At 39.1% G+C, this 72089-nt stretch overlaps 1 protein-coding gene and 1 pseudogene across 1 annotated transcript; both read left to right on the forward strand.

Annotated features, from left to right (window-relative positions):
• The first annotated feature begins 27455 nt into the window (after window positions 1-27455).
• LOC127129174 (polygalacturonase) lies at window positions 27456-29189 on the forward strand. The gene is made up of 4 exons (XM_051058454.1): window positions 27456-27611; window positions 27690-28013; window positions 28103-28621; window positions 28760-29189. Exons 1-4 carry the CDS (start codon window positions 27489-27491, stop codon window positions 28976-28978), a joined length of 1185 nt encoding a protein of 394 aa, XP_050914411.1. The 5' UTR covers window positions 27456-27488; the 3' UTR covers window positions 28979-29189.
• A 5625-nt stretch (window positions 29190-34814) lies between these two features.
• Window positions 34815-35906, forward strand: LOC127130904 (polygalacturonase-like; annotated as a pseudogene).
• The last annotated feature ends 36183 nt before the right edge of the window (window positions 35907-72089 follow it).

Below are 72089 nucleotides of genomic sequence, written 5' to 3' on the forward strand. Positions count from 1 at the left end.
CTGAGCAGAACCATGTCAAAGTTCCTCTTGTACAATACATCGTCCTGATTCAAATAAAAGCTTCCAGCTAGCCTTCTCAGGGTTTTCTTGTCATTTTTTGATGCACCTTCAGGATACTCCTGACTCTTGAGGAAGTTCTTGATATCATAGTACCACGGCTTCTCATCAACAACAGACTCGGCTGCAAACACATACGCAGGCTTCTCGAGTCGATTCACCGCGACATGTGGCACATGATTCCACCAATGAACTTTGATCATAGAAGACAAAGTAGCCAAAGCATCAGCCATCTGATTCTCATCCCGGGGGACGTGATACAATTTCACCTTTTTCAAGAACGTCAGTATTCTTCTGGTGTAATCTCTGTAAGGAATCAAATGCGGCTGATTAGTATTCCAATCTCCATTGACCTGGTTAATCACCAGAGCGGAATCTCCATAAATGTCAAGAGTCTTGATCCTCAGATCGATGGCTTCTTCTATCCCCATGATGCAAGCCTCATACTCAGCTTCGTTGTTGGTGACATCGAAAGTCAATTTGGCAGAAAAAGGTATATGAGCACCTTTAGGATTAATAAGCACTGCACCAACACCGTTACCATTTACATTCACAGCCCCATCAAACATCAATGTCCACTTGTCATCAGGATCCGGTCCTTCCTCGGCAAGAGGCTCTTCACAATCTTTCATCTTAAGATACACGATGTCTTCATCAGGGAATTCAAACATCATAGGCTGATAATCCTCAATCGGTTGCTCGGCGAGGTAGTCTGACAAAATACTACCTTTGATGGCCTTCTGCGACGTGTATTGGATGTCATATTCTGTTAACATCATCTGCCAACGGGCAACACGTCCGGTGAGAGCCGGCTTCTCAAAGATGTACTTCACTGGATCCATCTTAGAAATCAATAAGGTAGTATGGTTCAACATATACTGCCTCAGTCGGCGAGCAGCCCAGGCCAAAGCACAACAAGTTTTCTCAAGCTGTGAATATTTGATTTCACAGTCGGTAAACTTTTTGCTAAGGTAGTATATGGCATGCTCTTTTCGACCAGACTCGTCATGCTGTCCCAATACACACCCCATCGAGTTTTCAGTCACTGACAGGTACATTATCAGCGGTCTCCCAGGAACTGGAGGTATAAGGATTGGAGGTTTCTGTAAATACTCTTTTATCTTGTCAAAAGCTTTCTGACAGTCATCATTCCACCTGATTGCTTGATTCTTTCTTAGCAATTTGAATATCGGTTCACACGTGGCAGTTAGGTGAGATACAAACCTTGCAATGTAGTTCAATCTCCCTAAAAACCCACGAACCTGCTTTTCAGTTTTCGGTTCAGGCATTTCTTGAATAGCCTTGACTTTTGCTGGATCAACCTCAATCCCTTTCTCACTGACAATGAAGCCTAACAGCTTCCCAGATCTCACACCAAACGTACACTTGTTTGGGTTCAGCCTCAGTTTGAACTTTCTCAGTCTGTCAAACAACTTCTGCAAGTTAACCAAGTGCTCCTCTTCTGTCTGCGACTTCGCAATCATATCATTCACGTACACTTCAATCTCTTTGTGCATCATGTCATGAAAGAGAGTCGTCATAGCCCTCTGATAGGTAGCATCGGCATTCTTCAGCCCAAATGGCATCACCTTATAGCAGAACGTGCCCCAAGGTGTAATGAATGTCGTCTTTTCCATGTCCTCTGGCGCCATCTTAATCTGATTATATCCAGAGAAACCATCCATGAAAGAGAAAACCGAGGATTGATCCGTATTATCAACCAATACATCAATGTGAGGTAATGGGAAATCATCTTTCGGACTTGCTCTGTTCAGATCCCGGTAATCGACACACATTCTGACTTTGCCGTCCTTCTTCGGCACGGGAACGATGTTGGCCACCCACGGGGGATAAGTGGTTACTGACAAGAAACCCGCATCGAACTGCTTCTGAACCTCTTCCTTGATCTTAACAGCCATATCAGGACTAGTTCTGCGAAGCTTCTACTTGACCGAAGGACAATCTTCTCTGAGAGGTAGTCTATGCACCACAATATCAGTATCCAACCCAGGCATATCTTGATAAGACCAGGCGAATATCTCCACATACTCTCTCAGCATCTCAATCAACTTGCTCTTGACATCTTCTTTCAAAGCAGCCCTGATCTTGATATCTCTTCTGGCGTCCTCAGTACCAAGATTAACAATCTCCAACTCCTCCTGATGAGGTTGGATGACCCTTTCCTCTTGCTTCAACAATCTGACCAATTCTTTAGGGAGTTCACAGTCTTCCTCACTCTCCTCTTCAGCTTGGTAGATGGGATTATTGAAATCATACTGAGCCATAACAGAACTGTTCATAGTGGATTCCGTGAGATCACTTCTGCATGTTTAATGCTTTGTTTTAGAAAAAAGAGTTCAAGAAAGTCACAAAAAAAACAAAAACATTGCCATTTTTATTTTTTTGAAAAATGAAAACAAAAAATAGAAAGACAGGGATCACAAAATTGTTTGCAAAACGTCCTTTATTAATGATAATCATTGAAAACATGCTAAGGCTCTACAATGAACCACTACGCTTTGGGCAGAACGTAGGGTTTTGTGCAAAATGAAAAACATAAGAAAATTACTCTGTTTGAAGAGTAACTTGGACCACATCTTCTGCTGTCCAGTTGTTGATCGACTCCCCTGGTGCACACGGGCGAACCCAGTTGTCGAGATCACAATCACTGTCACCATCTTCACTACTAGCTGCAAAGACATCGTCGTGATTCATCAGCCCAGCGCTGGTAAAGGTACTTGGACCTGCCTGCACACTCTACTCCTCCTGCAAAGGTTGATAGCCAATACCGAACTTGTCCTCTTTGATAGGCAAATCCACCATCTTGCCCCAGCCTTCAGCTTTACCAGAGTCGACAACCTCTTTGGCCTACTTATACGATGCAATTGAGGCGCCTGGCTTCTTCTGATCAGCAAAAGCCACCCTCTCAAGAGCAACAGTCTCAAATGCCTGGCATAAGGTTTCATGGATCTCGCCATCCACCTCTACATACTTGAAAGAGGATAGGTGACTCACCAGAATATCTTCTTCACCATATACGGTCACGATCTGACCGTTCCATACATACTTCAACTTCTGGTGGAGAGTTGACGAAACTGCCCCAGCTGCATGAATCTACGGACGTCCCAACAAACAATTGTATGCGGGCTGGATGTCCATTACATAGAAGACAATGTCGAAAACCTCCGGACCAATCTTCACTGGCAAGGTGACTTCACCAAATACAGAATGTTTGGATCCGTCAAATGCACGCACAATCAGGTCACTCGGAGTGAGCACAACCCCTTCAACATCAATCTTTTTCAAGATCTTCTTAGGCAACACGTTCAACGACGAACCCGTGTCTACCAACACGTGAGACAACACAGCCCCCTTGCACTCCATGGTGATATGCAAGGCCTTGTTATGGTTACGTCCTTCAGGTGTCAAGTCCAAATCAGTGAACCCCAAACCATGCCTGGTGCTCACGTTGGCAATCACTCCTTCCAGCTGGTTGACCGAGATCTCTTGCGGCACGTAAGCCATATTCAGCATCTTCAACAAGGCGTTACGGTGTGCCTCAGAGCACAGGAGCAAAGAGAGTATAGAGATTTTGGACGGAGTCTGGTTAAGCTGATCTACAATCTTGTAGTCACTCTTCTTGATTATTTTCATGAACTCCTCCACATATTTCTCGAATGAACCCTCAGGCGCCTCCTTCTGAGCAGGTTCTTCATCAACCACTTCCTGTTTGCCTTTAGCCTTGGCAAGAGCCTCGGCATTGTTGTCTCTCAAAGGTTGCGGAGTAAACAAGCGACCACTTCTGGTAAAACCTCCTGGTCCTCCAACATTATCCACAACTGGACTAACAACCACAGGAGTTCTACTAGGCACACCAATAGTCACAGGAGACTGATTCACCGGCCTAACCTGATTCTCAGCCCTCCGATTGCTGCGGTAAGCGTTGTCATATCTCCACAGCACGACCCTACTATCAACAGCCCTTCTGCCCGGAGCAACAATTGTAGTTGGATTACTAACGGTTACAAGAGCAGAGATGGTAACAGGAGTACCACTAGCTGCAGGCGCACTAACAACCCTCTGGCCACGTCCCTCGGACGGTTTGAAGTAGATAGTGACGGTTGACACCACCCCACGATCCTTAACAGCCCGACTGAATTGCAAACAACCCTCATCAATCAAACTCTGTATACCAACCCTTAACTGATCACAACCGTTCTCTGATTCAGCACAGTCAACACAATTCTGATCACAGCCCGGGAAGACTCCCCCATTCAACAAACGGCCCTTTACAACCAACAAAGAGGTCTGAACGTCATCAACATTGAACACCAGATCTTCAGCTTCATCCCCTTCAATATTGTTCACTCTGTGTGCACCATGCGGAGGCATAGGGTTATTTACAACATTCGGCACAGGAGCAAAATTGATAGTTTTGGCGTCAATTAGGTCCTGGACTTTATGATGAAAAGCCCTGCAGTTCTCAATGTGGTGCCCCGGTGCACCAGAGTGGAAATCACAACGCACGTTGGCATCATACCCAGGTGGTATCTTTGTCAACGGTGCCATAGTTCGCAACTCCACGAATCCCAATCTGAGCAACTCAAGTAACAGCTCAACGTAGGTCATCGGCAAAGGATCAAAACATCGATCAGGCATCCTCTGCCTAGGCTGATACGGACGTTGCTGTTGTTGTTGTTGTTGTTGCGGTGGTGGCTGAACTCTCTGTTGCTGTTGTTGATGAGGTTGAGGCACTGGAATAGTTACCGCAGTAACCTGACGATACTGATTTTTGTTCCCAATTCTTCTACCATGCTGCACAGCACTGGTTTCACCCTCTCTCCTGCGAGGTGCCCCAGCAAAAGGTTTCTTAGACGATGAAGAGCCCACATCTTGAATTTTACCAGCCTTAATCAAACTTTCTGTCCTTTCACCATAGATCACTACATCTGAAAAACTACCGAATGGGCAACTCCCCATCCGGTCCATGAAAACACCCTGCAATGTACCGATGAACATATCGGTCAACTCCCTCTCCAGCATAGGGGGTTGTACTCTAGCAGCAAATTCACGCCACCTCTGGGCGTACTCCTTGAAGCTCTCACCAGATTTCTGACAAAGACTCTGCAGCTGAGTCCGGCTCGGCGCCATGTCCATGTTGTGTTTGTACTGCCTCAAAAAGGCCTCACTCAGATCCCTCCAGCATTGGATAGAATCTCTCTTCAATTCCATATACCAATCCAAGGAAGCCCCAGATAAGCTATCCTGGAAGAAGTACATCCACATTTTCTCGTCATCAGTGTAAGCAGAGATTTTCCGATAGTACGCCTGCACGTGGGTGCAAGGGCAAGAATTACCATTGTATTTATCGAACGAGGGTGCTTTGAATTTATAGGGAATCCTCAACCCTTCCACCAGACCCATGTTGGTCACATCAAACCCAAGGGAGTTCTGACATTCCATAGCTCTGATTTTTTCAGCAAGGGCATCCACCTTACGATCCCTCTCTTCAACTCTCCCAACAACTTCATCATCTTCACTAAGCAAAGTGAACATGTCCTCTTGTCTATCAACAATCGGAGCAGGATGACGAACCGGAGCCCGGGTAGCTCTGGCATTGACAGTCTCTGCAGCAAGAGGTTGTCCGTTGATTCTGATCCCCCTTAACTCATCATCCACAGCGTAGTCGTTGGCGGGAGCAGCAGCATTAACATTCTCATGAACAGGTACACCCACCGGTGAAGCTCGGTTGGACGGAGGAATCACAGTCTCTTGTCTTTGAGCTAAGGCGCGCAGCTCCTCTTGCCCTTGGACAACACCCTGCATCATAGTCATAAACTGGGCCATGTTCGCCCTCATCTCAGCTAATTCTGCCTGAACCTGGTCCATGCTTCTCTGATGATTAAGTCTGGTTGAGTAACGATGCGGTCTTCGATCCGCTATCCTTCTTGACACAGGAACCAGAGTGAGAAGTCTCGAACCAAAACACCTGTTATGCAAGAATGATATTTGTATGATGCGTGTGATGCATATGCGGGTTAACTTTTCTTTTTCTTATGCATTATTTTTTTTGAAAATAAACATGCTATGATGCAAATGATGGAACCATGACTGGTCGGCTGAGTATCACGCGGCACAGGATCAAAGCTTCGGCTTGAACTCGGAATCACAAATTCATCTAAAACCCAAAGTCATCTGAACCCATACTGCTAAACCAAGTCACCATCTGAGCAGGTACCCTCAAATTCAGCCCAGGGATCCGAAATAAACGGAACCCTCTGATCAATACCAGGGTCAAACCTCCGGCGTCCAGAAATAAAGATCCATAAATCCGGCTTAAGGTCACCAACACAACATCACTGGCAGGAACCCGTACTTGCAAGAATCAAACCCTCCCCTCACAGGTGAAGTCTAACAAGGTCATCCTAAGGCGGACAATGGTCTCGACAATCGGGCAAAGATACTCAACGGGTTTGCCCTTTCGGGTGTGCCGTTGCTGCTCTCTTAAGATCGTCTAAACCAAAGATCCGGGAAAGATCGGTCACCGAAGTCAATAGCTCAGATGAGGTGACTCAACCAAAGTGGATACTACACAAAGGAAGAGCACTCTCAAATAAACCTCGTCCGGCTTGTGGTATGTCACGTCGCCAAAAACATGTTGACCTAACATGAGAGGCAACATGAGACCCCACTAATCCTAGGTGTATACTCGGGCCTGGGTTTTAGCCCCACTCAGAACACCCACCCCAAATCAGAGGAACCACCTGTACAGAAGACATCACAATGATAGTATGACGCATGCAAACAGATATGCACATATATACAACATAATAATCACAAATGCAATAAATAGAGCAACACAAGCAACCTAACCCTATCCTAGAGAACGCTAGGACTGACTCGCTTAGGGAAGATGGACCAGCAAGAGGTCAACTTCTCTAGGTCCCCAGCAGAGTCGCCAGCTGTTGCATTACGCGAAAAACCGGCGGGAAAAAAAAACAACAGAGCCGCCACCGTGCGTTATTTATCCCAAAAGAGGGAAAGGAAACACTCGAAGTAAACCTGGAAAAGACATGGTCTCGCGACCAGAGAGAGATGGGATCGAGAGTCGGTTATGCGAAGGGAAGGTATTAGCACCCCTACGCATCCGTCGTACTCGACGGGATCCACGCTCAAAAGAAAGGATAAGGTTGCTAAAAACTGCTCAAAACACTGCACAAGAAGGAAGGAAACACAGAAAGACAAGAGAAACAGGACTCGGCAGGATATCGCATCCTGGGCCTACGTAGTCTGTCAAGCACAGACATCAGAGTCGACGTAGTTCGGGACAGGGGGAAGCGTGCTCGCTAGGATGTCGCATCCTATGCATACGTATCTTCTCGAACTAAAGAAGAATCAGAGCACTCGTAGCTCGGCTCACGCACGCAAAACAAAACCACACAGGAAACCGACTACCAATCGCTGGACTTACGTCAGGCTCCACACAAACAGGCAAACCTGGAGACCGAATGCCAATCGCTGGACTTACATCAGACTCCGAACAAAACAAACCAGACACAGGAAACCAACTGCCAATCGTTGGACTTACGTCGGACTCCTAACACACACAAAGGGGTTGCAAAAGAAAAAGGGCGCCCGGAGAGATCATCTCATCTCCTGCCTACGTACCTCATCTGGTATGAGGATCAGGGCGACGTAGTTCCCCTACGCAGGGAAAGAACTTCTAACCTAACTAGAGACTGGGAAATGACAAACTAGAAGGGAGACTAACTCGAGCCTAATAGTTATCATGTAAATTCACCATGGTCCTAGGTTGAAGTTTCTATCTAACTTGCACAGGGAGCAAGCTATCCTAAACGGCACAAGCAAAGCAATTATACACACAATCAGCACACACTATATACAAACAAAGTGGGCTCACACAAGGTTAGGCTGTGAAACAATCCCCAACTGGAATCGGGTGTAGTTAGCTCTTAACCCTAACATTGAGAGTTAGGGTGAAGCAGATGAAATAGGAAGTGAGAGTAAGATCTCACAGCTCTTATCCCTGGCCTGGGAGAGCTTCAGACAGATGAAAGTGTGGGAGTTCAGAAAGTTGGAACTCTTCTCCACATATGACTGACTCAACAAAGATCTTGGGTTAATATCCACAATGCATCAACACAAGGTGTGTGAGCAAAGTGGATGACACACTGAATAGCAGGAGATGGATTGCACATCTCTTTTATCTGCCAATTGCCTCATAGAGGTCTTTTCCTGCTTGGCACAAAAGCAAACAAACACAAGCATTGCCTCTTAAGGAGGGCTTCAGATAGGTGCCTGCCCAAGTAACAGGACAGGTCTTCCAGACTACATGAAGTCAGAGACTTATACCTCAAATGGTTAAGCAACCAAGCAAAAGCAAAGGCAAGTTCAAAAGAACTTAAGCAACTTATGTACTTGGAAAAAATCTAACTCAATCAGTATACAAGTCAATCAATCAAACAGACAACCAATAGTCAACAGTCAACAGTACACAGTCAAACAAGCAATGCAACAAGGTGCAAGCCACAAGCTCAACTCAAATGAGCTAAAATCCACCTACAAAACAAATCAAAATTAGTCAACATCAACCAATTAACCAACTCAAATGAGTGAATCAATCCCATTATGACCATGTGATTCTTAACCTGAAAACAAAGCTCAAACATGAGTCACAAACCACTAGGGCAAGGCCTACGGTCAAAGAGGGAGAAATAATTCAAAACAGAACATGAAATTCAACATGAATCAACCTCAATCAATTAAGAATACAATACAAAAGGTTCCACATCAATATTATCAACCAAATTCATTTCATAAACCAATCATGGCAAGGTATGCAAATTGAATGCACATTGAGACAACAAAATGAACAAATGCACATTAATTCAAAAATGAATCAATAAATCTCAGGAAAATTCATGGTTAAACAGAACACACAACATGATCATCACACAAAAAATTAGGGCAATTGGACATGATTTGGCATGGTAATCAAATTGTATAAGGCAAGGCAATCAAAATAGGCTCAAATGTGACACCAAATGTGACACCAACTTAGCACAAGCCTAAAACATAAATGGAACATGATAAAAACCTCAAACCAAAGCCAAAACAAACTTCAATATGTCTAGAAACAATGTGCAAAATTTCACATTCATAGGATAAACAACCAGCATTTCACAAACAATTGAAATTCAAGACACTTCAAAAGCTCAAACATGACTATCCAGAAAGAAAAATCTCAATCAAATCAGAAATCAATCCAAAAATTCCAGCAAAAGTCATGATCAATCACAACATCCATATCAAGCATCATACGAAAAATCAAGGCATTTGGAATACATTTGGCATGGCAAACAATTAATCAAGTTGAGCAAGCAAAGGTGTGACACACATTGTCACACCTACATTCACAAGATCATATCTCAGCAATGGCACATGATAAAATTGCAAACTCAACACCAAAATGTCCAGCATGAAGTCTAGTTTAAGCATGTAAAATTTCATAGGCATTGGATAAACAACCATCATTTCACAAATGAAATAGTAAGGCAAGGTTCAAAAAGCATACATGTTAACATTCCCTAGGCCAAACAATTTTACAACCAAGCACAACTTCTGGAAAAATAATCAAAAAAAAACTAGACACAAAATGTGACCTAATGCAAAAATCCACACATTTTTTGGATCATTATTTAATCAGATATGAATTTATGAAGTGAGACAAAAAACAAAAAAACATGAAGCAAAGGCATGAACATGGATGGAATAAAATGTGAAGCATATAGAATAAATGTCTTGGCCAGGAATCGAATGGAGATTCAATTTGAATAAGCTGGCGCCAAAGGATGAAACGCGTCGTTTCATTAAACGACGTGTCATGGTCCAAGCTGAGTGGACACGGCCAAACGCAGGAGGACGAACCAAAAGGCCATGCGGGCGATGAAATGGACCAGTATTTGTTCTGAAGTTATGGAGGCATGAAATTCTGGTGTAGTCAGAATTCAGATGTTCTACTCCAAGTCATGACATCTGATCTAACATTGTAACTAATACAGCAAGATAGTTATTAATCACTGTACTGATATGCACACGTTCACAGATGTCACGACATCTCATTCTATGTCACCCTAGAATGTATGAACACCTGGTGCTGTGCATCAGGAATACGGATTCAACAGAAATCAATCCTAACACTCACTTCTGTTGTTTTCTTCCACAGTTATCAACCTGATGTCGTACTGTTGATCAGCAGTTACATTGTTCCAGTGTGTTTGTATTTTACTTGTATTTCCTGAATTAAAGGTTGAACACGTTGATCTAATTTTCACTTATTAGATTGCTAACAACTAGGCTACTTGTTAGGTTCATTACTTGTAGGTTAGTAGTTGGTTTCCTGGTTTTTCTCTAAGCCGTTGAATCCCTGAAGAATAGCCTGAGAAAAATACTGACCCAGAAAAACCAATCATCCTACACTTTAGCTCCTGCTTTTGGGAATGAATGTCACAACATTCAGTCCGACATCCAGAACATATGTTGATTCTGTTATGTTCCTGGAATTGTACTGTGCTAAGTTTGCAGTACTATAAAAGACTAACTTGTCTCTACTTCAGTATCAACCTTCAGTATCAACTGTCAAAACATCCAGTTTGACAGTTTCACATTGATCCTTCATCCAGGTTTGTTATCCTTGAAAAGAACAGACTTAAATAAATACTGAACTGAAATTAACCTGCTTATCATTCAGTATCTACTGTCCATGATGAATGTTACAACATTCTGATTGACATTCAAACAGAAGGCTATATGCCAGGTCTGTTATCATCTTGATAAGCTGACTGGAATACCTACTGAGTTATGACAGTAATAAAAACACATGCAGAAGGAAGACAAACACAGGAAATTGTTAACCCAGTTCAGTCCAACATGACCTACATCTGGGGGCTACCAAGCCAGGAAGAAGATCCACTATTAGTAGTATCAATTCAGAGTTAAACTCACCCGTTTACAACTCCTCACTTAATCCCTACCCAATGCAATCTATACCTAGGAACTCCTAGATAGAAACCTCCAAGTTCCATTCCTATCACTACAAATACAATGTAATGTTAACACACCTTGAACTTGCTTCACAACTTCATTCAAGAACAAAATCACTCTTGCCTACAGGCTTTGAGTTACAACACTCTCAGCTTTTACCACTGAGAACCATATGGTAACCTTCCCACAGATTGGGAGGTTTACCTCACACACACCCCTAAATTTTCATTCTAAGAGGCTTACAAAAACTAGGTTACAATCAGCTATTTATAACCTAATCACCCAACTGGATTTGGGCCTTCAGAAATCGCAGCAGACTTGTTCTTTGCTGTTACAACTTCAGCAGAAAAATTCTGCTACAAACAAGGTCTTCAATCCTAGAATCTCTCCATATATATCTCCATATTTTGAGCCTATATATCTTCTGATTGAGTCTTCAAGACCTCCACATGGGAGTTAGGATATTCACCAGATATCCTTGCTGATCCCAGAATATATACTGAATTAATTAATTCAGTTTTCTACACATGTGCGATGTCACAGACCTGATGTCGTGACATCGTACATGACATGTTGGTCCAGATGTTGAATTTCTTCAACCCAACATATTAAAACAACAGAGATGATTACATTATTTGTTTTCTAAAATTAATGCCAATCCTAAGGAATCAACAATCTCCCCCTTTGGCAAATTTTAGCTAAAACAAATAAACAATACACTGGACAAAACATCCCAATTTGGGAATGCTCTTCATCTCCGTCATTGGCTCCACCACCACAAACACCAAAGTTGGTGTACATGGGGAAGAAGAGGGACACGACTCAGTTGTACCAGAACCCTTCCCCTCAACCGGAGAGCTTCCAGAAGAATATGTAATGCTGAGTACATAGACAATGTAACTCAGATCACAAGGCACAACTGTCTTCTTAACTCAGATCACAAGACACAAGTGGTAACCCCAGTTGGTGGATTTTGTGCCTGATGCCAACTTCTGTTTGCTGCCACATCCACAGTTGGCTTGCTTCTGGTCCATTCTCAACCCCAGGATTATATTTCTCTCCCCCTTTTTAGCTAAACATTTGTAAAGGCACCCTTCACAAAACCAGATCCAGGCGCAGCTTGCCCAAACTTTAACATACCCCATGAATCTGATAATGGAGTGTTTTCTTGTGGGAGGAAGAGGGCTACTGCATCCTTTAAATAGTCCAGCCCGTGCCTTGGAATTTCAGGAAGAAATAAATGCTTGGTCAAGATGCATTTATTTTTGCTGAGAAACAGTCAGAGAATCACCAACAAAATCTCAGATTATCTTTGAATACCTTTTATAGCTCTTGACTGTTTCTTTTCCAAAACAGCCGTTCTAGTGCATGGAGACTATTCCATATATGCAGTCAGACACGTTGCACGCGATGTCTCAACATTTCCTGCATTCTGCTAGTATTCAACATTTTCCAAGGTTCCTGTCATACCTCCAGAAGAGACTTGACATCTGGCACTGATACAGTCAAATTCTCACACTTCAGCAGATGGTTACTCCCCCTGTTCCACACAGCTGTAGCCATCTGGCTTATTCTGATTTACCAGAATTTGACACATCACCTTCACAATTCCTACTGACTTTAAGTTTTAGAAGGAATTAGCAGCATTGTCCAGGGCAATGTCATGACATTCGGTCAGACATTCTTCAGCTTACTCAGCCTTGACACAGCATCCTGATAACTGGCAAGGTGCCATACCTGGTTATCTGAGTACACATAGACCACAAGCTTGATGATTACTTGCAGCTTCAAGGACAGAACTCCCCCAGTCATGGATGCCCTACTCCCTCTTGAAGCTTGGAGATCACTCATGAGCATATCCAACACCCCAAAGTTGGAACTTCACATACTTCCTGATTCAAAGAGAATCCAGACCACTTGATGAATGGAAAACATAAGACGCATCTTCATGTCTTCAAGAGCACACCCTCTGTTCAACCCTCTTAGCTGAACACATTCACACTCTGTGTCAATCTCTCTTCTAATCAGAACAGAAGACCACTTCGCAAGATGTTCCAACATCAGCTGGGACATCCTTCACAACGAGGAGCACCATCTGATAGTCTTCATATATCACTGAGTCATCAGCTTGATTAAGAAGACCCCAGACCTAACTTGGGACATATACATTTTCATCCCATTACCAGAGACAATCTTCCATAGATGGCTCAGAACTCCTACCACAAGCTCCAAGGGATGAATAGAAAGCACCTCCTTTAGTCTTCAACTTACTACTTTTCTACTCAAGAGTAATTTGTCTCAGACTTTCCTCAAGAATAATCAGCTGCCATATGTTGATTATCTTGATTCTTCGAACTCACTTCTGAGGTAACCCAATTTCCACTGGTTGATTACCTCCTTCATGAATCCTCATATGAAAAGGTCAAAAGCTGCTTTTTGACCTCCCCAAGTTTATCAGACTTCTCCCAAAGATATTCTGACCTTCCAAGTGAGACTAGAACTTCAAGCTTTTTGAAGTATCCAATCTACAACCCTGTAGACCTTTCTATCTCAAGTTGATGTGCCACCTCACCAACTAAGAATCTGATGTTGAACCAAATGTCACAACATTGTGTTTTGACATCTAGCTGTTGAATTCAGCTCCTTCTTCTGCCACTTGAAAGAACTTCCTCCCTTCACAGAACTGAGTTCAATGTTCTCATAGACTTGATTGTGGAACCAAGTTGGAGTAAACAACCTCCATCCTGCAGGTTTGCAGTTAAGTCATCCAAGCTCACACCTTGATGAATCCCTGCTTCTTCTCCAAAGACATCAGACACTCTGATGTATGAGTCTTCAGAAGGACTAGTTAGAAACTAACCCTTCAGCTCTACCAAGGAATCCATATCCTAAGGCAAGGCTGTTTCCATGATGTCAAGACTGCTGCCACTTGATCTTGACTCCACAGTGTGCATAAGCTAATGCACTTCCTTACCTAGATCAGAGATAAACTGATCCAAGTAACCACCATCAGGACTATGATGTCTTCTTCTTCTTGTACATACCACGGCTGAACATGTTTCTTGCCAGGAAACCTTTTCAGAGATCATATGCTTTTGCTGCCACCAAAGAGATAGATCATAAGCCAATGTACTATCCTTCCTGTGATTCTGCACAGGGTCTTGAAGAAGTGATGTTCCAACATCTTTAATAACATCAGTTATCTTGAGCTCCAAGGATAATCAATTAAGCACTTGTACTTGGCCCAAGTAGACATTGATCTTAAATCCTTTCCCAATTATCCTTTCAGATACTTCCACCATAAGACTACTTTGAAAGTACTCTTCTTGTGTCAACATCTTCTGCTTGCAAGCACCTAGACAATTTTGATAGTCTTCCCAGATTAAATTCACCCTTAGGAATGAGAGAGATGAATTCTTCCTTGCAAATTGTGTCACACAACTACCAGAACCCATGTGACACAGGTCAACAGCCAACCAGATCCTAGGCTGACCAAATGTTAGGAGGTTAACCAAAACTCCCCCTCAAATTAACAATCATGGAAACTTCACACCACTATCCATGCATTGTACAGACATACTCCGTCCCTACCTACGCATACTCCTACCACACCAATCAGACTTTAGCTGACCATAAGTACTATAGGAACACCAATCAATAGCAGATATGCATTGCCAAAGCATACTTCATCAACCAACCCATGAATCTTCATATTCTCACTCCTTGAAAGAACTGCCACTTCTGATCGTGGTGCTTGAATAACAAGATTCATGGTCTCAATCCTCTGAGTTGAAGTAGCAGTCAGGTTACCCCATTGTTGACTGCTAACATCCAGAGGACTTGTCTTCCAACACTCCATAGTACTCCAGAGAACAGCCATCCATCCCTGATCAATCTACAGGAGTAGGACAAGCAGCAGGAAATTGCTCAATGTCACATCTCACCCAACTCCACTTCTAGAGACCAGACCTCTACATGTGACCTTCTTGAGCATACACACAGTTGACCCTACCCTGGTCAACTTAGCCCACACAGGTGTCTCCTCTTCCCGGTCAGGAGTAGGTTCCAAACAAGAGTATCCCTTTGTTTGACACCTAAAAACATCTGTTCTTCAACCAGCAGCTGCATACTTGTTGAACAATATGTTCTAACATCACATAGAACATTGGTTCCACCTCCTTGGAACACACCCTCCTTGAAAGACTTCAAGGTCTTCATATACACTACCCAAGAGTGTAAAAGAATCAGTGATCAGGTGATTCTTACCATCCTGACGTGAGGACATCATGATGAGTGGACTTGAGGGGACTCAAGTAGCTTTGACATCTTCAGAGGTTCTGATGAACTCTTGAACACAGCAGCCTTTCATCTACATGAGGGGAAACTACATCAGAGTTTGAGTTTTGCCAGGTATTATGCAGCGGAAATCATAATACAACTCAACCTAGGAGCACACTTTTCACCAGATCAGCCTCAAGGACCATACCAAGTTTGAATGTGATTCAATACTGGCACAACTGTCCCACACACAGGCCAATTGCCAACCTCCAGATACAGGTACACATTATTCCTGTCATGAACAGTCCATCCACCTACTTCAAGGGACCATTCAGGGAAATTACAGACCCTTCCACTGGTTCCAACATAACTTCTTGCAAGATCCCAGAAAGTATCACCCATGGATCTCATCCAGAAGCAGAACAGGATGCCTGCTCTGATACCATTTGAAATTCTGGTGTAGTCAGAATTCAGATGTTCTACTCCAAGTCATGACATCTGATCTAACATTGTAACTAATACAGCAAGATAGTTATTAATCACTGTACTGATATGCACACGTTCACAGATGTCACGACATCTCATTCTATGTCACCCTATAATGTATGAACACCTGGTGCTGTGCATCAGGAATACGGATTCAACAGAAATCAATCCTAACACTCACTTCTGTTGTTTTCTTCCACAGTTATCAACCTGATGTCTTACTGTTGATCAGCAGTTACATTGTTCCAGTGTGTTTGTATTTTACTTGTATTTCCTGAATTAAAGGTTGAACACGTTAATCTAATTTTCACTTATTAGATTGCTAACAACTAGGCTACTTGTTAGGTTCATTACTTGTAGGTTAGTAGTTGGTTTCCTGGTTTTTCTCTAAGCTATTGAATCCCTGAAGAATAGCCTGAGAAAAATACTGACCCAGAAAAACCAATCATCCTACACTTTAGCTCCTGCTGTTGGGAATGAATGTCACAACATTCAGTCCGACATCCAGAACATATGTTGATTCTGTTATGTTCCTGGAACTGTACTGTGCTAAGTTTGCAGTACTGTAAAAGACTAACTTGTCTCTACTTCAGTATCAACCTTCAGTATCAACTGTCAAAACATCCAGTTTGACAGTTTCACATTGATCCTTCAGCCAGGTTTGTTATCCTTGAAAAGAACAGACTTAAATAAATACTGAACTGAAATTAACCTGCTTATCATTCAGTATCTACTGTCCATGATGAATGTTACAACATTCTGATTGACATTCAAACAGAAGGCTATATGCCAGGTCTGTTATCATCTTGATAAGCTGACTGGAATACCTACTGAGTTATGACAGTAATAAAAACACATGCAGAAGGAAAACAAACACAGGAAATTGTTAACCCAGTTCAGTCCAACATGACCTACATCTGGGGGCTACCAAGCCAGGAAGAAGATCCACTATTAGTAGTATCAATTCAGAGTTAAACTCACCCGTTTACAACTCCTCACTTAATCCCTACCCAATGCAATCTATACCTAGGAACTCCTAGATAGAAACCTCCAGTTTCCATTCCTATCACTACAAATACAATGTAATGTTAACACACCTTGAACTTGCTTCACAACTTCATTCAAGAACAAAATCACTCTTGCCTACAGGCTTTGAGTTACAACACTCTCAGCTTTTACCACTGAGAACCATATGGTAACCTTCCCACAGATTGGGAGGTTTACCTCACACACACCCCTAAATTTTCATTCTAAGAGGCTTACAAAAACTAGGTTACAATCAGCTATTTAGAACCTAATCACCCAACTGGATTTGGGCCTTCAGAAATCGCAGCAGACTTGTTCTTTGCTGTTACAACTTCAGCAGAAAAATTCTGCTACAAACAAGGTCTTCAATCCTAGAATCTCTCCATATATATCTCCATATTTTGAGCCTATATATCTTCTGATTGAGTCTTCAAGACCTCCACATGGGAGTTAGGATATTCACCAGATATCCTTGCTGATCCCAGAATATATACTGAATTAATTAATTCAGTTTTCTACACATGTGCGATGTCACAGACCTGATGTCGTGACATCGTACATGACATGTTGGTCCAGATGTTGAATTTCTTCAACCCAACATATTAAAACAACAGAGATGATTACATTATTTGTTTTCTAAAATTAATGCCAATCCTAAGGAATCAACAAGGCATTACTTGTACGGGTCAAGATTTGAGGTTTTTAGTGACCATAAAAGTTTAAAGTATTTGTTTGATCAGAAAGAGCTGAATATGAGACAGAGGAGATGGTTAGAGTTTCTGAAGGATTATGATTTTGGTTTGAATTACCATCCGGGTAAAGAAAACGTAGTGGCTGATGCATTGAGTCGGAAATCATTGCATATGTCTATGTTAATGGTTAAGGAATTGGATTTAATTGAGCAGTTTAGAGACTTGAGTTTGGTGTGTGAGAGTACTCACAATAGTGTTAAATTGGGAATGTTGAAGTTAACGAGTGGTATTCTGGATGAGATTAGAGAAGGTCAGAAATCCGATGTGCTTTTGGTTGATAAGTTGACTCTAGTGAATCAAGGTCAAGGTGGTGAATTCAGAGTTGATGAGAATGGTGTTTTGAAATTTGGTAATCGGGTGTGTATTCCGGATGTTACCGAACTTAAGAAGAGTATTCTTGAGGAAGGACATCGTAGTGGCCTGAGTATTCATCCTGGGGCTACGAAGATGTATCATGATTTGAAAAAGTTATTTTGCTGTCCGGGAATGAAAAGAGAAATTGCGAGTTTTGTTTATTCCTGTTTGACTTGTCAGAAGTCAAAGATTGAGCATCAGAAGCCGTCTGGGCTAATGCAACCGTTGGCTATTCCAGAGTGGAAGTGGGATAGTATCAGTATGGATTTTGTTTCTGGTTTACCGAGGACAATTAAGAATTTTGAAGCTATTTGGGTGATTGTTGACAGATTGACAAAATCGGCTCATTTCATTCCGATCAGAATGGATTATCCGTTAGAGAGATTAGCTGAGTTGTATATTGAGAAAATTGTAAGTTTGCATGGTATTCCGTCGAGTATTGTTTCGGACAGAGATCCTAGATTTACATCGAAGTTCTGGGAAGGTTTGCAGAGGGCTTTGGGAACTAAGCTGAGATTGAGTTCTGCATATCATCCGCAGACTGATGGTCAGACTGAGAGGACGATTCAGTCACTGGAGGATCTTTTGAGGGCTTGTGTTTTGGAAAAGGGAGGTGCTTGGGATTGTTATTTACCTTTGATTGAGTTTACCTACAACAATAGTTTTCATTCGAGCATTGGTATGGCACCGTTTGAAGCTTTGTATGGTAGGAGATGTCGGACACCTTTATGTTGGTATGAGTCCGGTGAGAGTGCTGTGGTTGGACCGGAGATTGTTCAACAAACTACGGAAAAGATTAAGATGATTCAGGAGAAGATGAGGATTGCTCAGAGTCGTCAGAAGAGTTATCACGACAAGAGGAGGAAGTCACTTGAGTTTCAAGAGGGAGATCATGTGTTTCTTCGTGTTACTCCGATAACTGGGGTTGGTCAAGCTTTGAAGTCGAAGAAGTTGACACCTCGATTTATTGGTCCTTATCAGATTTTGGAGAGGATAGGGGAGGTAGCCTATCGTATCGCTTTACCGCCGTCACTTGCGAATTTGCATGAGGTTTTTCATGTGTCTCAGTTGAGGAGGTACATTCCTGATCCGTCGCATGTGGTCAAAGTAGATGATGTACAGGTGAGAGATAACCTGACTGTTGAAACATCACCTATGAGGATCGAGGATCGAGAGTTGAAGCAGTTGCGGGGTAAAGAGATTGCTTTGGTAAAGGTAGCTTGGGGAGGACCAGCAGGTGGCAATGTGACTTGGGAACTTGAGAGTCAGATGAAGGAGTCTTATCCAGAGTTATTCGCTTGAGGTATGTTTTCGAGGACGAAAACTCTTTTAGTGGGGGAGAGTTGTAACACCCCGATAAAATATGATAATTATTTAATTTAAGTTAATAGAATATTTATTAATTTAATTAAATAATTGGAATATTATTGGAATAATAAAGTTGGAATATATATAAAGGGTTCCATTTGGTAAAAAGGGTTTTTCACGTGAAAACCAGAGAAGCGACAGAAAGTGAGAAAAGGGCAAAGAGGAAGAGCAAGAGAACAATGGTTGAAGAAGGGAAAAGCTTGAAGTTAAAGGATTTGCCGGATTAACTCAGGTAAGGGGGGTTTATCGTCGTTTAATGGGTATTATGGGTTAACATGTAATGGGTAGTAATAAGCCATTGAATTGACCCTAATTGGGATGAGGAATGCTGTAAATGGTGATGAATAAGTTATGTTAAAACTGTAATTGAATCTATATGTGGGTGAATCGTAAATTTCTGGACGTGTAGCTTTGGACTTAGCATACAAGCAAGCAATCAAACAATTTGAATTCAAGCTCCTAGGATCTCCATTTGGCTTGTCTCTTAACTTGGCTACTCATGACAATGGTCCTCTTTTCACAATCTCAAAGTGGGATCCCTATCACACAAAAGCAAACATCAAAAAGTTCACAACACAATAAGGGGAATGGACAAAGAATGAGTTTGGAGGAGAAGTCCTTTGAGGTCAATTTTGAAATTTAGCATTCTAAAGGCATGAGGCCTAGTTGCTCATCAACAAGTTTTTTGCATTCTAAAGGCATGAGGCCTAGTTGCTCTTGAACTCCTTTAAGCATAAGTAAGTCCTAATTCTAAGTCCTTTCTCCTTTTGCATTTGGTTCACACAAAACAGACACAAATCAAACACAAGATAGCAATATATTTATATATAATAATGGGCTCAAATAAGCAAAAGAAAAAAAACTTAAACATAAAATATGTGCTCAAGTGAGCAAAATGAAAATCAATATGAATAATGAGCAAGAAATAAATGACATTAAAAGTAAATGACAAGAAATTAAATGCTCAAATTAAAGTTAGTAGTTAGTAAAGTTATGTTAGCTTGTCATAAGACAATGTAGCGCTATGTTAAGCAATCGTAAGTGGGCTAATGTAGTAGTCACACCTATCTGAGGCCGGTCAATAAAAATACAGGCAAAGAACATAAGTTAGAGATCATGACTAGTAAGCCAAGCTCCATAAACTTGTCATGCCAAACAAAAGGGGAAGGGCCTTGTATTGACTTTAGGTTATTTGCTTGACCAAGAAGCAACCTATCTTGGACACAAAACAACACACTTGATCGTGGATCAAGTTGAGTTTGGTTTGGATCAAAGAAGGTTAAACTTCTCATTTATCAAGACCAACCATAAGACTTTAACTCATTGGTCATTGATGGAAATAAAGGGATGAAGATGAAAGGGAGGGAAAAAGAAGACCACAACCAAATCCATTTGATCAAATGTGAATCAAATCATCATCAATCAACACCAAACAGAAAAGAAATGAAGATAACAAGTCAACAAGTCAACAATATTTTTTTGGTATTTTTTGAATTAAAATAAAATGCAAATAAAAAATAAACAAATAAGGTCAAACCTCAAATTCAATTCAAATCAACTTTAATGAGTCCAGTTAAATTCTCATAGGTTCAACATTGTCAAACAAACTTTGACTAATTTTCTCATCAATTTTTGAAATCAGAAAGCAATTAAAAACAATTAAAAACAGCACAAAATGGATTAAAATCTCAAATAAATCTCAAATCAAATAAGAAATTGATGAGACTATTTTTCATTGATTTATCATGATCCATAAGTGCTATGAAAATATTTTTGGATTTTTCAAAAGTCAGAAAGTATTTTAAAATGAATTAAAACTATTAAAAATCAATAATCCATAAAAAATATCAAATGAAGTCACAAAAATAATTAAAAATCAAAATATGAAACTAGATTTTTCAAAATTTTTTTTGGAGTTGGTCTCATATTTTTATGACTTCAAATGAAATTTCTATGAATTTTTGAAAATAAAAGGAATTAACTGAAAATAAAATGAAAATAGAATAAATGGAAAAAACCAGCGCCACAGGATGTAACTCATTAATTGACGTGGCATTAATGAAGGATCCAAATCATAGGGAACATGTTATGTCCAAGTCAAACGCGCCATAACATGAATTAAATAAAGTAAACGCAATGAATGAATAAGATTAAAACGTGGCAAGGTGATCTAATGGCTCATGTGTGAACACATAGTGGTGGTGGTGGAAACCACCATCTTCTCCGGCCAGACAACCAATTTCGGTCACCAGTTGCAGAGAAAAAAAGATTAATAAAATGGAAAACAAGGACATGGAAATGAAGCTCGTGTGATGGAGATAATCAATGTACCATTGGATCTTCCTCACTCTTCCTATATTGAGAGAAACATGAAGAAGAAGATCATGGTGTTCCAACTGTAAGCTCATGAAATGGTGAATTGAAAGCACCAATGGCTTGCCTCAAGTGTGAGGACATCAGAAAACCACATAAACACAAGAATGCTACATTGAATTGAGTGTTCTAGATCCAAAAAGTTTGAATGTATACCTCTGAATTGGAGCACTTCAGACCACGAATCCTCCAAGTTTCTTGCTCCTCTTTAATCTATGGATGTAGGGGAAGTGAAAGGCTAAGGAATTAGGCTTTGAAGATCAGCTAATGATGCTGAATTTCAAGCTCGAAAGTGAGAAATTTTTTTGAACAATTCCTTTGGTATGGCTATGGTTTCAATGTTGCAGCAATTCAAATCTCCAAAAGATTGATGAATGAATGAGAGGAAGTGGTTATTTATAGCTGAAGGTAGGTGAATCCCAAGCTTCTTTCATGTGCATGGCAAAGTGAAAATGCATTGCATGGGCCTGTACAGGCGTGTGGAAGGCCCAATGATGGTTGCAAAAGCTAGTTGAGATCATGTAGAGAGTAAATGGTCGTGTGCATTAGACAGAACGAGCTTGCAATTCAAGTTTCATCACAAAATACCAAAATGCACATAAACGGAAATGAATTCGAAACTCACAAATGGTAAGTCCAAACGAGTATTGTGAGTAATGGTTGGAAAGCCCTTGAAATAAGGAACAAAAATCATGTTGGGCAAAAATTCATTTGGAATTTAGAAATTGATGAAAACTGGCTGTGAAAATCCAAGTACATAACATATTCAAAACACTTTGAAAAATTTCACCAAAAGCAAGCTTAATCAAACCCCTCTTTTTTATGATGCAAGCTTCAAATGAAAAAACCTCCAAAATAAAAGTTGTAGATATTTTCAAGATTATCAATTTAGACTCAAAGTTTGCATCATTTGGATTTTCTATGTCAATGTTATGGGCATTTGAAGTTGGGTACTTTTTCAAATTCAATGAATTAGGTCCAAGATGACCTATAATGTTTTGTATTATCACATGTATTTATTTTAGAATTATGAAATTTTTTCCAACATAACATTTGAATTATACATCTCAAGATTTCCAATTCATTTGGTTTCACCTCAAAATCATAAAAATTAAGGAAGTTATGTCCTTGGTAAGTTGACCCAAAATTAGGGTTTCAGTCAAAATGACCTATAATGTTTTGAAATGAATGATGACCTACCAAGTTTCAAATGGATTTTTGATGAACATGAAAGTTGTTCATATGGTTCTTAGGAACATTGTTTATCTTGGGGTGATCTTCATTTGACAAATAAATCAAAAGTTGTATCTCCATGGACCTCAGTTTAGTCAGATGATTTTGACTGGTCAACTTTTCAAGGCAAACTTCCAATCTTGATGAATAAATGATTGAGGATCCTAAAATAGGCTCATATATGCATAAAATAATGAATGAAAGCACTTCCCTTGATTAAATTTGATCATAGGTTGAGGTTGCTTCATGGGCAAGGCACAGTCAAAACACAATGGAATTAGGGTTTCCTTGGGAAACAATCCTTAAGCCCTTTGGGTTATCTTGATCAAATTGGAAATTTGAGATACTTGGGAGACATATATGATGGTTAGGAATTTTTTGGACCATTGTATTGCTTTTTCTCATCTTCATCTAGTTATTTTATTGGGCTTAGGAGCCTCATAGGAGCATTGGAGCACATGATCACTTGAGCTTCAAAACAAAAAGAGTTAGTGACATATTTTTGTGCTTTTTATTAGTGATCAAATAAGGAAATAAATAATATTCAATACAAGCATGCTTGGTGGTCTCAAAACACTCAAACAAATCCCACCCCTAGGGTTAAGGAGCCAAACAAGCTATGATCCTTGAGGCAATGCACTTGTGCAATAACATGATGCCATGAGGAATATTAGGGTCAAAATTAGGGTCTTATAGATATCCTATTTAATTTAATAATAACACCAAACAATCCCATTATTATTCCTTTCTTCAGACTCATGGAATCTATCAATAGCTTTCATGATAGAGATTCCCTTGCTACTGGGTTTCTTCTTTGAAATTTTAGGCTTTTGACTCATGATGATCATCACAAACACTTGGAAGATGAAAGATAAGGATATGTGATTTTTTTATTGCTCGTATCCTTATTCCATATAAAAAGAGTGATGGGAAAGGAATGAATCAGCCTGAATATACATGGATCATAAAGAATAGTTTAGAGGTATTAACTTGGTCCCATTGCATGTTTCCCAATCTTTGACTACTATAGGTTCTCCAATATGCACACTCCAAGGGAAATTATTAACTTTTCAAAGTGGATAACATCCAATGGCTTGGTGAATTTATCAACCAGTTGTTTGTTAGTTGCTATGTGTTATGGATTGACGACTTTGTCTTCGATAAAATCACTAATGAAATGATGATGAATGTCAATGTTCTTGGTTTTGCTGTGTTGAATAGGAATTTTTTAATTATTGATATCACTCAAGTTGTCAAAAACTATGTCATGACATCTTGTTCGACATTATACTCATTCTACATCTGTTTAATCCAAAGTGATTGCATGCAACTGCTTCGAGCAACAATGTACTCAACTTCAGTAGTAAATGATGAGACACAATTTTTCTTCTAGATGAACCAATACATTGGGTTGTAGAAAGGACAAAAATATTCCCCTTATGTACTTTTTCTGTTATCAGCACTTCCAGCCCCATGTATATCACAATACCATACAAGCATGAGTTTGTATCATGAGATAACAAGATTCCATAGTCATAAGTCCCACTTATGAACTTCATTATTATATTCACTTGAGAGAGATGACTAGCCTTAGGTTTGGCTTGTTATATAGCAAAATTTATATCATGCTTATTTAGAGACTTTGGTCTACAGCAACTCGATTTTCATCCCTAGAAAGCTTCAAGTGAGTTTCAGCATGAGTTCTTTTATCGACAACATTGTCAATACCAATATTTTTCACTATGCTCTTAGCATACTTTCTCGTAGACACAAAAATATTATCTTCCATTTGCTTAACTTGAAGACTAAGAAAATAAGTGAGTTCTTCTTAAAGACTCATCTCAAACTCAGGGTACATTTTTCGAAGAAATTGTTGCACCATCGTGTCAGACACGACATCAACACATATGAGAGCTCTCTCAAGACACTCATTGTTTTTCACAATGATTTCCTCTAGCATTTGAACATCCACTTCAAACATTATAACTTCTCTTGACAACATCCTATCAAGGGCTATATACTTCGACATCAGAACACTATCCTCATAAAGGAGAGACAAGTTACAAATATAAGCATCCTTAGTAACACCTTCATTGATTTGTTCAGATCGTCATGGACTTCCTTATTAAGCCATATTCTTCTTTGTTCCCTCTGAACCATGAACATTCAACTTTAATTTTAAGACACTGTAATCCTCTGCATCTGTAAGAATAGTTAGGCTTTTACCTTTCACTATCCTTATCATCTTGCTAAATTTTCTTGATATTGATAGTGACATTATTCGCATATCTCATGTTAAGACTTCTTAAGACTTTATTAAATCTCTTCCTCAGCTTGAGATAATCTTCAGAATAACATTCTGCTTGAACATCACAACTTTCATAACAATCAACAATCTTTGGAGGATTCTCAGCACCATGATAAATCTTTGGTTGATAAGTACCTCCTCATTTATACAAAAATCTCAATATTGAATAGAATATACCATCTCCTTGGAGCTCACCCAAATAGACCATGATGCCTTCTCTAATGCTAATCAAAAATTCTATTCCTCATAGGACATATATGGAACTCATTGTCCTAGGCAACTAATTCTACAAGTTAAACTAGTATGACTACAATGAATAATGTATTAGCTTTTACAAGATGATGAAGAAGATAAGAATAAATAAAACACTAGAGATTGGTAACCTAATTTGGTGCAAACAACAGTTACGCCAGGAGGGAAGTCTACCCAAGAAAGGAAATTCAATATTATCAATTTAGTTAAATTAATCTTACAAGAAACAACAAGCTCGTATTATTCAATGTCTCTTCCTAACACTATCCAATGAGTTTCCATTTAAGGCCTCCCTTTAAATATGAGAACCTACTCACATTTTTCTCAATCATACAACCTGTAATTGGGGTTTCTAATGCATTAACATTATTGAATGTTACCACTCAACAATACAAACCTACAATTATGCCATGTTACTGAAACATAGTTTGGTGTACAAGAACATGTTGAATCTACAACTCAACTAGACAAACCTACAAGTATCCTAAGTTATTGAAACATGGTGTGGTATATATACAACAATAACAAGGACTCAAAAACCCTAGCACTCTAATATCTTCAATGTATTTCTTGCTTTCTAATGTATGTTTTGAGCTCCTTATACAACAAAAGTATTATGGGCTTTTCTCCTTGGATCTTTGATTTAATTTCGTCCACAATCTTTGCATAATTTGTTGGATAAGATTTATTCCATAAATATCTCTGATAGAAAGATAAGATTTGGTTTATTTCAAATTCAAATTTAAATCACTTTTAAATTTGATTTGATCTTCACAACTGTCCAACAAATCATATAATGAAATTGCTAGATAAAAGCAACAATCTGGCATATTGAGCAAGACCCACATTTCGTACTCATATGTTGTGACATTGCGTCCAACATGTGTCCCTTCCTCACTATAAATACATCTCAAATTAGCTTGGAAAACTTGAACACTTCTCCATGTTGTTGTTTTGCAAAATGTAACCAATCCAAACGGAACAACATTATGATACATAAACAACATAATTCACTTCTTAGTTTATACATTCACTCATATTAAGTTAACTTCTAAATCTATTATACTCATCTTAATTTCACTTATTAGGTCAAATTATCCTAAAAATAACATAAAAGAAGCTATATTATTCATGTCAATAAAAGTTCACTTCTTATGTTATACATTCCGTCATCTTAAGTTGAACATATTTGCAAACATAAATTATTGAACCATGAAAGAAGTTATATTCTATATTATGAAGACTAACTTGTAACGTAGCCATTTCGTAAGATTTGAAGCAGTTAGATCAAATTTCGTAAGCTTTCAGGCTACAAAGGTAATCCTTCGAAGAAGACGAGTTCAATACATGAGTTTGATGTTTTTATTTTTCATGTTTGTGAAGAAAGTTTTTCGAAACGTTAATGGAGATTAGGATATATGAGAGAGACGAGTAAGATAGATGTTAAAATTTTGTTTTGAGAGAGACAAATGTTATGTACTAAAGCGAAATAACTTCGTTAATATATAAATATTATAACACATGTGTTTCAAAGAATAAATCCATACGTATATTTAACCTCTTCATCTGATACGTGTCTAGTAGCATGATATATATATATATATATATATATATATATATATATATATATATATATATATATATATATATATATATATATATATATATATACTATTAGTAGCAAATTTTCTAGTTATAACAACATGTTAGTTCATATAATGATAGCCATGAGAGGTGAAAATTGATTGATATTAGTAGACATAAAACTAAACCAAACATTAAAGAAGGTAAAAAAACATATTTAGACAATAGTTAGTTTCCTTGTTCATGGTCACGAAGCTTTGTCATATAAGTATAAATATTGTTCCATCTTACTTTGAAACAAGACATTCCTTCAAGGAAAAAAAACCTATATAAAAACACTATTCAAAGAAGATATGAAGAACTCCAGGATCGCCATAATTATGTCATTCCTATTTCTAGTTGACTTTTGTGCAGCTCAATCTGAAGTTCTTCAAATATCAAATTTTGGCGGAACACCAAATTCAGATATTACCCAGGTAGTAATTATTTAATGTTTAGCACATTTTTTTCCACTAAGTAAATATTTAACACATTTAATTGATTGTTTTGGCAAGGCTTTCATAAAAGCTTGGACTTTAGCATGTGCATCTCCAACTCCAACCAAAATTGTGATTCCAGCGGGTACATATATGTTGACTGGAATAGATGTTAAAGGTCCTTGTAAAGCTCCAATTGAAATTCAAGTTGATGGAACAATTCAAGCACCTTCAGACATAAATCTAGTCCAAAAAGGGTCTGATCAATGGGTCAGGTTCCAATATATAAACTCTTTAACATTATCAGGGCAAGGAGTTTTTGATGGTCAAGGTGCAGATGTTTGGAAACAAGGTAGAGCTGCTTGGAAAAAAGGTTCAAGTACTTCCACCAAAATCTCCATGGTAAATATTAATATCCCCTTATCATTGAACTTACTACTCATATACAAATAATTGTACCTTCACTTGACAGACATTTATATTTTCAACAGAATTTGGGCTTTAATTTTCTGAACAACACGATCATCCGCGACATTACTTCTAAGGACAGCAAATTTTTCCATATTATGGTTTTAGCATGCAATAATATCACATTTGATGGGGTGACGGTTACTGCCCCAGCTATGAGTCCTAACACCGATGGAATCCACATTGGAAAATCAACTGATGTTAAAATTCTTAATAGCAACATTGGTACCGGAGATGATTGTGTCTCGTTGGGTGATGGTAGCAGAAAAGTAACCGTCCAAAATGTCAATTGTGGACCTGGTCACGGTATTAGTGTTGGAAGCCTTGGAAAGTACACGACGGAAGATCATGTAGCAGGTCTTTTAGTTAAGAATTGTACCCTTAAAGAAACTGATAATGGTCTGAGGATCAAGACTTGGCCATCTGCACCAGGAACAATTACTATTACTGATATGAATTTTGAAGATATTACCATGATTGATGTCTTGAACCCTATCATCATTGATCAAGAGTATTGTCCATATAACCAGTGCTCAAAAGAGGTAATAATCACAAGAAAAAGTTACATCTTTATTTGTTTATTAGTCACAAGATAAACTTTTTTCGCGTTGATTATTCATATTATTTAATTAAAATGACTAACAATTTATTCACTTCTTCTATGGTTTTCAATGATTTAGAATCCATCCAAAATAAAGATAAGCAAGGTTTCATTCAAGAATGTTCATGGAACATCAAAAACACCAGAAGGAGTGATTTTTATTTGCAGCAGTGGTGTACCATGCGATGAGGTGGAACTAAATAATATTGATCTCACATTCAATGGAGCACCAACAAAAGCTAAATGTTCTAATGTTAGACCTATAGTCATAGGAAAGGCCCCTGCTTGTCAAGCTTAAAATGATTTTGGATAATCCTCAATATGCACATGATATTTCTTAATTTGGTTAACTTATTCTTTGAATAGTAGACAAACCATCCCCATAATGTGTGGATGTTCGTCAATATAAGTTTAGTCCCTTAGAAAGAAACAAATTGACATGTGTATTCAACTACAGTCATATATATGTTACTTTTATTATTATAAATTATAAATATTAAATTTTTCTTCGACGTATTGACTATAACCTTTACTCTCTCTTTCCTATACTCTTTTTTGCAAGTTTTCATTACAAGAAATAGCAAAAACCGGAGGGAAACCTATGGAACCTTTGGAAACATTTAAAGTGACCACCCATATGTGAAACCAAGCAACGAGAATGATATCATCCAGGGCCAATGGTAGAGGAAAGAGAGTTTGGAGAATTTGTATGGAGAATGGAAATTTTAGTCAAACGGGTAATTAATTGTCATGTAAACAATACAAAATCACACTTTATTTCTATTAATGAGGAAATAATTTGAAGATGACATAACTATCAAGGATATGATTGAAGCACTAAAAGGATTAGGTGGACTAATAACAAGGGCACCAACTAGAAAAAAATTAAGACATTATTGGATCAAATGGTGAATACTATAATAGAATGAAGACCAATTTAGAAGTCATGTAGCCTAAACTAGTCCTCTTCATAAGTCTTTATGGAGAGGACGCAGGCACATGAGATGATGCATTTTTATTTGTTTTTTTAAATTATGTTGTAATAAAATGTGTGGGCATAATTTTTTTTTAAATTATACCTAACATTTAAGTTTAAGATAATGTCTATCTTTGTTTTGATTAGTGTGGAACATGTGCTAGTCATTACTTGTGTGTTGCGTAATGCAAGTTTCATTTGTTTGTTGTATACTTAATGGAGCGCTTAATGAAGATTGACGAGCAAGGAAGAAAAGTCTTGAAGAGCAAGGATAACATTACAAATATCATTCTTATTCAAGAAATGAATATTTCTAATTAAATGGGTTGTCTTTCTTCTCTTGTAAGTCAATAAGGTCATTTATTTTACTATAAATAGGCAATGCCTAAAGCATTGTGACACGCCGCAAGCGTACGACAAATGCCAAGGTAGTTATAAAGAGTATCAAACCTCAGAGATCAATGGTAAATTACCGATTTCTATTCTATCGATGTAAAGATAGACCAACCGGATAGTGGAAAAGAGGGCGACTTAAGTGAAAAAGCACTTAAGTTAAAACAACTAATTTTTAAAGCAACTTTATGAAAACAAATTAATTTAATAAGTATGCTTAATTAATATATATATATATATATATATATATATATATATATATATATATATATATATATGTATATATATATATATATATATATATATATATATATATATATATATATATATATATATATATATATATATATATATATATATGGGAAATCTTCAAATGTCTCCACATGACTTAAGCATTTCTATTACGAGAATCCCTACATAATTTATAGAAAAATATATTATTATGGGCAATACCTACTTTATATATCGTATTGCCTTGCCTCTAACGAACGAGATGCCCTTCGGATTTCGCGCGTGCATAAACGTTTGTTAATGGTCATTACATTTGCGCAACTATTAAAAATTGGAACTTTTCTCCATTTTGTTTGATCACTTTGGTAACTTCGGACGTGATTGTTCAAGAATTACATTCCGACGTTCACACCCACCCTTTCAGTGTAAGGGGAACGCCTAAAAACACTCCTATTTTCATAGCGAGGTTTGAATTAAAAATTCATACTTTCGAAATAAAAAAGATAGCATTCTCGTAACTACCTTAAGTTCATGTGAATAGTCATATGATAGGGTTCATAACTCTTAGTCCCTAGTGGACCATTCATTCATGGTGATGAATGATCTAATCAAAGAAAATACTACAGAAAAAGACATGATTGACAAAAAGATAAATAAAGCAATAAATAACCGGATTAAACAAAGTAAAATACTTGAATAAAATTTTGATCCAGTGTTCCAATGGAGAATTTTACAATGAGCGATAAGAATAAATGTAAACTGAAAAATCCTGGATGCTTTAAGCTAAGGAACAACCATGTTATATATCTTATTCTAAATATGGCACAAAATCTCACCTTCAATGCCTCTTAAAACCATAATTAAATAAAATCCTGGCAATCAGAATTTTTAAAGCAGAGGGTATCGGGCCAGAAAATGAAAAAGATTTGGAAAATGCTTGCTTGCCTGTTACTTCCCGTAATAGCCATTACGAGTGACAGTAGCAGACCTATGGTAAATTTATTGGGGAACCTCAAATAGGGTTTGAGGTTAATTCTTGTTACCTCTCGTAATAGTCATTACGGGTGGTTGTAACAATGTTAGAATAAGATTTGGTTCTGCATTTATACCTTTGAGTTTTGATGATAACAATATAGTATTTTTGTGACAATAATCTTGGTACCCTAATAGTTTGTTATTGTGTAGCTTTAACAACCAATTTTGATTCCAAGTTTATGAAGTGCAACGTCATTAGTTTTTGAACATTTGTTTCGAATTCCGCTTTTGCACTGAATCACTCATGAGAAGTTCTGAAAGACGCTTTGTTGCTACTGCAATGTTCTTTTTGCTTCTGCCCTGGTTCACTCTGGGTAGTTCTAAAATTCACTATGTTCTAAAAGGCCTTATGTTGTTCTTGGTTCACTCCTAAGAAGTTATAGAAAGACGCTATGTTGTTTTTGCAATATTTTCTCCCCTTCTGCTTATGGATGTGACTCTCATTATCAAGCTTATGAAGAATAGAAAGATTCTGAAGTTTTGTTACTTAGCTGAAGAGCTCAAGCCAGACATTGACTCTATCAAGGTTTTGATTGAAGATTTTGAAGTTTTGTTACTTTGTTGAATACTCTAAATGTCTCAAGCCAGATGTTGATGTAATCAAGGTTATAACTAAAGATTCTGAAGATTCTTATTTTAGCTTTGTGTTTCTTCTTTTCATGCTTCATCAACTTTTCATTAGAAGCCAATCAATTTGATGATAAGATTAATGTGGATACGTGATCAAATAATACATGATACAAATCAGAAATATTCCTTCCACCACCTAAAATCGTGGGCGGAGCACTGTGCTATTCTTCACATTTGTCCTAATTCGTTAGTGGACAATTGCTCTTTTGGTATCCCCGAATTGTCCTCCAACTGTCCCTTTCTTATGGTATATAAATAGGACTTGTAGACTTGAAGAAAGCTAATGCAACAATTTACAAGATTGTTTTCTACATGAAAAAACTCTTAACTTTGTTCATACTTTTCTATAAGTGTTTGTATTTTATTTGTGTAAAATATGCTTGTGTAGAAGCAACTTCTAACACAAAAAGTTGTATTCAAATTTGTTTGTATATATTACCTTAAGGAGACTAGGTTATAACCGGATCCTTGAGAAGACAAAGAAAGTTGTTCTTTGTGATTTTTTCTTATGGAGACTAAGTTCTAATCGAATCCTTGAGAAGACAAAGAATGTTGTTCTTTGTGATTTTATGTAATTTGTTTGACTTTAGTGGAGTAAGTTCTTGTGTATAAGGCGAAATCACCTTGGCGGATGGACCCGAGTAGCTTTGATTTCAAGCGAACCAGGATAAAAATCCTTGTGGCTTTGTCTCTTTGTTCTCTTGTTTGTGTGGAGTTTTTGATTTGGTAAAAGCTTTTGGTTTTTAAAACACAATTCGACCCCCCCTTCTTTTGTCTTCACACATTCAATTGGCATCACGATTCTGATTGTGGTAAAGTTTTATCAACACTTCACTGTGTTCAGTATTGATCTAGATTGTGTGAGAAACAATGATCGCTACTAACAACAACTTTGTTGCTGCTTACAACAGTTAGAGAGATCACTACAGTTCTAAACCACCAATATTTGATGGTGAAAATTTTGATTACTAGAAAGATGTAATCAAATTTTTTTCTTGGATATGATGTTGATCTCTGGGACCTTATAGTCGATGGCTACGTTTACCTAGTAAATGCTGAAGGCAATAATATAGCAACAAGTGTTATGGCAGAGCGACAAGTGAAGGATTTCAAGAACCATCATTAGGATAGAATGATAGTGTTTAAAGTTATCTCTTATACTGATTATGAGAAGATAACAAACAAAGATTCTACTAAGTCTATTTTTGATTCTTTAAGAATGACTCATGAAGGGAATGCTCAAGTTAAGGAGACAAAGTTTTTGGCCTTAATCTAGAAATATACGACATTTAGAATGGAAGATGATGAAACCGTTGAGACTGTGTTCTCAAGATTTCAGATGCTTGTCGCAAGACTCAAGGTTCTAGACAAAGGGTTTTCTAGGGCTGACCATGTCAAGAAAATCATCAGAAGTCTCCCCAAAAAATGGACATATGGTAACTGCCATGAAGTTGGCAATGGAATTGAACAATATTAGTCTTGAAGAACTTGTTTGTTCTTTGAGAAGCCATGAGATAGAAATCTAGGAATATGAACCTCATAAGAAAGATAAATATGTTGCCTTGAAGTCCAAGCCTGAGAAGACAAGGGATTATCAAGCTGAGGAAGAATCAAATCATTCTGATGAAGACTCAAAAGATGATGATGATGAGTTGTATTTGATTTCCAATAGGGTCAACATATTATAGAGGCACAAGAAGAATGGATAAGGAATGTTTAGAGGATATAGAAAGACTGTTGGACATTTTGATTCTTCATCTGGACTAAAGAAGTAGGGTTCTTGTAAAGAGGTTATCTGCTACGAGTGCAAGGAGTCAGGACACTATAAGAATGAGTGTCCTAGGTTGAAAAAGCCAAAAAGGATCAAGAAAAATCGTTCAAAAGGCAAGAAGGGTTGATGGCTATATGGGACGACTCAGAATCAAAATCAAAATCAAAATCAGAATCAGAAGAAGAAGAAGAATCTGATGAGGAACGGGCCAACATTGCTCTGATGGCAACTATATATGATCTAGAAAGTTCTGAAGAACCAGAAGATAAGATATTTTCAGAATTAGAATTAGACTTCAATTCTAAAGAGGTATTATCTGAACTATCTCGTTCTGATTTAGAGTCATGTCTTTCTAAAATTCTAGAAAAGTACCCAAAGTCATCAGAGTGGGTACAAGGGCCTTAAATAAGTCCTAGTAGTTGCTTATGAAACTTGTAGTGAGCTTGAGAAGTATATTTCCTCCCTAAAAAAAAACTATTTTCTTTAGAAAGTAACAATTTTTCTTTGAAAAGAAATATTTCAAAGTTGGAGGAAGAAATAGTCTCAGAAGCCCCTAGTACTGATTGCATCATCAGATATGACAGATCAATCTAGGACTTTCTGGATAAAAGTATATATATAAGCAAAATGGCTTCCATGATCTATGGAGTAAGTAGAAATGGAAAAAAAGATCTAGGTTTATAGAAACTGGAAAACCTGACGAAAGTCAGAAGGTAAAACTGAAACCTCTCTATGAGGATTTCACGCCTATTGGCATTGAGCTTGACTATTCTGCACAAAGACAGAAGAAGAACATAGTTTTAAAACCTAAGTATCATGCACCAATTCCCCTTGATTATCCTGCTGCACAAAAACCCAAGGTTGTAAAATACTCTGGGAGAACTAACATGAGAGATGAAAATTGATTGATATTAATAGACATAAAAATAAACCAAACATTGAAGAAGGTAAAAAAAACATATTTAGACAATAGTTAGTTTCCTTGTTCATGGTCACGAAGCTTTGTCATTTAAGTATAAATGTTGTTCCATCTTACTTTGAAACAAGACATTCCTTCAAGGGAAATAAACCTATATAAAAACACTATTCAAAGAAGATATGAAGAACTCTGGGATCTCCATAATTGTGTCATTCCTATTTCTAGTTGACTTTTGTGCAGCTCAACCTGGAGTTCTTCAAATATCAAATTTTGGCGGAACACCGAATTCAGATATTACCCAGGTAGTAATTATTTAATGTTTAGCACATTTGATTTCCACTAAGTAAATATTTAACACATTTAATTGATTATTTTCGCAAGGCTTTCATAAATTCTTGGACCTTAGCATGTGCATCTCCAACTCCAACCAAAATTGTGATTCCAGCGGGTACATATATGTTGACTGGAATAGATGTTAAAGGTCCTTGTAAAACTCCAATTGAAATTCAAGTTGATGGAACAATTCAAGAACCTTCAGACATAAATCTAGTCCAAAAAGGGTCTGATCAATGGGTCAGGTTCCAATATATAAACTCTTTAACATTATCAGGGCTAGGAGTTTTTGATGGTCAAGGTGCAGCTGTTTGGAAACAAGGTGGAGTTGCTTGGGAAAAAGGTTCAAGTACTTCCACCAGAATCTCCATGGTAAATATTAATATCCCCTTATCATTTAACTCACTACTCATATACAAATAACTGTACCTTCACTTGACAAACATTTATATTTTCAACAGAATTTGGGCTTTAATTTTCTCAACAACACGATCATCCGCGACATTACTTCTAAGGACATCAAATTTTTCCATATTATGGTTTTAGCATGAGATAATAGCACATTTGATGGGGTGACGGTTACTTCCCCAGCTATGAGTCCTAACACCGATGGAATCCACATTGGAAAATCAACTGATGTTAAAATTCTTAATAGCAACATTGGTACCGGAGATGATTGTGTCTCGTTGGGTGATGGTAGCAGAAAAGCAATCGTCCAAAATATCAATTGTGGACCTGGTCACTGTATTAGTGTTGGAAGCCTTAGAAAGTACACGATGGAATATCATGTAGCAGGTCTTTTGGTTAAGAATTGTACCCTTAAAGAAACTGATAATGGTCTGAGGATCAAGACTTGGCCATCTGCACCAGGAACAATTACTATTACTGATATGAATTTTGAATATATTACCATGATTGATGTCTTGAACTATAAGACCCTAATTTTGACCCTAAGATCCCTCATGGCACCATGTTATTGCACAAGTGCATTGCCTCAAGGATCATAGCATGTTTGGCTCCTTAACCCTAGGGTTGGGACTTGTTTGAGTGATTTGAGATCACCAAGCATGCTTGTATTGTATGTTATTGCTTTTCTTATTTGATTACTAACCAAAAGCACAAAAATATGTCACTAACTCTTTTTGTTTTGAATCTCAAGTGATCATGTGCTCCATAATGCTCCTAGGAGGCTCCTAAGCCCAATGCAATGGCTAGATGAAGAAGAGAAAAAGAATGACAATGGTCCACAAAGTTCCTAATCATCATATATGTCTCCCAAGTATCTCAATTTTCCAATTTGATCAAGATAACCCAAAGGGCTTGAAGATTGTTTCCCAAGGAAACTCTAATTTCACTGTGCTTTGACTATGCCTTGCCCATGAAGCAATCTCAACCTCTGATCAAATTTAATCAAGGTAAGTTCTTTTATTTGTCATTTTATGCATATATGAGCCTATTTGAGGCCCCTCAATCATTTATTCATCAATATTGGAAGTTTGACTTTGAAAAGTTGACGAGTCAAGTCATCTAACTAAGCTGAGATTCAATGAGCTATACGTTTTTATGTGTATGTCAAATGAAGCTGACCCCAAAAGAAAAAGTGTTCCTAAGAAGCATATGAACAACTTTCATGTTCATAAAAAATACATTTTAGGCTTGTAAGGTCATCATTCATTTCAAAACATTATAGGTCATTTTGATTGAAACCCTAATTTTGGGTAAACTTACCAAGGGCATAACTTTCTAAATGTTTATGATTTTGAGGTTGGACCAAAGGCATTAAAAATATTGGTATGTCTACTTCAAATGTTATGTTGGACAAAACTTCATCTTGGACCTAATTCATTGAATTTGAAAAAGTACCCAACTTCAAATGCCAATAACTTTGTCATAGAAAATCCAAATGATGCAAATTGTGAGTCTAGATTGATTATATTGAAAATATCTACAACTTTTATGTTGAATACTTTTTCATTTGAAGCTTGTATCATGAGGACAGAGTGGTTTGATCAAGCTTACTTTTGGTTAACTTTTTCAAAGTGATTTGAATAGGTTTTATACTTGAACTTTCCAAGCCAGTTTTGATCAATTTTCACATGTCAAATGGTTTTTTGCCCAACATGACTTTTATTCCTTATTTCAAGAACTTTCCAACCATTACTCACAATAGTCATTTGGATCTACCATTTGGGAGATTTGAATTTCTTTTCATTTATGTGCATTTTTGATATTTTATGTTGTAACTTGAAATGCAAGCATTCTTCATTCCATGTGCACGACCACATGCTTTCCATATGATCTCAGCAAGCTCCTTCAGCCATTCATGGGCCTCTCACACGTCCACAAAGGCCCATGCATTCAAAATTTCAAATCCCATGCACATGAGCAAAGTGTGAATTCAGAAGCCTTTACCTATAAATAAGGGTTTCCTCTCCTTCATTTGATAACCTTTTGGAGATCCCATATGCTGCAGAACTGAAACCATAACCCTCACTAAAGGAATCACTCACTTTTTCAATATTTTCGAGCTTAAAATTCAGCAACATTAGTTGAGTTTCAAAGCTAGATTCCTTAGCCAATCATCATCCCTACATTCAGAGATAAAAAATGAGCAAAAAGATTGAAGGATTCGTGGCCAGAAGCTCATCATTTTGAAGGTATAAACTCAAACTGTTTAGATCTGAAACTCACAATTCAATGTAGTATTCTTGTGTTTTTGTGGTTCTCTAAAGTCCTCATACTTGAGGCAAGCTTTTGGTGTATTCAATTTGCCATTTCATGAATAATCTGCATGGACACCATGATTTTCTTCTTCATCTTTCTCTCAATATAGGAAGAATGAGAAGAATCTAATGGTACAGTGATGATCTACATCACACGAGCTTCATTTCCATGCCTTTGTTTTTCATTTTCGATGAGATTCATTTTCCTGCAAATCTGGCCGGAATCTATTGGTTGATCGGAGAAGACGGTGGTTTCCACCGCCACCACCATGTGTGCTGCTCATGGCCCTTGGATCTCTCCCTCCCGATCTAATCTCATGCGTTCATTTCAATTACTTCTTTTAATGCATTGTGTTTCGCTGTTGACTTGAGCCCACCGTGCATCATCAAATCCAAGCCGTGCAGCATGCCACGTCAATTAATGAAATGGACCCGGTGACTCATCATTTTTCGTTTATTTCATTTTCTTTTTATTTTCTTTTAATTCATTCTATTTTCAATAATTCTTTAAAAATTCATATGAAGTCAGAAAAATATGAGACCAACTTTGAAATTTTTCTTGAAAAATCTAGTTTCATATTATGATTTTTAATTATTTTTGTGACTTCATTTGATATTTTATATGAATTATTTGGTTTTTAATGATTTTAATTCAATTTAAAATGCTTTCTGACTTTAGAAAAATACAAAAATATTTTCATAGCATCTATGGATCATGATAAGTCAATGAAAAATAGTCTCAACAATTTCTTGTTTGTTTTGAGATTATTTGAGATTTTAATTGATATTATGCAATTTTTGGTTGTTTTTAATTGTTTTTAATTACTTTCTGACTTTAAAAATTTGTGAGAAAATTAGTTAAAGTTTGTTTGACTATGTTGAACCTATGAAAATTTAATTGGACTTTTTGAAGTTGCTTTGAATTGAATTTGAGGTTCAACTTTGTTTGTTTATTTTTTATTTGTATTTTCTTTTAATTCAAAAAATACCAAAAAAATATTGTTGACTTCTTGACTTGTTATATTCATTCCTCTTTTGTTTGGTGTTGATCAAGGTTGAATTGATTCAACTTTGATCAAATTCATTGGATCTTGTGGTTTGAGAATCCTTAAGGATCATCACCTAGAAAGATGAATGAATTTGATCAAGGATGAGTTATCCCTTGATCAATTGGGATTGGTTGTTGACTTCTTACCTCCTCCCTTTCATCTTCATCCTTTTATTTTCCTCAATGGCCAATGAGTTAAGGTCTTGAGGTTGGTCTTGACAAATAAGGGTTTAATCTTCTTTGATCCAAACCAAACTCAACTTGATCCATGATCAAGTGAGCTATTTGTATCAAAGATAGGTTACTTCTTGGTCAAGCAAATAACCAAAAGTCAATACAAGGCCCTTCCCCTTTTGTTTGGCATGGCAAGTTTATGGAGCTTGGCTTACTAGTCATGACATCTAACTTGTGTTCTTTGCCTATATTCTTAGTGACCGACATCAGATAGGTGTGGCTACTATATTAGTCCACTTACGATTGCTTAACATAGCGCTACATTGTCTTATGACAAGCTAACATAACTCTACTAACTATTAAGTTTAATTTGAGCTTTTAAATTCTTGTCATTTATTTCTTGCTCATTATTCATCTTGATTTTCATCTTTGCTCACTTGAGCACATATTTTATGTTTATGTCATTTTTCTTTTGCTCATTTGATCCCATTATAGTATATAAATATATTGCTATTTTGTGTTGTTTTCTGTTATTTTGATGTGAACAAAAATGCAAGAGGAGAAAGGACTTAGAATTAGGATTTAACCATGCTTAAAGTTGTTCAAGAGAAACTAGGCCTCATGCCTTTAGAATGCAAAATATGTTGAAGATAAACTAGGCCTCATGCCTTTAGAATGCTAAAATTCAAAGTTGACCTCAAAGGACTTCTCCTCAAACTTATTCTTTGTCCATTCCCTTTATTATGTTGTGAGCTTGTTAATGTGTGCTTTTGTGTGATAGGGACCTCATCTTAAGATTGTGAAAATAGGACCATTGTCATGAGTAGCAAAGTTAAGATCCAAGCCAGGTGGAGATCCTAGGAGCTTGAGTTCAAATTATTGATTGCTTGTTTTGTGTGCTAAATCCAAAGGAAAGGAGCATCTTGAGTCATCTCTATGACTCTAAGAAAAGGAACTCCAAGGGTTATGTTTCCCCTCTTATCTTTGTATTCTTTATGTAAGACCCTTATTTTGACCCTAAGATCCCTTATGGCATCATATCATTGCACATTGCATTTGCCTCAAGGATCATAGCATCTTGGCTCCTTACCCTTGGTTTGGGACTTGTATACTAACCAAAAGCATAAAAATATGTCACTAACATCTTTTGTTTTGTAGCTTAAGCAATCATGTGATCCAAGGCTCCTAGGTGGCCCCTATGCTCAATGAAATGGCCAGATGAAGTTGAAAGCAAGCATGACAATGGTTAAAAAAGCTCTAAATCATCATATATGCCTCCCAAGTATCTCAATTTGTCAATTTGATCAAGATAAACCAAAGGGCTTGAGGATTGTTTCCTAAGGAAACCCTAATTCAACTATGCATTGACTGTGCCTTGCTCATGAAGCAACCTCAACCTATGATCAAATTAAATCAAGGTAAGTTCTTTAATTCATCATTTCATGCATATTTAACCTTATTTGAGTATCCTAAATCATCAATTCATCAAGATTTGAAGTTTGGACATAAGAAGTTGATCAGTCAATTCATCTGACCATTTTGAAATCCACTGAGACCTAACTTTTGATGTGTTTGTCAAATGAAGATTAACCCAAGATAAAGAATGTTCTTAAGAACCATATGAACAACTTTCATTTTCATCAAAAATTCATTTGAAACTTGGAAGGTGATCATTCATTTCAAAACGTTATAGGTCATTTTTACTAAAACCCTAATTTTGGGTCAACTTCCCAAGGACCTAACTCCCTCATTTTTCATGATTTTGAGGTGGGATCAAATGAATTGGAAATTTTAAGATGTCTAATTAATTTTATATGTTGAAAAAAATTTCATAATCCTAAAATAAGTACATGTGATAATACAAAACATTATAGGTCACTTTGGACCAAATTCATTGAAATGTGAAAAAGTCCAACTTCAAGTGCCCATAACTTTCTCATCAAAAATCCAAATGATGCAAAATTTAATTCCAAATTGATTTTATTGAAAAGATATACAACTTTGATGTTTAATATTTTGTCATTTGGGGCATACATCATTGAAACAGAAGGGCTTGAAGTTGGTCTATTTTGACAAAATTCTCATACACAGGTTTTGCACTTTGAACTTCATGGCCTGTTTTCATAAATTTCCCCATCCCAAATGGATTTTTGTTCAACATAACAATTGTTCCTCATGTCAAGAATTTTCCAACCATTACCAACATGACCATTTTTCAATTTGGCAAAGTGCATTTTCGAAGAGATGGAGATTTATGTTCGTTTATGGAAACTATGTGAGAACTTTGTGCACAAGCCATTTCCATCAGAACTGCACGTCCAAATTTATTTTGATGATGATTATCATGCTAAACCAATTGCATTTGGGCCTCCCATGCGCCTGTACAGGCCCATGCATGGAGGCCCTCATTCCACATGCACGTGAACTTTGCCTTGCTTGCATCAGTTTTCATTATAAATGCAAGTGCTCAACTTCATCCATGACCAACCTAAAGGCGCCTAATACCCTGCAGAATTGGAATCCCACTCTTCACCTAAAGGAAGTTTTCATTTCTTCTTGAATTTTTCAGTTTCAATTTTCAACTTCCTTGGTTGATTATTGAACTTTAATTCCTTAGCCTCACTTCCTTTCCATCTCGAGAACAAGCTGAATAAGAGAATTGGAGTGGATCAAGTATTTGAAAGCTGCTCTTCAAAGATTTTTCCTCAAACTGTTTTGATTCGAAACTCCATATATATTGATCACATCTTGTGTTTGTTGGTTCCTCTGAAGTCCTCTCATAAGAGGCAATTGATTGGTGTACTTAATTTCATGAATCCATCAAGTTCAGGTTGAACACCAGAAACTTCCACCTCAGATTTCTCTTCATATAGTAATCTTGAGAGGAAGCCAATGGCACAGGGGTGATGTACATCACCCCAGCTTTCCAATGATATGAGGATCGTGCATTTTCATTAAGTTTTCATAACCTGTAAATGTCACCGGAGCTGGCATGCTCGCCGGAGAAGACGGTGGTGTACACCACCGTCCACCACACCAGATTGAATCTGGACCATTGATTGCTATTTCCAGATCTAATCTATGCCATCCAATGTTATGACCATTTTTAATACATTGTGTTTCGCCTTTGACTCTAGATCACCATGAGTGTGCGCATGAGGGCCTTTGGATGTGCCACCTCATTTAATGAGCTTGATCCAACGCGCCAGGCTTTTTGCATTTTCTGATTAATATTACTTTATTTTCTTTATTTCATTTTATTTCAAAAACTCATAACTCTTTCATTTTAAATCCAAAAAATATGAGACCAATTGCATTATTTTTCTTTTTAATTCTAGTTTCTGAAAATGATTTTTAATATTTTTTTATGATTTCATTTAATATTTTTTGTGAATTTTCTCTTTTCTGGTTATTTTTAATTCATTTAAAATAGTTTCCAATATTCAAAAAATGCAAAAATATTTTCTTAACATCTTTGAATGATGATGAATCTATGAAAAATATTCTCATCAATTTCCAAATTGATTTGAGATTTTAGTTCAATTATGTTATTTTTTATTCATTTTTAATTGTTTAAAAATAGTTTTTGGTTTCCAAAAATGCTGAAATTTTTTGTCAAACTTTGTTTGACTATGTTGAACTTAGGATGATCCATTTGGACTTTTCCAAGTTAATTTGAAATGGATTTGAAGTTTGACCTTTAATTGTTTATTTTAATCAAGTATTATTTTAATTCTCAAAAATACCAAAAATATTTTATTTGCTGCTTGACTTCTAAACTTCGTCTTGCTTCTGTTTACCGTTGATTGACTTTGATTCTATGCATGTTTGATCAATGGTGTTGGATATCTCATTTGAATTTCAATTCATGTACATTCTTATTCTTCTTCTTCTTCCTTTTTCTTTTTGATCAATGAGTTAATGATTGGTGGTTAGCCTTGACATATGAGGGGCTTAACCTTCTTTGATTCAAATATAATTCATCTTGATCAAAGATCAAGTGAATGGTTTTGCATTAGAGATAGGTTGCTTCTTGGTCAAGCAAAAAACCTAAATCCATACAAGATCATTCTTCTTTTCTTTTGGCATGGCAAGTTGTATGAGCTTGGCTTGCTAGTCATGGTCTCTAACTTGTGTTTGTTGCCTATAGTTTTATTGACCGGCCTCAGATAGGTGTGACTACTACATTAGTCCACTTACGATTGCTTAACATAGCGCTAAATTGCCTTATGGCACCCTAACACTAACTACTAATGACTAACTTTTAATTAAAGCTTTTAATTCTTGCAATTTACTTTTATGCAATTTAATCTCTTGCCCATTATTTCATTTGCTTTTTCCCTTTGCTCACTTGAGCTCATGTTTATGTTAATGCAATTTGCCTTTTGCTCACTTGAGCACATTATTGTGTATATACTATTGTGCTTGTTTTGTTGGGTTTGTGTGAACCCAATGCAAATGGACAAATGACTTAGATTTTAGGATCTTACCTATGTTAATGGAGTTTAAAGAGCAACTAGGCCTCATGACTTTAGAATGCTATAAAATGTCAAAGAGCAACTAGGCCTCATGCCTTTAGAGTGCTTAATGTTGAAGATGAATTCAAAGGACCTCTAATTCTAAACTCCCTCTTGTCCATTCTTTATTTGTTTTATGGAACTTTTTGATTGTGTGTTCTTGTGCTAGAGATCCCAAACTTGCCAAGTAGAAGAACCATTGTCATGAGCATCCAAAGTGAGAGATACAAAAGCCATTGGAAGACTCCTAGGAGCTTGATTGTTATTTGCTTGATTGCTTGAGTTATTTGATATTTGCTTGCTAATTCCAAAAGATGAGAGCAACTTGGATCATCTTTATGATCTCAAGAAGGTAACTCCAATGTGGTTTTATTTCTCTTCCTTCATCTTTGCATGTTTAGGACCTAGCCATTCTTCTTCTTCCCTCCACTCTAACCCAAGCCAAACTTTTGTGCAAACATTAACATTGTTTTCAAAAATTAGAAACCTAAGCATTATGCTTTTGATTTTTCAAACTCTTTTCATAATACTTAATTTGAATTGAATCCTTAAGTCAACTTTGACCTTACTTTGTGAATACTTTTCATTTGTAAATACAACTCACTCAATTGTTTTTGTGGTTTCAATGGCCACTTTTGCCAAAGCTTTTCATAAACATTAGCTATTAGGTTTGCGTTATCCTAGAGGTTGATACAATACTCACCTATATCCTTAGTGATGGACTATAAGTCTTCCATGCTTATTATAGGGTTAACCCCTCACTAGCATGTTGAAGCTCTCCTCACATGGTGGATTTGTGGTTTTAGGTTGAGTTTTCTCCCTTTGATAACAAAAGACCTTAAGGCTTTTGACCAATCAATTCACCAACTTCTTTTGAGATTTTTACCCCGAACTACGAGGTTTTGATCCTACCTTTTTAAGATGGTACGTAGGCAATGGGTTTATCCATTCAAACACAAAATTATAAATAACTTTTATATTCTTTTCTCACCTCCCCAATCATGTTTGCACAAATGATTTTCACAAATACCAACCTACCTTACAACACTTGTAAAAAGGGCTCCCTTAGAGTACTAAGGATGTTTTGGGTGCTTAAAACCTTCCCATTGCATAACCAACCCCCTTACCCAGATCTCTGACATTTTTATTAGTTTTTTATTTGATAAAACTTCTCGGTTTTTGTTCGCTATCTAACCTTTCCTTTGGATAAATAGAAGTGCGGTGGCGACTCGAATTGGATGATTTGCTTTTGATTTAGACAACAAATCTAAAGGTAACGAATACCCCGCTACAGAAAAGTGACGACTCTGCTGGGGATCCATTTGCCTAGTGGGTTTTGCCTACATTTTACCTTTGTTGTATTGTATGTTTATATTTATTTGTGACATATTTTTGTGCAAATTTGTAATGACTGTATTGTTTGTAATGTATGAATTGCTTGATATATTCATTTGCTTGTGTTCTTGGTGGTCTTGTGAGATGAGTTCTACACCCGAACTCGAGTGCACTTATGATAGGAGAATGGCATAGTCTTGTTGACTTGTGTGGAGTTATTCCTTAGCAAGTTGACTTGCAAGCCCATTCACTTGGTGGAGGTTATGTTGGGATTAATAATGTCACACGAGTAGTCGTGGTTAGGCATTACTCTTTCCAATATATGCCTTAGAAGCCAAGGGCCTTAGTTTACCAAGCCCATCTTGGCCTATTTTTTAGGACGTAGTGCTAAGGTCGTTCAAGTGTAAGATTTGATACGATTGTTACGCGATACTACGATTGTTACGCGATACGAGTAGTCGTTTATCCGATAATATCCGAAAGATGGGATAATGACTATGGGAACCTCTTGTAGAACATGATTGTCAGGTTTAACCATAGTACACTCCCTTTGGGTGGTTCTTAACCAAGACTCCATGCTCGTGACTTGCAATAAACCCTTGATTCATGGTTGATCCGTTCTTGTGTATCCTTAATATCAATGGAACTTGGGTGTTGATAAGGTGTAAACCATAATCCACCAAAATGGATGATTGATATTAAGGATGACTTTATCCATCCCATGACCTTTGTGTGGTATGATTTGCTTGATCCTTGAGTGTGATTGTTGCATCCATGCATTCATGCATTCATACACATCCATATCATCAACAATGAGAAAATTTTCAAGGAACTTAAGAGGTCTATTTGCAAATTTTTAGACATGGATAAGCAAAGAAGGAATACGAAGAAGTACAGTTTCAGACAACCCGACTTGAAAGAGTTAAGGAGTTTAGCATCCTATGTATTAGATCCCTTGGAGTTAAAGGTTCGTCATGGGAAGCTTTTGTCTATTCTTGCTACTCAGGTGGATGAAGGTCTGATGAGTGTGTTGGTGCAGTTCTATGATCCCTTGTACCGTTGCTTCACATTTCCAGATTTCCAGCTTCTGCCTACGCTTGAGGAGTATGCCTATCTTATGGGTATACCTATTCTAGATCAGTTTCCGTTCAGTGGCTTGGAGAGAGTTCCTACTTCTCAAGAGATTGCTTAATTGTTACATATAGATGAATCTATTGTGGGCGCTCATATGACTACCAAAGGTGGAATTCAAGGTCACCCATATGATTTCCTCATTGTCAAGCTACTTTTTATGGGAAGGCCATGAGTGAGGACGCCTTTGAGGCCATATTTGTACTTCTCATCTATGGGCTAGTGTTATTCCCCAACATCGACAAGTTTGTGGATGTGAACGCCATTAGGATTTTCTCTACTCTTAATCCCGTTCTGACTCTGTTGGGTGACACTTAGTTCTCTTTGCACATGAGGAATGCAAAGGGTGGTGGTACCATTGTGTGTTGTTTGCCTCTGTTATACAAGTGGTTTATTCCGCACTTGCCACAGACGGTCACATTCAAGGAGAACAAAGGATGTCTATGATGGTCCACGAGACTTATGTATCTCACTAATGATGATATCTTTTGGTATAACCATGTATATGATGGTGTGCAGATTATTGACTCTTGGGGTGAATTCTCCAATGTGCCTCTTCTTGGTACATGTGGTGGGATTAACTACAACCCTATTTTAGCACGTCGTCAGCTTGGGTTCCCCTTAAAGGATAAACCTAATAACATTCTGTTAGAAGGTGTGTTCTTTCAAGAGGGTAAAGATCCCCAAAACTTGAAGGGCAGTATAGTCCGCGCTTGGCGCAAGATTCATAGGAAGGGAAGGAAAGAGCTTGGTCCGAAGAATTGTATTGCTTTGGAACCCTATACCTCGTGGGTTAGGAGGAGAGCTTCTGAGTACCTTATGCCTTATGACTACCCGAGACCTACACCTATGGTTATGGCTGGGCCTTCAACCCTCCCTAACCAAGGAGTAGAGGAGTTGAGAGACAAAGACCGTTCACGTGCTTGGGTCCGTGAGCGAGAGGAGCTACTTCACAACTTAGAGATAAGGATGCATCGATAGAGTTTCTTGAGCATCAGGTTATCGATGAGCCTGATGATGTGGTAACTTCTCTTCTTCCTCAGTCTTCCAGGTTTTGGAAGAGGAAGTATGATCGACTCGCCAAGGAGAAGGAAGATATGGAAGCAGCCTATGAGAGAGAGGTGAAGAGGCTTCGTGCAGCTTATCTTCCAGTCTTGAGAGCTTTGGACGATTGTTTCTAGGGTTCCATAGGATATTCATTTTCTTTCTCTCTTGTATTGTATTTGGTTACCAAGACTGTACTTCTTTGGTGTAAAAAATTTTCCAGATATTATTGATATGATATTTCCATATATGTCTAAATGATTAATATTTCCAATATTTACAAATAAGACTCTAAAGTTCCTTTGATTCAAAAAATAAATCATATGCACAAGCATTGCATGCATCATGTGCATAAGCAGGTTTTGTTTTAGGGCTTCTTGTTTAGTGGTCTAACTCTGTGTTCTTCATTTATTTTGAAGACAAGCTGACGCACCGGTACTACACCAGAGCCAACTCATCAAAGCTAATGGATCACCTAGAACAAGAGAACAGAGAATTGAAGGAGGAAGTGGCAAGATTGACTGCCCTGATGAAGTCTTTCTTGGCCGCCCAAAGCCAATCTTCTCCAACGCCTTCAACTCCTTCCCAGAGGACGGTCATCTCAGAGGTTGCTTCCTCTACCGTGCCTGCTGCTAGTGCTCACTTCGTGCCTACTGCTATGCCAACCGGGTTTCCGTGGGGGATGCCCGCGAACTTTGTTCCTGAGGGTCTCGCCCCAACTTTTGCTTCTCTGCCGGCATCTAGCCCGGTCCTCACTGTGCCACCTCCAGTCTTGCATACTTTGTCGAAAGTATATGACACCATTTATCACTCTGAGCCATCTGAGGGCCCAAACATGTATGAGAAAATGGATTCTATGAATGATCAATTCCTTGAGCTATGCAATAAACTCAAAACTCTCAGAGGGAAGGACCTTTTTGGCAAATCTGCTGTTGAGCTTTGCCTTGTACCTAACATCAAGATTCCTGTCAAATTCAAAGTGCTTGACTTTGAAAAGTACAAAGGAAACACTTGCCCGCTCATCCATCTTATGATGTATGCACGCAAGATGTCGACTCAGACCGACAATGATCAACTCCTAATCCACTACTTCCAGGACAGCCTGTCCGGTGCCGCCCTGAGATGGTACATGGGTTTGGATAGTGCGAACATCCGCTCCTTCAATGACCTTGGAGAAGCTTTCGTCAAGCAGTACAAATATAACATTGATATGGCTCTCGATAGGGACCAGCTGAGGGCCATGTCCCAGAAGGATAAGGAAACATTTAAGGAGTACGCCCAGAGGTGGCTAGAATTGGCTGCACAAATTGTGCCTCCGCTAGAAGAGAAGGAAATGACCAAGATCTTTTTGAAGACCTTGAGTTCATTCTATTATGAGCGGATGATTGCTAGAACTCCTTCTGACTTCACCGAGATGGTGAATATGGGGAGGCGTCTTGAAGAAGGAGTCAGGGAAGGGCGCCTGACTAGAGAAGAAGGCTCTTCTGCCAAACGTTATAGGGCGTTTGCAAAGAAGAAAGATGGTGAGGCAAATGCTGTGACCTCCCATATTAAATCTAGAAGACCCTCTGTGAAGAGGAAGACTGTGCGTCCATCCAGTAACCAGCACCAGGTGGCTCATATAGCACATGTTTTAAGAGAAAATCAGCAATATCAACATCATAATCCGAACCAGCAACAACAACATCAACAGTATCAGCAACAACAGCACCGTCCTCAACAGCAGGCCTACCAGCCTCGAAACAACAATCATACCAGTACAAGATATGATAGGAAAAAGGTCACTTTTGATCCTATTTCGATGACCTATGCAGATTTATATCATTTTTAATTGAAAGGAAATTGATCACTCCACGTGACCCACCTGCTATACCTACCAACCCTCAATGGTGGTATAAGCCTGAGCTTCACTGTGTTTATCATTCCGGTGCTCCCGGACATGACGTGGAGATTTGCTACCCATTGAAGACCAAGGTTCAAGACCTTGTGAGAAGCGGTATATTGTTTTTCAAGGACGTACGTCCTAACGTCAAGAAGAACCTATTGCCCGAGCATGGGAAATCTGCTGTCAATATGGTTCAGGGTTGCCCTGGCAAATATAAGGTCCGATATATTCGCCATATCCGACAATCTTTGGTCGAGATACACAGATTGTTATGTGGATACAGTCATTACGAGCATGACCACGACAGTTGTCGTGTTTGCACTGTCAATGAGAGAGGATGTCGTCAAGTCAGGAAAGACATCCAAGAAATGCTGGATCAGGGTGTAATAGAGATACTTCAGAATCATGATGAGGATGATGAAGTTAATGTGATATCCCCTGTATTCAGAATACCTGAGTCAGTTGTCGTCCGATACAATGGCAGCAAGTAGAAGGTTTCTCCCTCTCTCATAATTAACCCAGCTGGCCCTATTCCATACTCTTCCAACAAATCTGTTCCCTATCGTTATAATGCGGTTGCATTAGAAAATGGGAAGGAGGTGCCCCTACCCTCCACTTCTGTTGTGAATATTGCTGACGTCAGTGGATAGACCCGCAGTGGTCGTGTTTTCTCGGCGGCGCCGAAACCCCAATATGACACTAGAAGGGCTGATGATGTTGATAGTGCTACCCGCCCTGTGGGAAATTCTTCCAATTTTCCGAATTCGACACTTGTTGTTAATAGACATGCAGCTGCTGTTAGAACTCTTGTCCCTGTTGGCCAGAATGGCATGATGAAAGAGGACTGTGATGAAATGCTGAGGCTCATCAAGAGGAGTGAATATAATGTTGTAGATCAGCTTCTACAAACGCCTTCAAAGATATCAGTGTTGTCTTTGTTAATGAACTCTAAGCCACACCGTGAAGCTCTGCAAAAGGTGTTGGACATGGCGTATGTAGATCATGATGTCACAATAGAGCAATTTGATAGCATTATTGTAAACATTACTGCTTGTAACAACCTGAGCTTCTGTGATGTTGATCTCCCCGAGGAGGGAAGAGACCACAATTTGGCACTTCACATCTCCATGAACTGTAAAGATGATGCCATGTATAATGTGCTGGTAGACACTAGATCATCACTGAATGTGTTGCCAAAGTCTACTCTTGCCAGACTTTCTTACCAAGGGCCTCCCATGAGGCAAAGTGGAGTGGTCGTCAAAGCTTTTGATGGATCGCGCAAAACAGTGATTGGCAAGGTTGAGCTCCCAATCAAGATCGGACCTAGTGATTTCCAGATCACTTTTTAGGTCATGGATATCCACCCATCATATAGTTGTTTGTTGGGTAGACCATCGATTCACGAGGCAAGCGCCGTGACATCCACCCTACACAAAAAGTTGAAGTTCGTCAAGAACAAAAAGTTGGTAGTGATAGGCGGAGAAAGGAACTTCTTCATTTGCATCCTACGATGATGTGAAGTTGGCCATTGAGCATGGCGCAACTACTGGTTTAGGACAAATGATCAAGCTGGAAGACAATAAGTCTGGGGCTGGCTTAGGGTATTCTTCAGGCACTTTCAACAAGCATGGGTTGTTTCAGAGTGGTGGTTTCATCCACACGGTCGAAGATCCGGAAGCTGCTGCTGTTGTGGAAGATGATGCAAAGGAAGATTCTGGAAACTTCGTCATCCCTGGAGGGGTCTGCAATAATTGGGTCACTGTTGATGTTCCAACCGTTGTCCATAAGTCCATGTAATGTTCATTTTTGTTTAAAAACCCTTCTCCCATGTGTAACACCCCAAAATTCGCCCTCCTCATTCATACATTCATTTTTCATTTCATTTAACATTTCATATTTCATTTCATCGTGTCAATCAGAATCGGATCCTGGAAGCTTGAACATCATCCGAGACACTTTGTAGGTTCTATCCGGGTGATCAGTTAACACAAGGGAAAGACTCGAGTTACTTCCAACAGGTTCAAATGGGGTATATTCATCATTCAGAACGCTAATCTTGAAGGAACAAAAATATGCTCCTGAGTTGTCATGCTCGCTAGGCGAGCAGATCCTTCGCTTAGCGAAGAGAACTGTCATGCTCGCTAGGCGAGCAGATCCTTCGCTAGGCGAAGCGCACGCGTTTCCAGAATAACAGAAAGTCTTGGGCTTGAGTTGCCCTTATTTGAGCCCACCAGGTCTCGAAATCAGTCTATAAATACTAGAGTTTCAGTTGAAAAAAGGACTGACCCTGGAGAAAAAGAGAGAGAAAAAGGAGACCTACGAGCTAATCTGCAGCAACCTCCAGGTAGCTCTGAAAAGTTCACTCGGACTCACACACTTTTTCACCTCCGCCTCACGCAAACCCTAACAGTGCTTTGCGAACCCAGCCGTGCCATTCGATTTTAATCGATCTCTCCAATCAGGTTTGCCCTTATTCCCATTACTCTATGCTTCCAATCTGAATTATCTGAATGTATGTGGGTATCGGTCGGTTTTTGCCCACGGGCTTAAATATGCATGAATATGTAAACAATACCTTGAATGTTTAATCTTTTCATTTCTGATGGATACCATAGGGTTTGGGTTGCCAAGATCGGACTGTTATCAATGAAGAACCCAAAACCCGCAGGCATTCGCTAGCCGCTTCGCTAGGCGAGCCTGCAGCGAAGCTTCGCTAGGCGAAGCAGTAGCGAGCGTGACAATACTTGATTTTTTCTGTTTGCTCTAATCTGTTTTGTGTTTTGGCATGGCATTGTTTTCTCCTGATTCCATCCTGTTACTCTAACCTATTTGTTGAGTTTTTGTGAGGGCTCACATAACTCTTGCAGAGATGGCTTGCCTGGTATTCCACTTTACTTGTGGGATACCACCTGGAGGTCTATTCCAATTACCTGTACTGACTCACTTTCTTTGATGGTGCTTAGCTTGGAAGGGTCTTTGGGTTTCTTATTCCTTTAATTGTTGTTACTTCGGATCTTTATCCGTACGGTAGACCTCTTAATCCCTTTATTTTCCCGTATTTTACCGCTTTCTTAGCTGGAAGACCTAGATAGGAGGCAATGTTTTTGTGTGTTTACTTTTATTCCTAAAGGCCTCCAAAAAGAGGCATCAGTGCTAAAGACCTCATGAAGAGGCAATTGACGGATAAAAGGGATTAGTAGTCAATCCCACGTTATTCAGTGCGTCGTTCTTTAAGATCACACTACGTGTCGATGTTTCAGAACAAAAGCCCAAGATCTTTTGTTCGGTCGGTCAATGGAGAGGGTTCCATCTTTCTGAACCCCCACGCTTTGTCACGATCACCCCGTCCAGGGTTAAGAGCTATGAGGTCTTATCCTCATAACCCTTTTGATCTGCTCACCCTGACGGTCAATGTCAGTGGTTAAGAGCCCGTTTGATTACCCTTCCATGGCTTGTTTGTCGAGGTTGATATGACCCCTCTTGACTAAAGCCCTACCCATGTATGTTTAAGCCCCTTGCTTGTGTGTTTACTTTAAGATACATGTTTTGTGTGGTGTGATCGTCTCCCCATAGGATTGTTAGCCTTCGCATGGTCTCTCATTTGCATGACAATTAAGGTAGCGCGGTTCCTTCATCTAGGACTGCCTTTTTGCATGAGCCTCCCTAAAACACCAACAACTCATTGATTTCTCTTCTCCTAAGAACACGTTAACTCCTTCTACTACATGCGAGTAAGTCTCCAAAGGTCGAGCATCCGGTAGATTGCGTAGTAACGTCGTTCACCCCAAAACCCAACCCTTAACCCGTAATTAGCCGAACTACGGCTTGCTCTGATTCTCATTCCAGATGAGATACGTAGGCATAAGGCGCGATGCCTTACCGAGCACACTCCTCTTTAACCCCTAGGTAGCCGAGCTACGAAGACTCTGATTCTCATGTTCAGATGAGATACGTATGTAATGGATGCGACATCCGTGCGAGTCATTTTCTTTTGACCCCTTTTTTAGTATATAACACATTAGATAAACCCACACCCTTTAGACAAGAACTACAAGAGTGGATCCCGTAGATTACTATGGATGCGTAGGGGTGCTAATACCTTCCCTTCGCATAATCGACTCCCGAACCCGAGATTTGGTTGCGAGACCTTGTCTTTTCCTTTCCTTTTTCCAGGTTTACTTTGAGCATTTCCTTTCCCCCCTTTGGGATAAATAACGCACGGTGGCGACTCTTCTGTCATTTCTTTTTCGCCGGCTGTGTTGTTGTTTTTTCGCAGGTTGCGACAGCTGGCGACTCTGCTGGGGAACCGGTTTCCCTAAGTGAGTCCCTCCTAGCTTTTGTAGGTTGTTTGTTTATTGGGTGTTTATTCTTTTGTACAGTTATTTATTTTTCAGCACTTGTGTACATATCATTGGTGTGTCTGTTGGTTCAGTGGTTGTTTGTTTGTTGGGGTGGGATGTTCTATGAGAGATAAGCCCATTACCCAGGCTTGAGCGTACACACAGGTTGTAGAGTGGATAGTCATGAGGCTTGCGTGGCATGTTGCTACATTAAGTCGTTCATGAACCCATATTCCAGACGAGGTTTCTTTTGTATATATTATGTCCTATGGGTGTTCCATAACGACAGACATTCCTTTAGAAATCGTCGACTCTGGTGACCATTTCCCGAGAACTCAGTCAAGGTCTCTCCTCCGAGACGCGTTTATGTTAGCTCTGGTGGGCGCATTCTCGCTGCTCAATCCGAGGACCCCGAGACTGGGAACTTGCTTTAGGATATCCTGTTGAGGGGAGTCAGTGAAGGTCTTTTATCCCGTAATAATGCCAAACCTTCAGCGGTAAACGTATTATTCTCGACTGAAGGGCTGAAGCGGACAAACTTCTGTTCTTAGAACCTGCCAGTGAGGGGCGGACTAAATTCAGGAAACCTTAACCTCCAACCAACCCGGTTTTCTAGAGCAGAACTTCGATCTCTTATATGTTCAGACAGTGCAACCTGACAGATGTTCAAGCAGACCCAGCGATCCTGATTGACATGCTTTTGCACTGCATAACATCATCTGCATATTTGCATCCAACATCTCATGCTTATTCATTTGCAGGGTATTCCCTTTCAAAAGGGGGGTGCCTTAAAATTGAATAAGCAGTGCATCGCATACCATGCATACTAACCCTTGTTTGTTTTGCAGGGGTCACCGCAGTGTCTAATGTTTGTTCACTATTTCAGGCATTATTGGTCCCAAGCGAGTCCACAGGTACCCGACAAAGGAAAATCGTCCGCGACTAGCAATGGACTAGGTACAGAAAGAGCTGGCTGATATGCGTGAAAGGATGGATCAGTTCATGACATTGATGACTGGCATGGCAGAAGGCCAGGAAAAGCTGAGGGAATTGGTTGAGCAACCGAGGCCCGATCCAGAGGTAGAGATACCAAATGCTAAGGGTAACCCTGGTAACCCTGGGAACACTGGTAACCCTGTGAACACTAGTAATGCGGGTAACGCAAATGCTGATGGAAACCCGGGTAATGTTGGCGACACGGGGAATGTTGGAAATGGTATTGGCGGAATGTAGCGGTGTATTCATTACCTTTAGATTTATTGACTAAATCAAAAGCAAAGCATACAAAGATAGAGTCGCCACCGCACTTCTATTTATCCAAAGGAATGGCTAAAAAGCGAACAAAAGCCTAAGAAGTTTTACAAAGAAAACTAATAAAAAGGGTACAGAGATATGGGTAAGGGGGTAATTATGTTGTGGGAAGGTGTTAGGCACCCACAACATCCTAGGTACTCATAGGGAACCCTTTTCACAAGTTGTTGTAAAAAGTATTGTTTATGAAAATATTTATTGTGCAAACATGAGGGAAGTGGTGAGAAAAGAATGTACAAATTTTATTATTTTTGTGTTTGGATGGATGAATCCATTGCCTACGTACCTTTCATGAAAGATAAGGATCAAAACGTCGTAGTTCGGCTAAAAGATTTCCAAAAAGATGAGTGGATTGATTTTAAACAAAAGCCCTAAGGTCTTTCATTATCAAAGGGAGAACACTCGACCTGAACCAACAATCCACCATGCGAGGATGGCTTCGACATACTAGTGAAGGGTTAACCCTATAATAAGTATGGAAGACTTATGATCAACTCACTAAGGATACGGTGAGATTTACATCAACCACTAAGATAATTCAGATCTATGGCTAATGCATGAAAACTTAACAAGAAGTGGACACAAGGCCACAAAAGCAATTGAGTAGGTTGAATTAACCAGTTATGAGTATTTACAAAGTATGGTCAAAGTATGAGTTAAGTTCAATTACAAATGAGTATTCAATGAAATGAAGTTTGAAAAAGTCAAAGGCATATGGCCTAGGTTTCTAATTTGAAAAGAGAATCAGAAGTTTGCACAATTTTGGTTTTCGGGTTTAAAGATGAAAAGGGTTCAAGGTTTAAACATGCAAAAGAGGGTCAGGATAAGGGACAAAGCCACAAATAGGAATTGCTTTCTCAAGATCATAGGAATGATCCAAGTAAGTTCCTTTGGAATTAGGCAACAAGGCATAAACAAATAAGCAAGCAAGTTCATGAAAGAACAAAAACTGGAAATGGATTGCCAATAAATGGTCTTACATCCAACTCCGAAAACGGAACGGGAAACGGAGTGCCAATAAATGGTCTTACGTCCAACTCCACAAAGCAACATGGGAAACAGATGGCCAATCAATGGTCTTACATCTAACTCCACAAAACAAATTGGAAACAGATAGCCAATCAATGGTCTTACACCTGACTCACAAAAGAAAATAGGAAACAAATAGCCAATCAATGGTCTTACATCTGACTCCACAAAACAAATAAAACAGGATATGGAGTGCCAATCAATGGCCTTATATCCAACTCCCCAAAAGGAACAGAAAACAGATAGCCAATAAATGGTCTTATATCTGACTCCTCAATCAAAGCAAATAACAAATGCAAAATAATATGCAAAACAATATGCAAACACAATATTCAAAAGTGAGCAATCACATCAATCAATTAGCACACTCTATACACAATCAAGAGGCTCAATCAAAGTTGGGCTTTAGTCAAGGGGTCATATCAACCTTGACAACCAAGCCAATACTATTATGGGTGTTGAGGGGCTCCTAACCTCTGACATTGACCGTCAGGGTGAGCAGATGAAATGGGAAATGAGGATTAGACCTCATAGCTCCTAACCCTGGCCTGGGTGAGCTTGACTCAAAGAAGGTGTGGGAGTCCAGAATGAGGAACTCTATTCCACATGACTGACTCTATATACAATGATCTTGGGTTAGGTTCAAGAGCTTCAGCACATAGTGCGAGCATAATGAACGACTCAAACGATTAGCAGGGGATTGATTACTAATCCCTTCTATCTTCCAATTGCCTCTTCACTTAGGAGGACTTGAAGTACAAGGCACAAATATAAACAAGCACAGACATTGCCTTTTAAGGAGGACTTCAGACAGGTGCCTGCCAAAAGAAACGACAGGGCTTCCAGACTACATGGAGTTAAGGAAGTTACCTAAGTGGTATGCCAACCACAAGCAAAGCAAAGCTCAAATAATGAGCTTAAGCAACTAATGTACCTGTGTGAAAAGCTAAACAATCAGTATTCACATTCAGACAAACAATCAACAGACAAACAAACAGTGGTTTCCAATATACACAACATGCAAGTCATAAAAGGCACTCATTCAAGTGAGTCCACCACCAAAAGACCTAAAACACAATCAACATTAGTTAAACAAAGCAAAATTGCATCTCAAGCAAGGAGATCACATTATCCATTTAGAATTAATTGCTTGAACCTGAAATGCAAAGCTCAAAAGGTGAGTACAAACCACTAGTGCAAAGACTAGGGTCAAAGATAAAGTGAAAAGTCAAAATAGCAACCAATATTTCACATGAAGCTCATTTATTAAAGCAAGAACATGTCCTAAAAAGGACCAAGTCAAAAGCATTAAGAAAAGTCATCACATGAGCAAGATATGGCAAAGGCAGTTACAAAGCACACAATTGGATATCAAGAATCAAAATTCCACATTAAAACAGAAATGAATCAAACAAACATGAAAATTTTTATGTGCATACAACATGTTAAACACAATCATCATGCCAAAATTTGGAAATAGAAAAGCTCAATTGACATGTCAATGAAAATGAACAAGTATGACATCAAATTGTGTGACACACATTGTCACACCATACAATCATGTATCCAAAACAGAGATGAAAAATGCTAAAAATGCCAAACCAAATCTCACAAATCATGCAACATGTTAGGAATCAGCATATAAAATTTCATGGCAATTGGATCATTATTGAGCATTTCACAAAAGATTGAATGTGGCATGGTACATTTGCATACATGTTCAAATAATCCAACACAATTAAAATTCCAGTCATGATAAAAATCAGAAAATCACATTATAAAATAATAGACACTTCAAGGAACATGTGGCAAAAAATTTGGAATTAATTGGACTCCTATTCTATTATTTATGATTTTTACAATTTGGAGGAAATAAAAGGAAATAATATGAATCATGAAAAAATAATATGAGATGAAAATGAATTTGGGAATTGCATCATGCCAGACTCGAACAGAGGTGCATTAGGCTATGGGTGCGTTACACATTGAAGCGCTGCGTTTTGGTTAAGTGGAAAATTAAAATGAAAATAAGGAAATGCACGCGGGGAGGATCAAACACGGGATTATGATGTTAATGGCGCGCGCATAGTGAAAATACAGAAGCTGAACCAGAGAAGCCCTAGAACTATTCATGCACGGCGAGGTATGGTGGTTTCCACCGTCTTCTTCATGAAGACGGTGGCGCTACAGTACATGCGTCCAAAAAAAATTCCAGATTCATGCAAATCATACATCATTGGAAAGCTTATCACATGTACATTCCAAATCTAACATCATTTTCAGCTCAAAGTCCATGGATAGGGAGAATCGAACGAAAACATTTTTCACAATCAAACTTTAAATCAGCATAACTCAACCAATTCTCAACCATTTTTCATGAAATTTATATCAGTGTAATCAGCATGAAAAACTCTACAAGTCTATGCACATAAAAAGGAGAATTAAGAGATTCGAATTTCACACCTCTTGAAAAGCAGAACGATGAAACAGTGGATTTGAGCTCTCACAAGTGTCCAGATCTTCTCCTTTATTCTTGTTATGAAGCTTGATGTAGAAATTGAAGCTTGAAACGAACTGGATCTTGATTAATTTTCCACTTCCATCTTCATGTTCTTGAGCTTGATGTGCTTGTTTCTTCACCAAAACCTTCAATCCACAACTTGATCTGCACTCAATGATGATCAGAGAACACGAATATGCAATAAAATTCAGGTGCTATATGGAAAAATTTCAAGTTTCAATGGAGAGAAAAATTTGGAGGGAAGAGAAATTTTGGATCTAGAATCTTCAAAACCTCTGAAATTCTATTATGATTTGATTTATATATGGTCTCCTAATCACATCCAAATCAGAATTAAGCATGAGTTAGTTATCATTAGTGAAAATGAGGTGCATGATCAAAATTGGAAAATGTGAGGGACCATGCAAATTTGGACGTGAACAATACCATATGGATGCTCAAATTCACTTAAAATCATCTCATAAGCATAATGGCAATGGTATTTTGTTCATATGATGCACCAATTTTGAATTTCCAAATTTCCCTCCAAAATGAACATGAATGAGCAAATGGTCATGTGATGAAATTTCATGCAATGCAATGATAGATTTGGAAAATATATGTCATAAGGAGCATTATGCAAAAAGAGGCACTCAAATTGGAGCTTTGGATCAAAAGTTATGGCTTGTTGAAGTTCCATGCACATGTTGCAATCATTTGACCATATTTTCTCAACCATTCATCAGATGCTCATGATCTTGGACTTTTTGGAAATGGGAGAGAGAGATATTCAACTTTTATTTTGGACAAAAATTCATTTGAATCATCTTTGATGTTGGAAAGTCAAGTTAAATTTGGTCCAAAAACTTGCTATTTTTGGAAACTTGAAATTATAGGTCACTTTCCATTTTGGGAAACTTTTGATTTGACTTCAAATTCTTCAATAAAAATGTTTGACATGATGAATAAGCATTGTTTGAACATGAATGGGATGAAGACATTCAATTTCCTAGTTCAAAACCCACAGTTGACTGCATTGTCCACAAATGACCTGAAAATGTTCTGATGAACTTGGGCCTTTGCCACTTGATGAATTGGTCTCAAAATGGAACCATAGCTCATATAAGCTCAAAATAATGACCACATGATCCATATCTCAAGGAAAACCTCATCTCTTGCACAAAAGATTCACTTGATGTGCCTTGACCTGTTGACTGCTTAAGCTGCAAGTAACAAAGGTTAATGACATATTTTTGTACATTTTTGGTTAGTGATTAAAAGAAAAGCAATGATATATAAATGCAAGCAATGCTTGGTGATCAAGAATCACTCACAAAGGAGCACAAGATGCTTATTGATTCTTGAGGTTTATGCAATGCTATGCTATGATGCCATGAGGGATCTTTGGAACAAAATTGGGGTCTTACAGATGCCCTTATTTAAGGTCATTCTAGTCGGAGAAATGAAGGTTAAAATCTTCGTCTCGACGCGGTAGAATGGGCTTAAATAACAACAATGAGACAAATTTTGGTCCCTGAGAGACCTCATGATGCAAATGTATGAATGCAAAACAAACAAACTCTGTGGGGAATGTGGGTCCACAAAGAAGAAAAGAAAATCAGGAGAAAAGACAAATCCACAGGAATGATGCACTTCCTAATGGAACGGAGACTCTGACGGGACTCTTATAGGGATAAGAAAAAAGAAAAAGAACGCGTGAGCAGGACACGACTTGAAACTGGAGACTTTACTGGGGAGTAAAGGACCGACACTGGGGAAAAGAGTTCTAAAGGGAAACACAACCGGTGGAACGACTCAAGCTGACTCAAAGATGCGTGTGCTGGGAAGATACGCCCACACAGCAAGACTATCCACAAAGGATACTTCGGATGGAAATCCGGACTCAGAACTGGGGAAAGAGCTGACAAGACAACTCTGCCGGGAAAATGCATGTATTGGGGAGTTATGCCAATACAGCAAAAAAGTGAATCCCAACAACAACTCCGCTGGGGAAATCTAACAAAGACTCTCTAGGGGAAGCAAAAGGATGAGATGTTACCGGTTAGTGAGTAACAAGCTCGGGAAGAATGAATATCTAAGACCTGTGTACGACTGAGAGATATCAATCGACCAAATCATCTAAGGAAGACCTGAAAAAGGTATATTTCAACTCAGGGGAATCTGACTCCACAGGGGACCAAGGTCATAATAGGGAGCAGAAAAGGAAGGAACACCAGGGATACCGGGTTGTAGGCATATAACAGGTGACCGACCAAGGCGTGAATTGGTGTGTGTTCCAAAACACTCATCATCCTGAAGAAAGCTGGAAAAGCAGACTTGTTTATAGGATGGACATTCGATTTTGTAAAGAATGCGAATCTTACTCAGTTGGGGAAACAAACAAAGGATTCAACCAAAGAGTGCATGAGATATATTATCTATAGCCGTCAAAACGTAGATAATACACTCGCATGGAAGATTATCCATAACTGGGTCGAAGGTTGTTAAAGGATAAATCAACCGAAATCGTGAATTGGTGTGTGTTCCAAAACACTCATCATCCTGAAGAAAGCTAGAAAAGCAGACTTGTTTATAGGATGGACATTCGATTCCATAAGGAATACGAATCTTACTCAACTGGGAAGGACGAGACTCCGACTGAAGAGCGCATGAGATATATTATCTATTGCCGTCAAAACGTAGATACTATACTCGCATGGAAGATTATCCATAACCGGGTCGAAGGTTGTTAAAGGATAAATCAACCGAAAAGGAGAAACAATTGTTACCAACAACAAAAGGGTAGACGAGAGATGACTCACTGGGGATAAATTGCAAGTAATGCAATCATCAGAACAAAGGGATGAATATTCGGTTCTGCAAAGGGACATCGAATCTTACTCGACTGGGGGAAACACGAAAGGCTTCGACCGAAGAGTGCATGAGATATATTATCTATAGCCGTCAAAACGTAGATAATATACTCGCATGAAAGATTATCCATAATCGGGTCGTAGGTTTTTAAAGGATAAATCAACCGAAAAGATAAAGGCATCGGGATACCAAACTAGGTATGAGTACCTTATGCCTTATGACTACCCGAGACCTACACCTATGGTTATGGCTGGGCCTTCAACCCTCCCTAACCAAGGAGTAGAGGAGTTGAGAGACAAAGACCGTTCACGTGCTTGGGTCCGTGAGCGAGAGGAGCTACTTCACAACTTAGAGATAAGGATGCATCGATAGAGTTTCTTGAGCATCAGGTTATCGATGAGCCTGATGATGTGGTAACTTCTCTTCTTCCTCAGTCTTCCAGGTTTTGGAAGAGGAAGTATGATCGACTCGCCAAGGAGAAGGAAGATATGGAAGCAGCCTATGAGAGAGAGGTGAAGAGGCTTCGTGCAGCTTATCTTCCAGTCTTGAGAGCTTTGGACGATTGTTTCTAGGGTTCCATAGGATATTCATTTTCTTTCTCTCTTGTATTGTATTTGGTTACCAAGACTGTACTTCTTTGGTGTAAAAAATTTTCCAGATATTATTGATATGATATTTCCATATATGTCTAAATGATTAATATTTCCAATATTTACAAATAAGACTCTAAAGTTCCTTTGATTCAAAAAATAAATCATATGCACAAGCATTGCATGCATCATGTGCATAAGCAGGTTTTGTTTTAGGGCTTCTTGTTTAGTGGTCTAACTCTGTGTTCTTCATTTATTTTGAAGACAAGCTGACGCACCGGTACTACACCAGAGCCAACTCATCAAAGCTAATGGATCACCTAGAACAAGAGAACAGAGAATTGAAGGAGGAAGTGGCAAGATTGACTGCCCTGATGAAGTCTTTCTTGGCCGCCCAAAGCCAATCTTCTCCAACGCCTTCAACTCCTTCCCAGAGGACGGTCATCTCAGAGGTTGCTTCCTCTACCGTGCCTGCTGCTAGTGCTCACTTCGTGCCTACTGCTATGCCAACCGGGTTTCCTTGGGGGATGCCCGCGAACTTTGTTCCTGAGGGTCTCGCCCCAACTTTTGCTTCTCTGCCGGCATCTAGCCCGGTCCTCACTGTGCCACCTCCAGTCTTGCATACTTTGTCGAAAGTATATGACACCATTTATCACTCTGAGCCATCTGAGGGCCCAAACATGTATGAGAAAATGGATTCTATGAATGATCAATTCCTTGAGCTATGCAATAAACTCAAAACTCTCAGAGGGAAGGACCTTTTTGGCAAATCTGTTGTTGAGCTTTGCCTTGTACCTAACATCAAGATTCCTGTCAAATTCAAAGTGCTTGACTTTGAAAAGTACAAAGGAAACACTTGCCCGCTCATCCATCTTGTGATGTATGCACGCAAGATGTCGACTCAGACCGACAATGATCAACTCCTAATCCACTACTTCCAGGACAGCCTGTCCGGTGCCGCCCTGAGATGGTACATGGGTTTGGATAGTGCGAACATCCGCTCCTTCAATGACCTTGGAGAAGCTTTCGTCAAGCAGTACAAATATAACATTGATATGGCTCTCGATAGGGACCAGCTGAGGGCCATGTCCCAGAAGGATAAGGAAACATTTAAGGAGTACGCCCAGAGGTGGCTAGAATTGGCTGCACAAATTGTGCCTCCGCTAGAAGAGAAGGAAATGACCAAGATCTTTTTGAAGACCTTGAGTTCATTCTATTATGAGCGGATGATTGCTAGAACTCCTTCTGACTTCACCGAGATGGTGAATATGGGGAGGCGTCTTGAAGAAGGAGTCAGGGAAGGGCGCCTGACTAGAGAAGAAGGCTCTTCTGCCAAACGTTATAGGGTGTTTGCAAAGAAGAAAGATGGTGAGGCAAATGCTGTGACCTCCCATATTAAATCTAGAAGACCCTCTGTGAAGAGGAAGACTGTGCGTCCATCCAGTAACCAGCACCAGGTGGCTCATATAGCACATGTTTTAAGAGAAAATCAGCAATATCAACATCATAATCCGAACCAGCAACAACAACATCAACAGTATCAGCAACAACAGCACCGTCCTCAACAGCAGGCCTACCAGCCTCGAAACAACAATCATACCAGTACAAGATATGATAGGAAAAAGGTCACTTTTGATACTATTTCGATGACCTATGCAGATTTATATCATTTTTAATTGAAAGGAAATTGATCACTCCACGTGACCCACCTGCTATACCTACCAACCCTCAATGGTGGTATAAGCCTGAGCTTCACTGTGTTTATCATTCCGGTGCTCCCGGACATGACGTGGAGATTTGCTACCCATTGAAGACCAAGGTTCAAGACCTTGTGAGAAGCGGTATATTGTTTTTCAAGGACGTACGTCCTAACGTCAAGAAGAACCTATTGCCCGAGCATGGGAAATCTGCTGTCAATATGGTTCAGGGTTGCCCTGGCAAATATAAGGTCCGATATATTCGCCATATCCGACAATCTTTGGTCGAGATACACAGATTGTTATGTGGATACAGTCATTACGAGCATGACCACGACAGTTGTCGTGTTTGCACTGTCAATGAGAGAGGATGTCGTCAAGTCAGGAAAGACATCCAAGAAATGCTGGATCAGGGTGTAATAGAGATACTTCAGAATCATGATGAGGATGATGAAGTTAATGTGATATCCCCTGTATTCAGAATACCTGAGTCAGTTGTCGTCCGATACAATGGCAGCAAGTAGAAGGTTTCTCCCTCTCTCATAATTAACCCAGCTGGCCCTATTCCATACTCTTCCAACAAATCTGTTCCCTATCGTTATAATGCGGTTGCATTAGAAAATGGGAAGGAGGTGCCCCTACCCTCCACTTCTGTTGTGAATATTGCTGACGTCAGTGGATAGACCCGCAGTGGTCGTGTTTTCTCGGCGGCGCCGAAACCCCAATATGACACTAGAAGGGCTGATGATGTTGATAGTGCTACCCGCCCTGTGGGAAATTCTTCCAATTTTCCGAATTCGACACTTGTTGTTAATAGACATGCAGCTGCTGTTAGAACTCTTGTCCCTGTTGGCCAGAATGGCATGATGAAAGAGGACTGTGATGAAATGCTGAGGCTCATCAAGAGGAGTGAATATAATGTTGTAGATCAGCTTCTACAAACGCCTTCAAAGATATCAGTGTTGTCTTTGTTAATGAACTCTAAGCCACACCGTGAAGCTCTGCAAAAGGTGTTGGACATGGCGTATGTAGATCATGATGTCACAATAGAGCAATTTGATAGCATTATTGTAAACATTACTGCTTGTAACAACCTGAGCTTCTGTGATGTTGATCTCCCCGAGGAGGGAAGAGACCACAATTTGGCACTTCACATCTCCATGAACTGTAAAGATGATGCCATGTATAATGTGCTGGTAGACACTAGATCATCACTGAATGTGTTGCCAAAGTCTACTCTTGCCAGACTTTCTTACCAAGGGCCTCCCATGAGGCAAAGTGGAGTGGTCGTCAAAGCTTTTGATGGATCGCGCAAAACAGTGATTGGCAAGGTTGAGCTCCCAATCAAGATCGGACCTAGTGATTTCCAGATCACTTTTTAGGTCATGGATATCCACCCATCATATAGTTGTTTGTTGGGCAGACCATCGATTCACGAGGCAAGCGCCGTGACATCCATCCTACACAAAAAGTTGAAGTTCGTCAAGAACAAAAAGTTGGTAGTGATAGGCGGAGAAAGGAACTTCTTCATTTGCATCCTACGATGATGTGAAGTTGGCCATTGAGCATGGCGCAACTACTGGTTTAGGACAAATGATCAAGCTGGAAGACAATAAGTCTCGGGCTGGCTTAGGGTATTCTTCAGGCACTTTCAACAAGCATGGGTTGTTTCAGAGTGGTGGTTTCATCCACACGGTCGAAGATCCGGAAGCTGCTGCTGTTGTGGAAGATGATGCAAAGGAAGATTCTGGAAACTTCGTCATCCCTGGAGGGGTCTGCAATAATTGGGTCACTGTTGATGTTCCAACCGTTGTCCATAAGTCCATGTAATGTTCATTTTTGTTTAAAAACCCTTCTCCCATGTGTAACACCCCAAAATTCGCCCTCCTCATTCATACATTCATTTTTCATTTCATTTAACATTTCATATTTCATTTCATCGTGTCAATCAGAATCGGATCCTGGAAGCTTGAACATCATCCGAGACACTTTGTAGGTTCTATCCGGGTGATCAGTTAACACAAGGGAAAGACTCGAGTTACTTCCAACAGGTTCAAATGGGGTATATTCATCATTCAGAACGCTAATCTTGAAGGAACAAAAATATGCTCCTGAGTTGTCATGCTCGCTAGGCGAGCAGATCCTTCGCTTAGCGAAGAGAACTGTCATGCTCGCTAGGCGAGCAGATCCTTCGCTAGGCGAAGCGCACGCGTTTCCAGAATAACAGAAAGTCTTGGGCTTGAGTTGCCCTTATTTGAGCCCACCAGGTCTCGAAATCAGTCTATAAATACTAGAGTTTCAGTTGAAAAAAGGACTGACCCTGGAGAAAAAGAGAGAGAAAAAGGAGACCTACGAGCTAATCTGCAGCAACCTCCAGGTAGCTCTGAAAAGTTCACTCGGACTCACACACTTTTTCACCTCCGCCTCACGCAAACCCTAACAGTGCTTTGCGAACCCAGCCGTGCCATTCGATTTTAATCGATCTCTCCAATCAGGTTTGCCCTTATTCCCATTACTCTATGCTTCCAATCTGAATTATCTGAATGTATGTGGGTATCGGTCGGTTTTTGCCCACGGGCTTAAATATGCATGAATATGTAAACAATACCTTGAATGTTTAATCTTTTCATTTCTGATGGATACCATAGGGTTTGGGTTGCCAAGATCGGACTGTTATCAATGAAGAACCCAAAACCCGCAGGCATTCGCTAGCCGCTTCGCTAGGCGAGCCTGCAGTGAAGCTTCGCTAGGCGAAGCAGTAGCGAGCGTGACAATACTTGATTTTTTCTGTTTGCTCTAATCTGTTTTGTGTTTTGGCATGGCATTGTTTTCTCCTGATTCCATCCTGTTACTCTAACCTATTTGTTGAGTTTTTGTGAGGGCTCACATAACTCTTGCAGAGATGGCTTGCCTGGTATTCCACTTTACTTGTGGGATACCACCTGGAGGTCTATTCCGATTACCTGTACTGACTCACTTTCTTTGATGGTGCTTAGCTTGGAAGGGTCTTTGGGTTTCTTATTCCTTTAATTGTTGTTACTTCGGATCTTTATCCGTACGGTAGACCTCTTAATCCCTTTATTTTCCCGTATTTTACCGCTTTCTTAGCTGGAAGACCTAGATAGGAGGCAATGTTTTTGTGTGTTTACTTTTATTCCTAAAGGCCTCCAAAAAGAGGCATCAGTGCTAAAGACCTCATGAAGAGGCAATTGACGGATAAAAGGAATTAGTAGTCAATCCCACGTTATTCAGTGCGTCGTTCTTTAAGATCACACTACGTGTCGATGTTTCAGAACAAAAGCCCAAGATCTTTTGTTCAGTCGGTCAATGGAGAGGGTTCCATCTTTCTGAACCCCCACGCTTTGTCACGAGCTCACCCCGTCCAGGGTTAAGAGCTATGAGGTCTTATCCTCATAACCCTTTTGATCTGCTCACCCTGACGGTCAATGTCAGTGGTTAAGAGCCCGTTTGATTACCCTTCCATGGCTTATTTGTCGAGGTTGATATGACCCCTCTTGACTAAAGCCCTACCCATGTATGTTTAAGCCCCTTGCTTGTGTGTTTACTTTAAGATACATGTTTTGTGTGGTGTGATTGTCTCCCCATAGGATTGTTAGCCTTCGCATGGTCTCTCATTTGCATGACAATTAAGGTAGCGCGGTTCCTTCATCTAGGACTGCCTTTTTGCATGAGCCTCCCTAAAACACCAACAACTCATTGATTTCTCTTCTCCTAAGAACACGTTAACTCCTTCTACTACATGCGAGTAAGTCTCCAAAGGTCGAGCATCCGGTAGATTGCGTAGTAACGTCGTTCACCCCAAAACCCAACCCTTAACGTAATTAGCCGAACTACGGCTTGCTCTGATTCTCATTCCATATGAGATACGTAGGCATAAGGCGCGATGCCTTACCGAGCACACTCCTCTTTAACCCCTAGGTAGCCGAGCTACGAAGACTCTGATTCTCATGTTCAGATGAGATACGTATGTAATGGATGCGACATCCGTGCGAGTCATTTTCTTTTGACCCCTTTTTTAGTATATAACACATTAGATAAACCCACACCCTTTAGACAAGAACTACAAGAGTGGATCCCGTAGATTACTATGGATGCGTAGGGGTGCTAATACCTTCCCTTCGCATAATCGACTCCCGAACCCGAGATTTGGTTGCGAGACCTTGTCTTTTCCTTTCCTTTTTCCAGGTTTACTTTGAGCATTTCCTTTCCCCCCTTTGGGATAAATAACGCACGGTGGCGAATCTTCTGTCATTTCTTTTTCGCCGGCTGTGTTGTTGTTTTTTCGCAGGTTGCGACAGCTGGCGACTCTGCTGGGGAACCGGTTTCCCTAAGCGAGTCCCTCCTAGCTTTTGTAGGTTGTTTGTTTATTGGGTGTTTATTCTTTTGTACAGTTATTTATTTTTCAGCACTTGTGTACATATCATTGGTGTGTCTGTTGGTTCAGTGGTTGTTTGTTTGTTGGGGTGGGATGTTCTATGAGAGATAAGCCCATTACCCAGGCTTGAGCGTACACACAGGTTGTAGAGTGGATAGTCATGAGGCTTGCGTGGCATGTTGCTACATTAAGTCGTTCATGAACCCATATTCCAGACGAGGTTTCTTTTGTATATATTCTGTCCTATGGGTGTTCCATAACGACAGACATTCCTTTAGAAATCGTCGACTCTGGTGACCATTTCCCGAGAACTCAGTCAAGGTCTCTCCTCCGAGACGCGTTTATGTTAGCTCTGGTGGGCGCATTCTCGCTGCTCAATCCGAGGACCCCGAGACTGGGAACTTGCTTTAGGATATCCTGTTGAGGGGAGTCAGTGAAGGTCTTTTATCCCGTAATAATGCCAAACCTTCAGTGGTAAACGTATTATTCTCGACTGAAGGGCTGAAGCGGACAAACTTCTGTTCTTAGAACCTGCCAGTGAGGGGCGGACTAAATTCAGGAAACCTTAACCTCCAACCAACCCGGTTTTCTAGAGCAGAACTTCGATCTCTTATATGTTCAGACAGTGCAACCTGACAGATGTTCAAGCAGACCCAGCGATCCTGATTGACATGCTTTTGCACTGCATAACATCATCTGCATATTTGCATCCAACATCTCATGCTTATTCATTTGCAGGGTATTCCCTTTCAAAAGGGGGGTGCCTTAAAATTGAATAAGCAGTGCATCGCATACCATGCATACTAACCCTTGTTTGTTTTGCAGGGGTCACCGCAGTGTCTAATGTTTGTTCACTATTTCAGGCATTATTGGTCCCAAGCGAGTCCACAGGTACCCGACAAAGGAAAATCGTCCGCGACTAGCAATGGACCAGGTACAGAAAGAGCTGGCTGATATGCGTGAAAGGATGGATCAGTTCATGACATTGATGACTGGCATGGCAGAAGGCCAGGAAAAGCTGAGGGAATTGGTTGAGCAACCGAGGCCCGATCCAGAGGTAGAGATACCAAATGCTAAGGGTAACCCTGGTAACCCTGGGAACACTGGTAACCCTGTGAACACTAGTAATGCGGGTAACGCAAATGCTGATGGAAACCCGGGTAATGTTGGCGACACGGGGAATGTTGGAAATGGTATTGGCGGAATGTAGCGGTGTATTCATTACCTTTAGATTTATTGACTAAATCAAAAGCAAAGCATACAAAGATAGAGTCGCCACCGCACTTCTATTTATCCAAAGGAATGGCTAAAAAGCGAACAAAAGCCTAAGAAGTTTTACAAAGAAAACTAATAAAAAGGGTACAGAGATATGGGTAAGGGGGTAATTATGTTGTGGGAAGGTGTTAGGCACCCACAACATCCTAGGTACTCATAGGGAACCCTTTTCACAAGTTGTTGTAAAAAGTATTGTTTATGAAAATATTTATTGTGCAAACATGAGGGAAGTGGTGAGAAAAGAATGTACAAATTTTATTATTTTTGTGTTTGGATGGATGAATCCATTGCCTACGTACCTTTCATGAAAGATAAGGATCAAAACGTCGTAGTTCGGCTAAAAGATTTCCAAAAAGATGAGTGGATTGATTTTAAACAAAAGCCCTAAGGTCTTTCATTATCAAAGGGAGAACACTCGACCTGAACCAACAATCCACCATGCGAGGATGGCTTCGACATACTAGTGAGGGGTTAACCCTATAATAAGTATGGAAGACTTATGATCAACTCACTAAGGATACGGTGAGATTTACATCAACCACTAAGATAATTCAGATCTATGGCTAATGCATGAAAACTTAACAAGAAGTGGACACAAGGCCACAAAAGCAATTGAGTAGGTTGAATTAACCAGTTATGAGTATTTACAAAGTATGGTCAAAGTATGAGTTAAGTTCAATTACAAATGAGTATTCAATGAAATGAAGTTTGAAAAAGTCAAAGGCATATGGCCTAGGTTTCTAATTTGAAAAGAGAATCAGAAGTTTGCACAATTTTGGTTTTCGGGTTTAAAGATGAAAAGGGTTCAAGGTTTAAACATGCAAAAGAGGGTCAGGATAAGGGACAAAGCCACAAATAGGAATTGCTTTCTCAAGATCATAGGAATGATCCAAGTAAGTTCCTTTGGAATTAGGCAACAAGGCATAAACAAATAAGCAAGCAAGTTCATGAAAGAACAAAAACTGGAAATGGATTGCCAATAAATGGTCTTACATCCAACTCCGAAAACGGAACGGGAAACGGAGTGCCAATAAATGGTCTTACGTCCAACTCCACAAAGCAACATGGGAAACAGATGGCCAATCAATGGTCTTACATCTAACTCCACAAAACAAATTGGAAACAGATAGCCAATCAATGGTCTTACACCTGACTCACAAAAGAAAATAGGAAACAAATAGCCAATCAATGGTCTTACATCTGACTCCACAAAACAAATAAAACAGGATATGGAGTGCCAATCAATGGCCTTATATCCAACTCCCCAAAAGGAACAGGAAACAGATAGCCAATAAATGGTCTTATATCTGACTCCTCAATCAAAGCAAATAACAAATGCAAAATAATATGCAAAACAATATGCAAACACAATATTCAAAAGTGAGCAATCACATCAATCAATTAGCACACTCTATACACAATCAAGAGGCTCAATCAAAGTTGGGCTTTAGTCAAGGGGTCATATCAACCTTGACAACCAAGCCAATACTATTATGGGTGTTGAGGGGCTCCTAACCTCTGACATTGACCGTCAGGGTGAGCAGATGAAATGGGAAATGAGGATTAGACCTCATAGCTCCTAACCCTGGCCTGGGTGAGCTTGACTCAAAGAAGGTGTGGGAGTCCAGAATGAGGAACTCTATTCCACATGACTGACTCTATATACAATGATCTTGGGTTAGGTTCAAGAGCTTCAGCACATGGTGCGAGCATAATGAACGACTCAAACGATTAGCAGGGGATTGATTACTAATCCCTTCTATCTTCCAATTGCCTCTTCACTTAGGAGGACTTGAAGTACAAGGCACAAATATAAACAAGCACAGACATTGCCTTTTAAGGAGGACTTCAGACAGGTGCCTGCCAAAAGAAACGACAGGGCTTCCAGACTACATGGAGTTAAGGAAGTTACCTAAGTGGTATGCCAACCACAAGCAAAGCAAAGCTCAAATAATGAGCTTAAGCAACTAATGTACCTGTGTGAAAAGCTAAACAATCAGTATTCACATTCAGACAAACAATCAACAGACAAACAAACAGTGGTTTCCAATATACACAACATGCAAGTCATAAAAGGCACTCATTCAAGTGAGTCCACCACCAAAAGACCTAAAACACAATCAACATTAGTTAAACAAAGCAAAATTGCATCTCAAGTAAGGAGATCACATCATCTATTTAGAATTAATTGCTTGAACCTGAAATGCAAAGCTCAAAAGGTGAGTACAAACCACTAGTGCAAAGACTAGGGTCAAAGATAAAGTGAAAAGTCAAAATAGCAACCAATATTTCACATGAAGCTCATTTATTAAAGCAAGAACATGTCCTAAAAAGGACCAAGTCAGAAGCATTAAGAAAAGTCATCACATGAGCAAGATATGGCAAAGGCAGTTACAAAGCACACAATTGGATATCAAGAATCAAAATTCCACATTAAAACAGAAATGAATCAAACAAACATGAAAAATTTTATGTGCATACAACATGTTAAACACAATCATCATGCCAAAATTTGGAAATAGAAAAGCTCAATTGACATGTCAATGAAAATGAACAAGTATGACATCAAATTGTGTGACACACATTGTCACACCATACAATCATGTATCCAAAACAGAGATGAAAAATGCTAAAAATGCCAAACCAAATCTCACAAATCATGCAACATGTTAGGAATCAGCATATAAAATTTCATGGCAATTGGATCATTATTGAGCATTTCACAAAAGATTGAATGTGGCATGGTACATTTGCATACATGTTCAAATAATCCAACACAATTAAAATTCCAGTCATGATAAAAATCAGAAAATCACATTATAAAATAATAGACACTTCAAGGAACATGTGGCAAAAAATTTGGAATTAATTGGACTCCTATTCTATTTTTTATGATTTTTACAATTTGGAGGAAATAAAAGGAAATAATATGAATCATGAAAAAATAATATGAGATGAAAATGAATTTGGGAATTGCATCATGACAGACTCGAACAGAGGTGCATTAGGCTATGGGTGCGTTACACATTGAAGCGCTGCGTTTTGGTTAAGTGGAAAATTAAAATGAAAATAAGGAAATGCACGCGGGGAGGATCGAACACGGGATTATGATGTTAATGGCGCGCGCATAGTGAAAATACAGAAGCTGAACCAGAGAAGCCCTAGAACTATTCATGCACGGCGAGGTATGGTGGTTTCCACCGTCTTCTTCATGAAGACGGTGGCGCTACAGTACATGCGTCCAAAAAAATT

The sequence above is a fragment of the Lathyrus oleraceus genome, chromosome 3 (assembly GCF_024323335.1).
Source record: "Lathyrus oleraceus cultivar Zhongwan6 chromosome 3, CAAS_Psat_ZW6_1.0, whole genome shotgun sequence".
NCBI lineage: Eukaryota > Viridiplantae > Streptophyta > Magnoliopsida > Fabales > Fabaceae > Lathyrus > Lathyrus oleraceus.

Bases quoted from the DNA above. Each gene is read 5' to 3' on its own strand.
- LOC127129174 (XM_051058454.1), top strand. From the start codon at position 27,489: ATGAAGAACTCCAGGATCGCCATAATTATGTCATTCCTATTTCTAGTT. The intron at 27,612-27,689 runs GTAGTAATTATT...TGTTTTGGCAAG, and splicing joins CAAATTCAGATATTACCCAG to GCTTTCATAAAAGCTTGGAC. The intron at 28,014-28,102 runs GTAAATATTAAT...TATTTTCAACAG, and splicing joins CTTCCACCAAAATCTCCATG to AATTTGGGCTTTAATTTTCT.